Here is a 62,372-nt window from a genome sequence, read left to right as displayed (position 1 = left end):
TATGACGTATTCTGATAAGACGTACACCTCGTGTATGACGGTCTTTTCAGCAGGTCCAAACAGAGCCAGCATGGCATACTACAGTAAAACCTGTAACTAAAGACCACCGTGACTAGCGACCAGCCTGGTACTACAGACGACTTTGCCTGGCACAGACGGTCTCACATTCCATATGGTTGCGCGGTGCTAACCTCTAACTCAGGACCACCTCCCTCTAAAGACCGCTTTCTCTGGCCCCAAGTGGTGGTCTTTAGTTACAGGTTTTACTGTATGTAATTTTGGGTGTTTTCATACACCCTTACACATGACAGGTTTACACCCTTACACCATGTACACATGACAGGTTTGCTTGACAGGTACTTTAGTATGTTGACAGGGCGGAGGAGGCTGTTTGCAGGGAAACCTGGTTTGGTCGCACTAAACACATGCATTTCTGGGTGCAATAAATAAATAATTTTGAGCATTTTAACTTACTGCACATGTATCGTACTAGTGGGTCCGCAGGAGTCAACTTTGGATAATAAATACCTCGGATATTACTATTATTAGACACAATCTCATAGCATGTGACAAGCATAGCTAATGCAGGGACAGAATCCCCTGAGACAAGGGCGTTGAGCCAGCCACGGCAGCTTACATACTTTTTTCCACTCCCCGAGTGGTATGTCTGATTCGAGTTCCAACAAGCTGATGCTTGGCGAAAAGCCTTACGACAAGACAATCGTCTGATATTGTCGAAAACCTGTACAAAACCTCCGTTTACGCACGGCAGTGTTTGTGCTGATCTTCAGGGTTTTTAATACGACTCCATGGAATCGGCCCACAGTGCGTTTCAATACAATAAGCAAACAGATCCGCCAAGAAAATGCAAGATAGAGGAAATTCAAAGATCAAAATGCAATGAAAGACTTATAATTATGAGCATGGCAAAATGAATTTTTTGGTATTTTTGGATCATCAGCTGAGGGAATGGAAAAGGGTAAAGTCCGAAGAAAAATTTGACTGTGACCACCAGGAATCGAACCAGGGACCTTCACTTGAGGCCAGCAAAATTTCAAAATCAACAAATTCACTTGAAATTTGGAGCCGGCATTGTCTAATCAGCTCTCACAGGTATCTCCATTTCTCAAAAAGATGTTAAAGACGCACCAATGGCTTTGCCATGTCAGGACCTCGAGAAGAGTCCGTGGCCTTGCAGTTTTACCCACATGGTAAGAGTAAATTGCATCGCAATTCAAAGGAACTATTCCATTACAAAGGCAAAGTCAATCGTATGCCGCACTTCCACATTCACCGATATATCCTCAGTGACTCTGAATCGAGGAAAATATTGCTCGTTGTAAGCCAAGCGTGCGTGAACGAGCTAGTCATTTTCATTCTTTCGCATGGAGTATTCTTTCCATTTCGCAGCAAGTTTTGCAGTCAGCTCATACACTGCAGTGGGGAAACCCGCTGCGTGCTTTCCAGGACTGGGTATTAATTTGAAGCACAATTTAGTGTGAACCAGGCTTTGCAGGCACGGTTAGTCTGATACATGGCAGGGAATTCCCCCAGCCGTCCGCTGTGACAACTGCTCGTCCATTATCCCAGTGTTACAGTGCGGGTCCTTCCAGCAGATTTCCATGTCCACAACGGTACAATTATACCTTTCGATTACACAGATTTCATCGTCAGAATCCACGGATTTCAATTCAGCTCATTCTGAAGTGGGGGCACTGGAAAGCTGAGATCCACGTGTTTCCCTCAATGTCCATCCATGGACATCCGGGATTTGGGGCCTGAAATCGATCACGAAGTATGTTTTGCTCTGCTGAATACGAAGTGGACGGTCTCTAATTTTCCATCATGACAGTGTTTGGTCTAGGATTTCGAACCAACCGGGCACACATGTACCTGGCACAACTCTTGCCACCGGATCAGTCCCCAGGTACAGTAAGTATCGTTTATAAAGTGATCGGATATAATGATATACCGGTTATAGTGATAGAACACGTCAAAATCAAAATCAAATCAGAAAAAACACAGCTAAAATATCACTATATACACTATTATCGGCTATACCGATATATCGCTTATTGTGATGGACTTCAGGAAGCAAACCATATCAAATGTACAGGAAAATATCGCATATAATGATCAAGAGTGATCTTTCTGCATGCTCTTGTCCGTTTCTGGCTGTGTTACCTCTCACAATGATGTTGCCAACTCACGTACACAGCCACTCATGTCTATTTCTGGCTCTACGCAACTCGTTGGACACAGAGTAGATCTACGTGAGTACGGATCCAGCTGAGGCTTTTTTTGGAGAACACGCTGAAGAAGCAGCCATGCCACATGATGTATCGAAGTTCTAGTACATGTACAGTCTGTACTCGTACTGCACTGCCATGCACTGCTCTGTGTCATGCACCGGTACACAGTCCGCGGAGCATGCATGCACTTTCAGCATGCTTTTTCCAGCGTGTACGCATCATTTCATGTGCAGTCATGTGCCATGTGTCGGTCAAACATGCAAATCGGCTATAGTGATGCACCGGATATAGTGATACATTTTCGAAAATCAAAGGGGCACGTTATATCCGATATTTACTGTACATTCAAGTGCGGCTATTGTACAAGACTCCCTGATTGAGTCCCAACCGGGTCAACCGGGTCACATAAGTGACCCGCTGTTCTTTTTCCAAGTGGGTCCATGTACCCCCAATGGGGTCGCTGACCCGGCTCTGGAGCAAACACTGCATGGTTAGTATCTCATCTCCTCCTTCATTCGGTTCTTAAGAGAAATTCTAAAGAAACTAGGCAACCTTCACTCACCACCGCTCTGTGCTTGAGTTTCTTGAATGCTGGATACCAAAAGTATACATAAGCCAAAGGCTGGGATGAGCTTGTGGGGACCTAAAAGCGGAGATAATTGATTGGAGGAAAAATCAGATAGCCCAATAGTTGAGATACACAGTCGTATTTTGCAGCTGCACAAAAGTGTGGACAGACTTACGAACAACAGGTGTACAGAGACACACGCATGTCACATGTTGAAGACTAACACAAATCAGAATCGTAGATCTGCGATCTGTAGATTGAAAGGCAACCCAAAGGCAACTACTACCCGTCGCCTGAGCCCATGTGGATTGATCCAATTTAACCTACTTGAAGTGGGTGAGCTGTACCTGGAGAGACCTATCATTTAAAGCCAAAAGACTATGCAGGTCCATACATAAAATCGACGTACTCTTTGAACCCAAGTAACACAGAACACAGCGAGTTGGTTGCGATACACGCAGACAGCCTGTTGTACTCTTTTTCAGTGTTGTATCAATCTAGGGTAGAATGTGCACGTTGCCTGGGGAAATGTTGTACAGAAGAAGTGATGTTTTTTTCCGTAAGCGAGGACACAAGCACAACAAACGGCAGCATTTCGAGTGTGAGCTGGCAACGGTGTCGTGGAGCAATGCGCGCAAACTTAGTTTTTGCAATTTCCATGATCTCTGAACACTATGCTTCCCATGATAACTCACCGAATGGCCGACATGACCAAGCTGCATTTTTGAAACCTAGGACATACCATTTTCTGTATTTTACTAATTAGGGACAGTCCAGAAATGTGCTAGACAAACATTTTCATTTTTTCTTCATTTTGTCCTTTAGTTATATGTAAAACGTCTGTGACTACTTTTTTGTTCTTCATCAACAAAGGGGCATAAGTTACCATTACAAATTCGTCAGCAGTACTATTCTCCACTCCATCATCGATCCACCTAACTAAACTGAACACAACTTTGACTGAGACGTTCCATCGGCGTCACATTACGGACTCCAAATACGCCGTTTCCAGAGGGAAATGGGACATAGGCCCTTCTCGTTTTCACATTCCTTTGCATTCAGCGCCATGTTCATTCGCACAAGTGGACGTTGACAAGTAAGTTACTAAGTTTACTGGTGTACACAATCTACACAGCGAAGCACCTACAATTCATAGGGGTTTTGGCCTGCGTCACTCATCGTGTTCACATTCGCCACGTCCGGTCACGAGCTACGTCGTATCTTTGTATCTATGTCGTATCTATAATGACCATGTCACACTAACGCGGATTCGGACGTAGCGCGAAGCTGCACTAAAGCACTTTTTTGGCCAAATCACGATATTTGTAAGACGACTCGAGGAAACTAACCAACAGCAAATACATCATGTACATGGAGTGATAGTATTTTGTTTCTAATAATCATTGTATCAGCAAAATTATTTTCTTCTGAGTGTCAGATTTACATGATTGTACCTAACACAATAACAGCACTAGCACTCGACTGTAGACTACCTAGTGATTTGCTCCTCAGCGCCTTACCGGCAGTAAGTGGTAGTCTACATGTAGTACTAGACTCTAGAGTCGCTTGACCTGACACTTCGCTGCAGTGTTGCAGTCCGGTTCGACGTTGTGACAAAACATTGATGTCACCAGCGAGAATCACGGTGAAATAATGCTCCTTGCTTTCGCACCGGCTGAACGTCATGGTCGCTCAGACTTTGAACAGATCCTGTGCAACTAACTTACTAACTTGACAGTGATTTTCAACCTACTGCCCGTGTAACAGCCGCTGTCGACATGTCAGCGCCACGCATCCGCGTCATTTCACGCACCCAATGACTGTTCAAACACCGCTCTGAGTTGGAAAACGGTAAGGACCATGAAGGACACTGCACTGCGCCTCGCAGAGGTACCGTAAAACTCGTTGGTTTGATTTGCCATCATTTTTGGTCGGGTCCTCCATGCATGATAGCTACAGCATGGTCAGATCCTAGGGTTTTCACTCGGGGCCGCGCCGCAGGCTGGACTTCCTGGGATTCAAAACTGACAAAAGGCACGGGTCCGTTCTTCTGCTAGACCGTCGTGAAACACCTGACTGAGTTCTACGGCATGAAACACTAACTGCCACACAATCCAGCAGGTGCGGAAGTAAGTAGGTGCGCTGTGGCGGAGCCGGCGAAGCCTCACCCTGGCGCCAAACTGCCCAAAGATCCTGTTTTGCAGGTCGATGATCGATCCAGGGTAGGTTGTCGTAGATCTACGCTTCCAACGCGTTTTATCCGTCACTAGCAATAGGCAACATGGAGCCGCTGACACGGCGAACGAATGGCTTCTTCGATCTGCGACAGTGGTCACGCACCAGCCCGATCTTTCAACAGCTCCGCCTCGCCAACCTGGACGACATGTTTAACATCAAGCTCCTCGTCTTTGTCCGTCGTTGTCTGTTCTCTCGAGATAGCTCCCTTCTTCACCAGCTTCTTCATGAAGGTTACCGGTGACCACACTCGGGGAGCAGCACATCGTTGTATACATGACAGACATCTAACCGCCTCACGGTCTGTTCGTAAGTAAGTATTACTATTAGGTCAGATCAGGCGCGTAGATCTACGCATGATTTCTAACTGAATAACAACCAATGAGTTTTTTTAAACCCTTTTCTTTTGAAGCCACGGAAAATGTTCCAAATTCTGCATTTTTTCGGGTTCCTTGGATAGTAACTCCAGTTCCACTCCGACTCAATCTTCACAATCTTGGGCTTCCTAGAAAGGTAAAACAGTGTACGTGGAGAGGAAGAGTGGTGTCAACCATGATACTGATAGCCATGACTGTCGAAACTGTTTATTGCCAGCGCTAGAGTTCAGCGACGGTGCGCCCCAAACGCGCCCTTCTGCAGCTACATGTATTAATTTTAGGTTTCTCAATCGCAGAGTTTCGATTTTTCGCTGTGTACTCGTGAGAACATCACAAGTGAAACCGTGCAAATTTGAGAAAGTCGGAGCGACGAAAAGTCTCAAATTCTCAATACTCAAGTCGCGCTGCACGCTTTCGATATTGCCGAGATCGCGGCTCAACTTACGAATGATGTATCTCAAGAACCATTGCTCGCAGCCCTTCGCGACCGACAGCTGAGAGTTTTCTCGTCGACTTGGATATTTGGGTTGGATCGAGATTTGACTGAGTTACAATCTGTTGAAGTTTTGCATTCTTGTCAGATTGATCGCGCGCACTACCTAAAATTGCCCAAAACGTTGCACGTTTGGAAGATTTGGGGGATTTCCGGGCAACGGGAAACCTCCCCCCCCCCGGCCCCCTGCGTACGCGCCTGTAGGTGCAGGAGAAAGAGTGCCATGATTTCGGGAATTACCGGGAAGGATTGCCAGTGCCACTTCAGGAGATCAACTCAGTACCTGTGCCTACGTCATTTCTTCAACAGAATAATCAGCACCTGATGTTGATGACTTGTTGTTGTATTGGTCGACTGTCGGGATCGCAACAAGATAATGAGTACTCTCCCTAACTGACCTAATGTCGCGGTCATCACACACACACACACACACACACACACCATGTCCGGCTCATTTCCCTCCTGAAGTGATGAACTTTTCGCTGGTGTAATGTTTTATGCAGTAAACAACACGACGGTTGGGAAATTTCTTAAAAATTCTAACCAACTGCCATTGCGAATTTTTAAAGAATCAGCTGATCTTCACAATCTTCGTTACCGTTCACCCCGTGGATAGTGGAGCGTAAAGAGTCAAGACGGCCAGCTAGCTGTACTGTAGATCTACATCGTACCGACGGTGCATCTACTCAACTCAGCTTTGTGCATTCATATCAGCGTAGGTGTCGCCACGAACAAAAACAATGCAAATCCGCGATTGCGCTGGACAAAGAAATTACAGAAAGTTGGAAATTGGCGTGTCCGCTGTTCTCTGCAACCTTTGGCTTCTGGTCATTGGCAATAAGAGGAGATAGTCCGCTAACTACAGAGCCAAGAAGCGTGCTTCCTACGGGAACCAGTTCCGGAGCCCCAAGCGCAGAGATCTGGAGGAAGAGAACGAGCCTGCATCTCGTGCTCAAACTGAAAGTGACTCTGAGCACACACATATACACACACACACACACACACACACGCACACACACACAGACAGTACAGTGAAGAGGTTACAGTTTACGATCGTTTACCCGGCGAAGTACAAGTATTGCGGGTTAGCTGGTAGCCACTAAAACGAAGTACAGGTACTGTAGAGTGAAGACTACAATGTAGTTCAGCTGAAAAGAAGCACCTACTTGTACCCGCCGGTTGGGCTAGTGATTGTAGTTGGCTCGGATTTGGAAGGTCTGGATACCACTGACTCTGTAAGTCAGCTAAGGCTCTAGTACTAACACTGCATGTACTGTGCTGTGCTGGACATGTGCAATGTAGGTGTTCAAGTTGTTGGTGGACAATAATTATTATTGACGGAAGTTAGTTACAAGGTGTAGAACACACTGTCGGTGCTGAGATCTATGCTGCTGATTGCAACCATAAAGCGGTTTGTGGCAAGACCGGGGCGCTACCAATTGGGATTATCCGATATGGTAGCAGTCTGGAGAACTGCTCTCAACACTGTGTCATGCCTGTGCTGCACACTTCGCTGTACGTACAAGCGCTGCACACAGCTCATCACCACACGCCGACACCACAGGCTAGCAGGAGTAAATACGCTAGCAAGAAACTCCCTTGAAGATTCTAGATGCATGTATATACTAGGTTATAAGGGCACTGTCGAATGGCAAGGCGTCACGAACAATCACGAACACAATATTATCATCAATGTCAACAGGTTAGACTCGGACAGATAGCGAATGATACTACTCGAAGTAAAGTAAAAGGGAGGTTCAAAAGCTTACAGGGTTATCCGTTTTGTCCAACAATAACACTACTTTTGTAAGCATGATACTGGCGAGTCAGCAGTAACAACAATGTTAGCAGATCACTGACTCATGTAACACTGAGGTTGGACAAATCGCGTAACGTGTAAACTGTTGATCCTCTCTTTTTCAGTTTAAAGCAAACAGGAGAACTAAGTGCTACTATCTGTTTCGGACATGGATGTCATGTCCCTATGCTTTACGCTATGGCAAGGATAACACTCGTACTCAGTCTTGTCTTTGCACTGCAACGTACCTTTGTCCTTCTGGATTCCCGATCGCCTACCATTTCGGCATGAGTCGCTGGTATCTGCTTTGCCACAGGAAGCTTGCGCTTGCACTATTTTTTTTCAACGTGGCGGAATCAAAAGCCTGAATAATGTTTGCATGGCTTCAGACCTGGGAGAAATCAGTCAGCCAGCTTGGACAATGAGCTGCCCGGAAGAGAGCGAAAGAGAGAGAGAGAGAGAGTCATACGTGTTACATGCTACAAAGTTCAAGCAGGTGTGTACTTTCCCTAGAGGCATTTGGCCCTTGAGTTCTCCCTGGGGTACATGAACCGTGCACAGTGAGAACCCGTAGAATTTCAACGAAAGTTGAGTTGCCAAAAGCGATAGCATAATATTGCTGTCAGGGTATGAGGCCAGTGAGCAAAGGATCTGATGATGGAGGATAATTTTGATCAATATTATTATTATGCACACACAAATGGCCGAAGCTAATCAGAAGAGAGGTAAGGGCGCCGATAATGGCCAGCCATGGCAAGCTTAACACAGAGAAAAAGAAGCATCGGAAAACCCGAACTGTGATGTAGAAAAAGGAAAGTGTGAATTGTTGATCAGTCGGAGAAGTGATAAGTGAATGGCAGTAATTTTGTATTCGAATTTCAGAAAAAGTTCAGAAAAAGGCGGAAGTACTGTCACAAGATTTCAACTGACATACTCTCCGTGTAAACGGCATAATTAAACAGTTGTCGAAGGTCCTCAGGCTGCGTACAGTGCTCTATGTCCAGTGGACAAAGCATGTATAGAATCGCACTATTCCTCTACCCTACTTGTATGCTCTATACTCTTAACCCATTGGTATGTAACATTTTTTTCCTCTTATAATCACGCTGATTTTTTTTACAAGAGCCACGTAAACCCGTCATTTGTGAGCCATGAATAAGGCCTTAAGGGGAGTGGTGGCGTGGTCTGGGATGCTCTGCCGACCTTGGGTCTCGGCTTCATCACAACCAGGCGCGCCAATAGCAGAGAGAAGGAGAGAGAGATATAGACAGAGAGAGAGAGAGAGAGAGAGAGAGAGAGAGAGAGAGAGAGAGAGAGAGAGAGAGAGAGAGAGAGAGAGAGAGAAAGAGAGAGAGAGATAGGGAGAGAAATAGAGAGAGATAGGGAGAGAAAGAGAGAGAGAGAGAGAGAGAGAGAGAGAGAGAGAGAGAGAGAGAGAGGGAGAGAGAGAGAGAGCGCGAGCGGGGAGGGTTGGGGGAAAGAGAGGGGGAGAGAACTAAATAAAGTGTAATTTTATAATGCGTAAGGGGTGCACATTCAGATCTTGGTCACCTCCTTTTCCTGGCGCTTTATATGAAATGTTATACCTCCATCCCCTCTGCCCTCTTTTCTCAAGACCCTCCGTATATTATATACGAGTGACCGTTCGTCTTGGTCATAAGCTGTTTGATGAGTGTAAACGGCATAATTATGTACATACTACGGTCAACTCCACATACTTCAGTATAACGAACTCGCGTAGTGAATTTGTGATATTATTATTATTATTATACGCATTCCCGCGTTGAAGTGTAGCAGCAGTAAAAAAAAAAAAAAAGTTGTGTACGATGGAGACGGTTGGCAGTTTTGGAGCTCCTGCTCCGGCCTCCTTTTCTTTTAGGATTGAGAAGGACTGGTCTGCAGACCACTTGTTTTACGCCAAGGCGCTCAAGCAGAGTAAGGTAGATATATGTCAGGTCTGCCAGGTGGACCTTCAGGGCAAGCCTGGTCATTGCGTTGTTACAGTGAAGAGTTCTGCTGAGCGGGAAAAGATACTGGACGCAGGAATCCGGATTTCCGGTAAGCAGGTGCTCTGCGAGATTTCCGGGGTGGACTTAACCCATCTGCATGTGTTTGGGTGCCCTGTCGGGCTTCAAAACAGTAAATTGTGTGCTGCGCTGGGCCAATTCGGCCGAATTGTAGGGTCGCCTCAACAGAAAAAAGTATTGTTTGAGGGATTGGAAATAAGTACTGGCACCCGTGTTCTCAGCCTGGTCCTCCGATCACCAGTTCCATCTACGGTTACCGTAGGTCAGTTGAAACTGCGGGTATGGCACCGCGGCCAACAGCAAACATGTTGGCGCTGCAACAACAGTGGCCACGAGGCTGAAGCATGTCCCAACCGTGGGGCACAGTCTACAGCTTCCCGGCTTCCACAGCACCGCAACACAACCGGTACGAGTACAAACCCTCCCAGCGTCAGTACAGCCACTGATACGGGTACGGTGACTACCCAGCCCGCAGAAGCCGCTGTAGAGCCAGCTGTCGTCAGTGTGGAGACAGGTGCAGCTAGCAACACAGGGCTGAACACTGCCTCAGTCAACAGCTATCGCCAGGCACTTTTAGCCAATGGGACCAGCACTGGCACAACTGATACCAGTAACCATGTGCCGGCTTTCAGCCAACCTGGAGACAAAGAAAAGAGCAGCGGGACAGCCCCCTCTCCTGATGACGATGGCTTCAGACTGGCAGCAGGCAAACACACCTTCTCCGCCACTGTCCTATCAGGGCGCACTGAGCCACCTTGAACGACCCGCAAATTGCGTGGGCTAAGGAGTGTTCAAACCGTGAGCGCAAGAAGCTGGCAGAGAGAGTTGAAGCTGCCCGCAGAGGAAGCCACTAGTGCAATGAAGGTAATTACGGTTAATACTTACTGCACTTGCTCTTAATCCCCAAGCTGATCCCTTTTTCCCTAGTAATGATAGATCATCAGAACACAATTTCTTTAGCTGTATCTTTTTTAAATGTTAATGGCGTCTCTTAATCCCTTAGCACCCAGCTTTTCCCCCTCCAAGTTAACTACTACTAGTGTACACAGTCAACATCTCTCCCCTGGGGCTGGCGCTGGCATCCCAGGTCCCAGTGCTCATGGCTCTTGTACCCAGAATAACCTTTCTGCCCCTGCTCACCGCATTACCCCACTGACACAGTCCTTCTTAAGACTGGGCTTTTTGAATGTTTGTAGTCTTCGAAACAAAGTAGCTGAGGTCGCCGATATCCTACAGCAATACAACTTCGACATATTTGGCGTCGCAGAAACCTGGCTTGACAGCACAACGTCAGACAGTGATATTGATATACCAGGTTACTGTGTGATACGGCACGATCGTCCAGTGCGCAGAGGTGGCGGTGTATGCTTTTATTTCCGTTCCGGACTCTAGGTAAAACCGCGCCCAGAGCTTTCCGACGCTAACATTGAATCGTCCTGGATCGAAGTCAAAGGCCGACGAAGGCGACAACTAGTTGGGTGCTTTTACCGGCCGCCTGACGAGCCCATCTTGTACTGGCAGAATTTTGAAGAGCAGCTGCACAGGGCTTTCGTGGACAACCCAAGCATCACAGTCATTGGCGATTTTAACGTTAATGTTTCAACCCCCTACCCACCTTGTCCTATCGCCCGGAAATTTCTCGAACTTTGCAACTGCTACGGCCTCACTAATCACGTTCATGCTCCGACTCGTATCTCACCGGCGTGCCCATCAGGTACAACTATCGATCTCATTCTTTCAGCTAGTCAAGACATCAGTGAGTGCCACGTCCTGCCTTTGACCATTAGCGACCACTTTGGGATTGAGGCTAACCTGCACCTTCAGGTTTCTCGCAGCGTGTCACCTCAGGCAGTAGAGCGGGTCCGAGCTCAGAGAAATACTCGGTCGGTGAACCTCTGTGCATTCCGTCGGGATGTCAGCTCCAAAGGGCTGGATTATTTTACTAACACGCGGGATGTGGACACCATGTGGGCGTCGTGGCACACCAAGTTCTTGGCTGTCGTGGACAAGCATGCACCCATCCGCTATGTATCCTCCAACCGCAAATCCCATCCGCCCTGGTCCGACAGAGAGTTCCACAAGCTCAACCAACGTAAAAACCAGCTACACCGACGGTGGATACGCGATAAGGGAAACCAGAATCTTCACGTACAGTTCAAGCAAGCACGCTCAAGCGCCAGAAATGCCTATCGCCGAAAGCGCAACGATTTCTTCCGAGCGCAATGTGCCGCGTCCAGTCAGAACCCGCGTAAGCTCTGGAACGTCATAAACTCCGTTACGAACAGGAAGAGAGTACGTGTGGAGCCTACTTGCCCCATTGAAGAATTTTCGTCAGTCTTCCAGGCAGTAGTAACAGACAATGCCCGTCCTCACAGCATCCCGCTACCGCAAGGTCCACAGCCTCAGACTGCAATGTCAGAATTGCCGCAAGTGTCTTTTGGCGAAGTAGAATGGCTTCTCCGACAAATCAATCCTGCCAAAGCAACAGGAAGCGACGGGATACCTGGTCACCTTCTGAAGTGCTGTGCCGATATCCTAGCTGCGTCCGTGGCCACGTTGTTTAATGCCTCGCTTGTCAATGGCACTGTCCCCACAGCCTTCAAACTCGCACACGTTATCCCGCTGTTCAAAGCTGGGGACCCGTCTATTCCCACTAACTTTCGTCCAGTGTCCCTACTTCCCATATTATCAAAACTCTTGGAGAAAGTCGTACAAAAGAAGCTAGCCCAGTTTCTGGACATATCTGGTACCCTCCCCACGACTCAGTTTGCATTCCGCGCAGGCCACTCAACGGAGGATGCCCTGGTACTTATGCTAAATCGTATTCTTAGTGCACGGGACAAGCGTTTGTGTACTGGCATATGCCTTCTAGATATGTCAAAGGCATTCGACAAGGTTCGTCATGAACGGCTACTCCAGGACCTATTCGATATCGGCATAACAGGGACAGCCCTAAAGTGGTTTTCCGCCTATCTGTCGGGCCGTACTCAGCGTATCTGTATTGGACGGGATCAGTGTGCCATTTCTGCACCATCCTGTGGCGTGCCACAAGGTTCTGTTCTAGGACCGATCCTTTTCAGTATCTACACCCGCGAAGTTCCAACCATAGCTAACCAGTCTTCATCAGTTCAATTTGCCGATGACATTGCGCTGATCAGCAGCAGCACATCCCTGGACACGGTATCTGCTACGCTATCGGCCTCGGTTTCTGCACTTGCTGACTGGTTGCAGACCCGTGGTCTCATTTTGAATGCAGCCAAGAGCCACGTGATCCCTGTATACCCCAACAGGCAGCCTCAGCAGCCCCAGCATACGATCAATGTAAACTGTCATGAAACGCCTATTCCTGTCGTTACTGCGGCCAGGTATCTTGGAGTGCTCCTCGACTCGGATCTGTCATGGACGCCCCATGTTGATCGCTGCACCGCTCGACTGGCCCAGAGGATCGGAGCACTATGGAGGTTGCGTCGCTGCTTGACTCATCAGAGCCGAGTTCTCTACTTTAAAGCAATCATCATGTCTGACCTGATGTACGGATCCAATGCGTTTTCCCCGCTTCTTACTGCAAACCAATTGGATCGGCTACAAGTCATGCAGAATCGGGCGGCAAGGGCGGTTTTCGGACTCTCGCATCACACCTCCGCGCGTACCCTCCTGCTGCAATTGGACACCTACCGAGTATCCGAGATATTCAGGCAGAAGTTCATCGTTCTGGTCTGGAGGTCTCGGAATGAGCACGCAAGTTCTGAACTGCAAGCCCTCCTAGTTCCTTCGTCAGCTGGCCCAACTAGGTTGCACTCCACCATGGGTCTGCGCCAACCGCCAGTTTCCACCAGGTTCGGCAAGGGTTGCCTCGCGTTCCGGGGCGCCCAGCTGTGGAACACATTACCCAGCGATATACGTGCCATCTCCACGCTCCGCCAGTTCCGCGCCAGCATGATCCCGCACACACTTACTGGCCTTAGCACCTAGAGTACCAAACGTCCTGTTTGATGATCAGCTGGCTTAGTTTTTCTCCACCTCTATCCTAATTAAATCAGTCCCCAATTTCATTTATTACTGCTTTCTATCTGCATTCGCCACCTTTTCATTGGGCAGATCTGCCCGTTTGGTTTGCGAATTAAAATAAACACAACAACAACAACAACAACAACAACAACAACAACAACAACAACAACAACAACAACAACAACAACAACAACAACAACAACAACAACAACTATCGAGCAGTGCTTAAACTGACTTTCATGCCTTAGTACACCCTGTCAGGTTTGTGCTAGATTGTGCACGTCTGACTGTTCAAAATCTGGTTTAGTTGATGGACTCAATCGCATAACTTGTGCCCACAATTTCAATGTTACAAGTACTTTACTGGCTCATTTTTTAGGGAAAGTGCAGTGGTACAAGGCGAAGTGCAGTGGTATTTATTGAGTCAAAGAAGATTTTTTTGAATTTGATACTGTTGATGGTGTGGTCACCAATCAGTATGGGTATTTATCAAAGGTCAATATATGCGGATATAATCGGGGTGAAGGCAATACATAATTACAAAGCAGGTCTTTTCAGCGTTCAAGAGTAAAGCGCTCTAGACATTTGTCCTCCCCCTTATTGTGCAGTCATGCATATGTACATGTAGGTGGGTTCTTCTCATATATTTGTGAAATAGTACAGTCGATTCATGATAATTATAACGAACACCATTGTGCAGGAGAATTGGTTCTCTATGGCCGAAGTTCGTTATAACAGAACTGCATGCTGTTGGCTGTAAAGGGTCAATTTTGTATGGGCTCAAACAGAGACATGGATAAGGGTTCGCTATATCACAAATGTTGGTTGCCTTGTTGCTTTCTCTCCCCTCTCCTCTCACCCAAGCCATTCTGCATAAGCGAAGCTGTGGACCCAGCATATTGCTGCTACACTTCAACGCGGAAATGCGTATAATAATAATAATAATAATAATAATTTGGAAAGGATTGGGAGAACTTCAAATTCAAAGGATCAGTCGGGGAAGTGAACTGCCTGAAAAGAGAAAAAAACGCTGTCCTGGTGGGTCTGGCGTTTTTTTCGCTTTTCAGGCAGTTCACTTCCCCGACTGATCCTTTGAATAATAATAATAATAATAATAATAATAATAACGAAGGTACGTGTTGGGTCGTAAGTATCCACGCAAACACACATCCAGTCAAAATAAGGCACTTGTCAAAGTATCCGAACGTTTTCGGTCCCTTCTCATCAAGGATTATACAGGGAATGGCTCAAGTTGGAAAGACTAAAACTTATATAGCGTAAAGATATGAGATAACAACACTCGTGACAAGGTGGAAAATTATCAAGTTCAGCACGACACAAAACTCGAAGGAAATAATAATAGTGACAAGAACATAGTGAACAAGTTAAGTTACATTGTTAACACCTCGACGAGGAGTAACACCAAACAATTGTAGCGACAACACATTTTCTTTCTGTACGCAAAGTTCAGGATCTAACTTACGGATATACAAAGCTTCTAACACAGCCAGATGCAACGCACATCTACCACGTGACAATATTGAGAACACATTATCACTGTACAACTCACGACAATTGGTACGGGCTGACAGATGTTGCTTGATGGACGAAGTGCGATTCTTAGCTCCGTTGGGTGTTGTCTCCTCCAATGTCCCGTCATCTCGCCTCTTCGCGGCATCACCACTATCCGTCTCTTTGCTTTTCCGCGGCCTTCCACGTTTTCTGACACTAGCCGTTGTGTGCGCGATGCCCAGTGTCCTTTCAGCTACGTCTCCTCCATTGTGGATTTCTATTGATCTTCTTACTCCAACTTGTCCGGTGTTCGATATTGAGGTTCGTTTTCGCGGTCTACCACGAATTCGAATATTGACTGTTGTTGTCACTTCCGTTGTCGTTGTACGTGCGTCCTCACCAGTCCGTATTTTTACTTGGCTTCGCGTAACCCTTCCCGACGCAGACAGATCCTTTGTCAATTTCGGTGGTTTACGTGTCGGTCTTTCACCAGCTTTCACGCTGTTCTCAGCTGGGCATCGCGCACACAACGGCTAGTGTCAGAAAACGTGGAAGGCCGCGGAAAAGCAAAGAGACGGATAGTGGTGATGCCGCGAAGAGGCGAGATGACGGGACATTGGAGGAGACAACACCCAACGGAGCTAAGAATCGCACTTCGTCCATCAAGCAACATCTGTCAGCCCGTACCAATTGTCGTGAGTTGTACAGTGATAATGTGTTCTCAATATTGTCACGTGGTAGATGTGCGTTGCATCTGGCTGTGTTAGAAGCTTTGTATATCCGTAAGTTAGATCCTGAACTTTGCGTACAGAAAGAAAATGTGTTGTCGCTACAATTGTTTGGTGTTACTCCTCGTCGAGGTGTTAACAATGTAACTTAACTTGTTCACTATGTTCTTGTCACTATTATTATTTCCTTCGAGTTTTGTGTCGTGCTGAACTTGATAATTTTCCACCTTGTCACGAGTGTTGTTATCTCATATCTTTACGCTATATAAGTTTTAGTCTTTCCAACTTGAGCCATTCCCTGTATAATCCTTGATGAGAAGGGACCGAAAACGTTCGGATACTTTGACAAGTGCCTTATTTTGACTGGATGTGTGTTTGCGTGGATACTTACGACCCAACACGTACCTTCGTTATTAAAGTATTATCCGCCTCCGACTTCTTGTAAAATAATAATAATAATAATAATAATAATAATAATAATAATAATAATAATAATAATAATAATAATAATAATAATAATAATAATAATAATAATAATAATAATAATAATAATAATAATAATAATAATAATAATAATAATAATAATAATAATAATAATAATAATAATAATAATAATAATAATAATAATAATAATAATAATAATAATAATAATAATAATAATAATAATAATATCACAAATTCACTACGCGAGTTCGTTATACTGAAGTATGTGGAGTTGACCGTAGTATGTACATAATTATGCCGTTTACAAAGATCACACAGCAATTAAGCAAAACATCTTTTTCCGCCGCTACTCGGTGCTTCGGGTGAAACACTCATCAGACAGCCGACCAAGACGAACAGGCACTAGTATATAATATACGGAGGGTCTTGAGAAAAGAGGGCAGAGGGGATGGAGGTATAACATTCCATAAGCGCCAGGAAAAGGAGGTGACCAAAATCAGCGTGATTATAAGAGGAAAAAAATGTAACATACCAATGGGTTAAGAGTATAGAGCATACATGTAGGGTACAGGAATAGTGCGATTCTATACATGCTCTGTCCACTGGACATAGAGCACTGTACGCAGCCTGAGGATCTTCGACAACTCTTTAATTATGCCGTTTACACAGAGAGTATGTCAGTTGAAATCTTGTGACAGTACTTCCGCCTTTTCGGAACTTTTTATGAAATTCGAATACAAAATTACTGCCATTCACTTATCACTTCTCCGACTGATAAACAAATCACACTTTTCTTTTTCTCATCACAATTCGGGTTTTCCGATGCTTCTTTTTCTCTGTGTTAAGCTTGCCATGGCTGGCCATTATCGGCGCCCTTACCTCTCTTCTGATTAGCTTCGGCCATTTGTGTGTGCATAATAATAATATTGATCAAAATTATCCTCCATCATCAGATCCTTTGCTCACTGGCCTCATACCCTGACAACAATATTATACTATCGCTTTTGGCAACTCAACTGTCGTTGAAATTCTACGGGTTCTCACTGTGCACGGTTCATGTACCCCACGGAGAACTCAAGGGCCAAATGCCTCTAGGGAAAGTACACACCTGCTTGAACTTTGTAGCATGTAACACGTATGGCTCTCTCTCTCTCTCTCTCTCTCTCTTTCGCTCTCTTCCGGGCATCTCATTGTCCAAGCTGGCTGACTGATTTCTCCCAGGTCTGAAGCCATGCAAACATTATTCAGGCTTTTGATTCCGCCACGTTGAAAAAAGATAGTGTAAGCGCAAGCTTCCTGTGGCAAAGCAGATACCAGCGATTCATGCCGAAATGGTAGGCGATCGGGAATCCAGAAGGACAAAGGTACGTTGCAGTGCAAAGACAAGACTGAGTACGAGTGTTATCCTTGCCATAGCGTAAAGCATAGGGACATGACATCCATGTCCGAAACAGATAGTAGCACTTAGTTCTCCTGTTTGCTTTAAACTGAAAAGAGGGGATCAACAGTTTACACGTTACGCGATTTGTCCAACCTCAGTGTTACATGAGTCAGTGATCTGCTAATATTGTTGCTACTTCTGACTCGCCAGTATCATGCTTACAAAAGTAGTGTTATTGTTGGACAAAACGGATAACCCTGTAAGCTTTTGAACCTCCCTTTTACTTTAGTATCATTAGCTATCTGTCCGAGTCTAATCTGTTGACATTGATGATAATATTGTGTTCGTGATTGTTCGTGACGCCTTGCCATTCGACAGTGCCCTTGTAACCTAGTATATACAAGCATCTAGAATCTTCAAGGGCGTTTGTTGGGAGCGTATTTACTCCTACTAGCCTGTAGTGTCAGTGTGTGGTGATGGGCTGTGTGCAGCGCTTGCACGTACAGCAAAGTGTCCAGCACAGACATGTCACAGTATGGAGAGCAGTTCTCCAGACTGCTACTATATTGGATAATCCCAATTGGTAGAGCCCCCTCTTGCGGCCAACCGCTTTATGGTTGCAATCAGCAGCATAGATCTCAGCACCGACAGTGTGTTCTACACCTTGTAACTAACTTCCGTCAATAATAATTATTGTCCACCAACAACTTGAACACCTACATTGCACATGTCCAGCACTGCACGGTGTATGCAGTGCCAGTAGAGCCTCACATAGTCAGCGTTATCCAGACCTTCCAAATCCGAGCCAACTACAATCACTAGCCCAACCGGCGGGTACAAGTAGGTGCTTCTTTTCAGCTGAACTACATTGTAGTCTTCACTCTTCAGTACCTGTACTTCTTTTTCGTGGCTACCAGCTAGCTAACCCGTAATACTTGTACTTCGCCGGGTAAACGATCGTAAACTGTAACCTCTTCACTGTACTGTGTGTGTGTGTGTGTGCGTGTGTGCGTGTGTGTGTATATGTGTGTGTGTGCTCAGAGTCACTTTCAGTTTGAGCACGAGATGCAGGCTCGTTCTCTTCCTCCAGATCTCTGCGCTTGGGGCTCCGGAACTGGTTCCCGTAGAAAACACGCTTCTTGGCTCTGTAGTTAGCGGACTATCTCCTCTTATTGCCAATTACCAGAAGACAAAAGCTACAGAGAACAGCGGACACGCCAATTTCCAACTGTCTGTATTTTCTTTGTCCAGCGCAATCGCCGTTTTTTTTTACAAATTCGCAATGGCAGTTTGTTTGAATTAAAAAAAAATCCCCACCGTCGTATTGTTTACTGAATAAAACATTACACCAGCGAAAAGTTCATCACTTCAGGAGGAAAATGAGCCGGACATGGTGTGTGTGTGTGATGACCGCGAGATTAGGTCAGTTAGGGAGGGTACTCATTATCTTGTTGCGATCCCGACAGTCGACCAATACAACAACAAGTCAACAACAACAGGTGCTGATTATTCTGTTGAAGAAATGACGTGGGCACAGGTACTGAGTTGATCTCCTGAAGTGGCACTGGCACTCCTTCCCGTAAGCATGGCACTCTTTCCCCTGCACCTACAGGCGCGTACGCAGGGGGGGGGGAGGTTTCCCGTTGCCCGGAAACCCCCCAAATCTTCCAAACGTGCAACGTTTTGGGCAATTTTAGGTAGTGCGCGCGATCGATCTGACAAGAATGAAAAACTTCATCAGATTGTAACTCAATCAAATCTCGATCCAATCCAAATATCCAAGTCGACGAGAAAACTCTCAGCTGTCGGTCGCGAAGGGCTGCGAGCAATGGTTCTTGAGATACATCATTCGTAAGTTGAGCCGCGATCTCGGCAATATCGAAAGCGTGCAGCGCGGCTTGAGTATTGAGAATTTGAGACTTTTCGTCGCTCTGACTTTCTCAAATTTGCACGGTTTCACTTGTGATGTTCTCACGAGTACACAGCGAAAAATCGAAACTCTGCGATTGAGAAACCCAAAATAGTGGTAAATACATGTACCTGCAGAAGGGCGCACCGTCGCTGAACTCCAGCGCTGGCAATAAACAGTTTCGACAGTCATGGCTATCAGTATCACTATCACGGTTGACACCATTCTCTTCCTCTCCACGTACACTGTTTTACCTTTCTAGGAAGCCCAAGATTGTGAAGATTGAGTCGGAGTGGAACTGGAGTTACTATCCAAGGAACACGGAAAAATGCAGAATATGGAACATTTTCCGTGGCTTCAAAAGAAAAGGGTTAAAAAACTCATTGGTTGTTACTCGGTTAGAAACCATGCGTAGATCTACGCGCCTGACCTAATACTAGTAATACGTACTTACGAACAGACCGTGAGGCGGTTAGATGTCTGTCATGTATACAACGGTACATGCAAAATGGATCAGTGACAGTGCAAGTGTTACCGGTAGTTGTTGTTGTTGTTGTTGTTGTAGAAGTTTATTGTTTGCTGAAAACACTGGGTTGTCATTTTCTATACATGCACACGTGCCTGTTTTGTGCAACAAGGAAACCTGGCCATGCGCTCTTGCTTCATGATGGTCACATTCATTTTGTACTCTATTGCAGATGGCTACCCTCATCTTGGTGGTACTTGCATCCATTTGTGGCCTCACAGCACCTGTAGAAGGTAAGAAGATGAACAGTCTGTTGAATCAACGTAGGAACTAGGGATTCACGTGACTCGCAAGTCAAAGAAATGGACGCTAGTATTCCTAGCGTTCTATTGACTCGAACTGCCTTATAAAGGACTGTAGGCTTTCTAGATGCTGGTACGCAACTGAATTCGATGTTTTCTTCTACATTTTTTAAAATGACTTTGACATATGCAGGTGCTTCTGCAATAGGCTACTAGTTTAATTAAATTTTATGAAAGTGATGTGTAATCTGAGCGAAACTAAAGACCTTGTTTAACGGTACAAAAACAAGTGCTGCCTTCCACTGTTCGTACTTGTGCAGATTACCGCTCATCATTCGCTCATGCATAACCTTCCTAGGGGCTCCCGTAAGAAGACCATAGGTCTGTGGGAAACACCCTAGTAAAATGAAAGTTAATAATGATAATAATAAGAGTTCGTAACCACTCGTGGTACCCTGTAAGAAGACCTTGGGGTCTGTTGGGAATGCGCAAGTCAAAATAATAAAAATACAAAACAATACACTACTAGTCTACAATACAATTAATACTCGTGCTCTCTCTCAGTAGAAACACCTTGCCCATTGGGAAAAATACAGGGGAAACCCCAGGCCTACTTGTAGAGCCACAGAATGGTATGGGCCGAAGTAGTTTTCGGCGATAACTTCAATAATAATTATGGAAATCGTGTGCCGCTCTCTACGTGGCAGCTCGCGCTTTTCAATACGCGGACGATGCGGATACCGAAGAGATAGTATCTTCACTCAATCTGCGAGTATCTTCATAATGTTGAAGGACATGAAACGTTCCAGTATCACTCCCAGATGTTCACACATGAGGGAAATACCGGGAATACGGAGTAAAAACATACATAGCTAAGGGGTGTTTCTATCATGTTCGGGATTATTGTCTTTGTGCTGCACGTGTTCACAAAGGACGAAACATTACTCTCCACAGATCGAGTACAATACGTTATGTCGAGGGCAGTGTATTCTATCCTACAAAGGAGCAGGCGCGTTGTCATGAAATATTTACTTCAAGTTCTTCCTACTTTCTATGTTTCTCTTCTAAAGTTTTCCTCCAAATTCCACATTTTGTCACGTCTGCTGCAGGTGCTGCTGTACCAAAATGGAGCGCCGGTGAATTGAACGCACCAATTTTGTTCCGACATACATTGGGCAGTCACCACGCTGGTTTCCTTATCTTCGGCCCTTCATTGAACAAGCCCATCACTAAAATCACAGTACACTGCACAACTACTGGAACAGCGCCGCATGTCACTGTCTCTGGCCACGCCAACAGCATCATCCAGAACTACAGGCCAATCGCGCAGGTGAGCGTTACAGGTCTACAGCCGAGGACGGAGTACGTGTGCTACTACACCGCATCCAACATGTTCGGGACTAGCATGCACAGCGAAGTAGGAGCGCCTTTCACCACCTACTCGCCTCGCTGGTAATCTGGTAAGTCAAAACATTGCAGTTTCTACAATAATTTACGCAGTGGTGGCAACTTGCCAAGTGAGGCTTGTCCACAGCTCTGGCGATGCAACCCTAGACGAAGAGGATAGACTACAAAAATTGTAGTGCTACATGTAGTCGAATAAAGCGGAGCACTGCAAAGTACTAGCACCGCATACTAGTACTCTGAAGATTGGATTTGCCCACTGCTGTATTCACGGGGCGACTTTCAATGATTAACACGGGACAAGACATGGACTATAGGACTAGTAAAATTCTTTACCCATACGTACATGTATACGATCTGTGCAGGTTATTGGTCTTTTCCCAACGAGCAGTTGACGGAGACTGCCTAGATTCAGGCTAAGTTCTGGAGAATCGATAACATAATAGAATCGATTAAAATAATATAGAACAATACAATTACATAGCGGCGTACAATTTTCAAGCTGCTTCTTACCTATCCAGGCTACAACATTTTTAAATCGTCTATTCTCTACCTACATGATTGGACTAGCAAGAGTGCACAATACCCAGGGGGTAAGTACTCTTGGTACTGGTGTCTGGTGAGTCGGGCAGCTCTTCAAACAATAACTGGGTGTTTTGCAAAGTCAATAAAGCATTTCCATATCATTTATTGATAAGCAGGCCGAAAACTGCTGCTTCCCTATTTGCCTTTGCAAAGTCACTCACACTATTTTACAATTTGGCGTAGATCTCCTCCGACAATGCTGGACTGCTGCTCAGGGTGTACCAGTACAGTACTATGGAATTTACCCTTCGCAGAAGAGCTGCAACGTATGCATTTCCTCGTAGCTGTTGTAATCGCGAGTTACTACTGAGAATGGGTTTGTTCGCAACGCCAACCTGACGTAAAAAAATTGTTTTCCTTTTCCTTATATTTGTGTGCCAAAACACTGTATGTTCATACTTGAGACACAAACATGTTTCCACTTTGATCTTCTCCCTTCCATGCATACACTGTACAAGCAACCAGACATGGCATTGCTAATACGACTGCTGTAAAGGGTACTAATAGAAGCGAATCTTTTTCATGATGCATGTAGATGCATGTAGTCAGGGTCAGGTTCTTCTAGTTAGGTTGTAATCCTAACGTTTTTTTGAATTTCAAGATGTTGTTTAAGAAAAAGCGAAGTATTGTTCGGCATAGCTCTTTGTACATTTCCCACTTATTGCTCCTGACTTCAAACAGATTAGTGCACACAAGAGGTTAACTCACTCTTGCTTATCTCGATGATTCGTCACGTTCATGCTTTCCCTTCCAGGATGCTGGCAATGGAGATCGTCGCTGGGGAGGCACTGTCATCTTCTAGCTTCGGGTGTTCAGTGAAATAGCTCAAGTACCAGCCAGCCGATGCCAATTGCCTGCTGTTTACCACAAGACTTGTCTGGTGGTAATTATAAGACCTCCGGCTAATATATATTTTGATTATATCCTAACCCTTTCTTCCTGTTTGGTATCTATTTGATAACCTTTAGATATTGCAACCACAATGTCTGATAACCTTTAGATATTCCAACCATAATAATATTATTATCTTTAAAAGATGGCAAAAAGATTTAAAGACCACCAAACTGTCTGTATCACTCGCTGTGTATTTTGTGAATGGTCATCTGCCTGCAACGGCATGCAGATTTCGCGATCGTATTGGGGATGCAGTCACAAACGGGACGTGCATAAGGGATATTGAGATTATGGACGGGTTTATTATGTGCATGAGTATGTCGCGAGAATAGCCCCCGAATCCTTTTCTGTATAATTATTGTAGTGTGCGGTAACATGGTTTGAAGTATGGATGTACAATGTGGTTATACGTTTATAGGGTCACCAGCAGCCCCCCCCCCCCAAAAACAAACAAACAAACAAGACCCACTCTATTTATCATGAGACGCACTTGCGCACATCCCACAGGGAAGACTATAATGGCAAATTGATTTGAGAAATGTAACCAGGTGCATGTCGCAGATGTTTTTGTGGATTCTCTGTTTAGAATTGTAGTCATGAGTTGTGTTGATAAGGTCATCCTGCATCATATTGCACTGAAATCGTCATCCTGTTGATGTTGACACAACATTTGGAAGTAGTTCAATGACTTCAAAGTCATATTACCCGATTGTCTAAGGGCGCGTTTGGTTGGTACGAACTAGAACAGGATTCACCAGAACAGCGCGTTTGGTTGGGACTGCACCTGTTCTGGGTCGGCCAGAACATGTTCTGCTTGCTCCGGCCTCCAGGCCGGAGCAGACCGAGCAGTTTCACTTTTTCACAGTGAAACCTGGCGGGAACATCGATTTTGGTCCCATAATTATGATCACGTGCATACGCTTTTGGGTTGGACTCGTCGTACCGTACACAGTGACCATGGTGAGCATGAAACTGATATCACAGTGACGATAAGTCCATACAACTGCACAAGAACCTATTGCAAATGAAGCATAGCGGCACCAGTATTGTATTTTGGAAACAAGGCCTGGATGGGGTACTGCTCTCCCGCCAAAGCATCTGTGCCTTGAACCTGTTGCCTGCTTCTTGGCACTCTGTGTTTGTCCGTTCTGCAGAGTGCTCGTACTGAACCCAACACTGCTCAGCAGCTCCAACACCAGCTTCTGGAAGAGTTTGCCGACGTTTTCCACAGGTCACAGCTTCCACCTATGGACAGTCCGCCAATGGACATCCAGTTGGAACCAGGTGCCGAACCCAGCTGGGTCCGCACTGCCCGCACCATACCGTTTGCCTACTGGGTCCACATAAACGCTCACTGGACAGTCTGATCGATGATCGTATTATCGAGCCAGTCACGGAACCCTCTGCGTGGTGCCATCCCATCGTTCACGTTAGGAAGAAGGGCATTACGGAGATGCGACTGACTGCGGACCTTCGGAAGTTGAATGATCAGGTACGCAGACCCACCCATCCTGCTCGTACACCACATGATGCAGTGGCAGCCATCGTCAAAGTTCGCTACTTCACGAAGCTTGATGCCCGACATGGCTATTGGCAAGTCCCGCTGTCCGACGATGCCAAGCCGTTAACCACATTATTACACCGTGGGGGCGGTACCAGTTCCTTCGCAACCCGCAGGGCCTTGTATCTGCTGGGGATGTGTTTTACTCTCGCACAGATGCGGCGTTTGATCGTCTCACCAACTTTGTTAAAGCGGATGACGATGGTCTTGTGTACGATACCGAACTGACGGCTCATTTCACCCAAGTTAGTGACGCTCTGCTCCGCGCCCGTCAGCACGGCATTACCCTGAACACCAAAAAGTTCGTCTTCGGCGTCCCAGAAGTCGACTACTGTGGCTACCATATCAACACTGATGGTCACACCGTCGACAGTGACAAGACGGCAGCCATCACTGATTTCCCAGTACCCGTTAATCGCACTGACGTCCGCTCATTCTTCCGGCTAATCAACCAGTGTAGTGATTTCTCGCCCCGTATTGAACAGCTCAGCGACCCGCTTCGCCCATTGCTGAAATCCACGAATGAGTTCCTGTGGGAGACGGTACACACCGACGCGTTTAATAACGTCAAAGCTGCCCTGGCTTCTCCCCCGGAACTGTCGTTCTTTCAGCCTGGCCGACCGCTTCGGCTAGAAACTGATGCGTTCGTGAAGAACGGACTTGGTTATGTTTTGTGGCAGCAGCAGGGCGACACCTGGTGCATCCTCCAATGTGGAAGCCGGTTCTTCTCCGATGCTGAGACGACATACGTCGTCATTGAGCTCGAATGCCTTGCGGTTACGGTACCTATACTTAGGGTTCCCTGTAAAAAGGCGCTGACGCCTGTTGGGAATTCCCTAGTGAAAGAAGAATAAACGAGAGAGCTTGGAAGCTCAGGGCCCTACGCTATGCTTTTTTGCCTTGATGACCTAGACAAAAAAAAGCATAGGGATGTTATAAATTCTTTAAAAAATCCTTTTTTTTTAGACATAACCTGGTATTCGAACCCGCACTATCGCGCGCCCTGCATGCATCCCCCGATACACTTCGCATACATACTAATTCTTCAAAGTTGTTTCACATTGTGATCTTGCATTTGAAAGCCCTATTTGAATATGCATTGTGGCCAGCCGTCTTTGATGGCACGGTACGGTAGGGGATAGGTACGAGACAGGTACGATCGAGGGTAATACAACACCGTCTCCCGTACCGTACCGTACCATCAAACACAGCTGGCCACATACAGCAGCCCGCAATATTCAAATAGGGCTTTCAAACGCAAGATAATAACGTGAAGCAACTTGGAAGAATGGGTATGAATGCGAAGTGTATGGGGGAATGCATGTATGGCGATAGTGCGGGTTCGAATCCCAGGATATGCCTGAAAAAAAAATAGGAGAATTGAAAAAATTATAACATCCTATGCTTTTTTGCCGTCAGATACGGATAGCGCCAGGCGTGACACAAACAAACAAACAAACAAACACACAAATACCAAACGAGAGAGCTTGGAAGCTCAGGGCCCTACGCTATGCTTTTTTTGCGTTGATGACCTAGACAAAAAAAAGCATAGGGATGTTATAAATTCTTTAAAAAATTCCTTTTTTTTAAGACATATTAAACCTGGGATTCGAACCCGCACTATCGCGCCCTGCATGCATCCCCCGGTCTTTAAAAAATTCCTTTTTTAAAAGACATAACCTGGGATTCGAACCCGCACTATCGCGCCCTGCATGCATCCCCCGATACACTTCGCATACATACTAATTCTTCCAAGTTGCTTCACATTATGATATTGCATTTGAAAGCCCTATTATGCATTGTGGCCAGCCGTCTTTGATGGTACGGTACGGTAGGGATAGGTACGGGACAGGTACGATCGAGGGTAATACGACACCGTCTCCCGTACCGTACCGTACCATCAAACACAGTTGGCCACATACACCTGCCCGCAATATTCAAGGCTTTCAAACGCAAGATCATAACGTGAAGCAACTTGGAAGAATGGGTATGAATGCGAAGTGTATGGGGGAATGCATGTATGGCGATAGTCCGGGTTTGAATCCCAGGATATGCCTGAAAAAAAAAATAGGAGAATTGAAAAATTTATAATATCCCTATGATTTTTTGCCGTCAGATACGGGATAGCGCCAGGCGTGACACAAACAAACAAACAAACAAACACACACACAAACAAATACCAAATTAAAGCTGGGTGGACCCTGGCTAGCGCCAGACGTTACCGTCTTCTGCATAGCTACGGGAATTAAAGCTGTGTGGACCCTGGCTAGCGCCAGACGTTACTGAAGTAACGTCTTCTGCATACATGTAGCTACGGGAATAAATAAATAATATACCTGGGCAGTATGCAAGTGCTCAATCTACCTCTCCAGTGCTCGGATCGGTTTGAAGTAAAGTTGTTACTGACCACCGCCCGCTCCTCCCTATTCTGAATTCCTACTGTACTTGGATCAGATAGAGAATCCCAGGCTGCAGCGGTTCGTCCTGAAACTGCGGCCCTATCAAGTATCAGCTACACGCAACCTGGCGGAAAGGCACGGATCATGCTTTCCCTGATGCTCTGGCCCAGCAAGGGCCGCCATCCAGTCAGCGACCCCTGCCCTGATTACGAACTGGATGAGAGTAGATCTACTGTCTCTCAGGGCGCTGCTATCCGTGCGTGCACGCTTGACACGTCTGGTGGCCTGAAGTACCAGGAGCTCCGTTCCGCAGCCCAGGCCGACACTTACTACCACTGTACATGTACCAGTGCCTAGTTTAGTTCATTTTTTGTATTGTTTTGTATTTTATTATTTTACTTGGGCATTCCCAACAGACCCTAAGCCTCAAGCTGTGTTCACAACTGGCGCGTGTACGCGTGAAACCACGCGTTTGTGCGTATATTTGCTGGCTTTTGGGGCGCCATGCGTACGGAAACGCGCCGAAATGGAAATTCCAACATGTTGCGCACCAGGCTACATGCCAGTCACTTTGACTGGCGGGGTCAAAAAATTAGTACTCGAAGGTGTCGCACGCGCTCGGATTGCTGTTTTTTGTGATATGTGATAGCTTGAGCGCGCGTTCAGGCACGCATGAACCGCAAGCGTACCGCGTCCACGCGCCAGTTGTGAACACAGCTTCAGGTCTTCTTACAGGGTGCCCAAGATGAATGAAATTTCATCGTGTCTGGCTTCCCTGCAAAGAGGGCCCTCATGCCTGTCACTCCAGCAGTACTGGAATGGTCATGAGCACCTCTTTATTGACAGTGGTTTGGTGATGAAAGGACCTCGTCTCCTGATTCCCATCGCGCTGCGGCAGCGTGTCTTGTCTGATCCACACGCATCCCATCAAGGATTGACGCGCACGAAGTCCCGTGCCCGCAGATTGTTTTCTGGCCAGGATTGTCAGCCGACATCGAGCATGTTGTCTGCAGTTGTGACAAGTGCCGCCTGCACAGCGCCTCACAACCGAAGGAACCACTCCGTGTGGAAGATCGTCCTCCAGATCTGCCGTTCCAGCACTGCAGCGCCGACCTGTTAGAAGTGTGAAGGCCTCCAGTATCTGGTGTATGTGGACCGACTAACCAGCTGGCCCTGCGCTGCCAAGCTCGGAGTCGGATGCACTGCCCCTCTGCAGGCGTCATTCGGACTCTTCGCCGCTGGTTTCCTGACATTGGTGTCCCTGAGGTACTTACCAGTGATGGTGGCCCTCAGTTCCAGTTCCATGTATTCGCCAAGTTCTGTGATACATATACATGGCACATTCGTCACGCTAAATCCTCTTCGCATTATCCACAGTCAAATGGGCTTGGCGAGAATGCCGTGAAAGCAATGAAGTCGCTGATTCACAAGACACCTGGAAATGGCAATCTCGACGTGGATTCCTTTCAACGTGCGTTGCTTGAGTGGAGGAATACGCCGAGCTCCACTGGTCAGAGTCCAGCCCAAGCTCTCTACGGCCGGCATCTGTCGTCTTTTGTGTTTGCCCACCATTCCAGCTTTGCTCCTGCATGACAAACACACGCTAATGAAGTTGACCAGCGCCCATCGCACTACTAGTATCTGGAGTTAACTCAGCAGCATTACAACCGCTCTGCTCGGTCCCTTCCTCGTCTGTCTCTTGGAGCACATGTCAACATCCAGCATCCCCAGGCCAAGTTGTGGTCAGCTCATGGCTCAATCGTGGCCATTGGTCAGCATCGGGACTACTTGGTGAAACTTCCAGGCGGCCGCATCTATTGGCGCAACCGCCGTTTCCTTCGACGGAGAGTCTCTCCTACACCACCGCCAACTGCAGCCATTCCTACTGTTTATGCTCCAGACGCTGCACAAGGCCAGACACCAGTTGCCTCTACTTCCCCTGGTGTACATGCCCCAGCACAGCCTGCACCACGCCGCAGTCATCGCCATCGGCAGCAGAACGTCCCGTTTAATGTGAAATCCACACGCGGACAATCTTCTGCCAGACCTATGACTGTTGCTGTTAGTTATGCATTTTATTGCTGTTGTGTTTTTGTGTTTTTTTTTTGATCAGATAAAAATGTCTTTTATCTCAGAAGGCGGGTGGTGTATCCATAATGTTCTGCCCGTTGTACGCATTGCCTTTTCCACTCGCGTTTGTACGCATACTAGTACACACATGCATCACGGTTTTCTGCCTGTCCCTTGCTCTGAACAAGAAGTCTTTGTTGTTGTTGTTGTTGTTTGGCTTTATTTAAAGTGGAGTTCCAAAACAGGCCTAAACCTAATGACAATGGTCCCACTGATAATAAGAGAAAAGAAAAATATATAATAATAAGCGGTCTTTTCTCTTTGTCTTCTGAAAGATAAGTCACAAACCCTACCTCGTGTGTTTGCGTTTGTTGACACAACACCCCCGGGTCCAGCTACCGAGCACCTTACGCAGAAACGTACGTAGGCAGCGTGTCAATAGCAGTGTCGCTAGCTCTTACATTGCGACCACAATAATAGAAAAGCTGACAGGATCACTTTTCTAGATAAGGTGTTTCTGCACTTTTCATGCCCATTTGTCACACCTACATGTACATTCTATCCTTATCATACGCCTAACTTTATGTAATACTTCCGCGACATTTGTAACACTTCTAAGTAATTAGTTACTGGGATTTTTATCAATGTTTTTTCGCTTGATCAATTTAGTTCCGTATTTCCACTGATGATCGGAACTTGAAAATAGATTATGGAAACACACAATTTCAAACCTGGAACAAATAATTGTCATGTTGCGTGGTGATGTCTGCGGCATTCATACTTTTCATAGTGGGGTACTAGCTGTGCTAGTACTTGCTAGGAACAGTCCGAACTAGCGCCCTGCATTGCAGCATTTGCCTTGTACTGCATTCACAACAAGCTTTGTACTGCATTCAAGACTGACGTCATGCGCTTTGCTTTGCTACGTAATCACAAATGGCACCAGCCCGCTTTGCTGAAAAGAAAAAAAACCAAATCCTGCTTGCCCTGCTCTGCCAGACAACGGATCCTGCTTCAGCAGTGTTTCTTTTCCCACCATCCCTCCCTATCCAACTTATTCAAACCATCATTATAATTATCGTACCCATTAACGGGGCCCACTCTCAAAACTGGTCTTATCTAGCTATTTGCTGCGGCTCTGCCTTGCGCTATATTACATCCATTATTTTAGCATTGCCGCTCTACGTTATGCTAACGGCAGCTCTACTTTGAGCCAACAGCCGCTCGACTTTGAGCTAACAGCAGCTCCACTTTGAGCTAACCGCAGCTCTAATTTGAGCTAACAGCAGCTCTATCTTGAGCTAACAGCAGTTCCACTTTGAGTTAACCGCAGCTCTACTTTGATCTAACACCTTCTCTGCTCTGAGCTAACAGCAGCTCTGCTATGACCTAACAGCAGCTCTGCTCTGAGCTAACAGCAGCAACTCTACTTTGAGCTTCAAACCAGTTGTTTCTAAACCAGCACTCCTTAATCCAAAGATGCCTCTTTGTTGACTTGTTTGTGTGAGGGATGGGGCTAACTATTATTACAGCGGCTCAGCAATATTGCTCGCGGGTATAGCAGTGGGTTGACACTATTGCTGGTGTGTACAGCAGTGCAGTACTGTTGAATGTGGATACTACACCTTCACATCCTCTAGCAGCACTGTAACCAAGTACTTAAGAGCCTCTCATTTTGTCCAAAACCCATCTTCCTGAGCCTCTCATTTTGTCCAACACCCATCTTCCTGTACTAGACTGCTGCAAGTGGCTAACGATGGCGTTTGCAACTAAAACGGTAAGTGACGTTTGCTGCTTGCTTTACAAAATGCTCCGTTCAATGTTGCGCTGTAGTCAGAAAACGGAACGGTTGTGTTGAAAGTAAGGATTCAGGGAACACTCAATCTTTCGGTAGTCTTCATACATCATCAGACAATGTCTGTAGTACCAAACATCATTTTATTTTGAGATCGCAACGGTTCCGATGTTGAGCAAATTTGGCTCTCTTTTATTCCAGAGTGGACCTCATTCACCAATAATGTAGTAGAATCATGCATCAATTTTCTCCTTTGAACAAACAACAGCGACCACGTTGTCTTGATGTTTGCAGTACACTATAGCCAACTGAACCCGAGCGAGACTTCAAATAATTCAACAAAATATGACCGAAGCTAAGTTCTTATAATTACGTCCACACCTTTTGGCATTGACTGAGTCTACTGAAAACACCGCGTTGTTAATTCCTATACACATACACATGCACGTGCCTGTTTTGTGCTACAAGGAAGCCTTTGCATTGGGCTCTTGCTTCAGATTGGTCACACTTCTGTGTTCATGATTTGCGTACTCCATTTTAATGCTTTGGCAGATGGCTACCCTAATCTTGGTGGTACTGGAATCCATGTGTGGCATCACAGCACCTGTAGCAGGTAAGAAGATGAACAGTCTGTTGAATCAACGTAGGAGCTAGGGATTAACGTTACGTGACTCGCAAGTCAAAGAAATGAATGCTAGTATTCCTAGCTCTCTATTGACTCGAAGTGCCTTTAAATTTGATCATGGCCTTTCTAGATCCTGGTACTGAACTGACTTCAATGTTATGCTCGTTGGATGCCACTGGCGTTTTCGGAGGTCCCTATATGAAATTGATGTGAATTCCTAGCGAAACCAAAGAAGTTGTTTAACAAGACGAAAAGAAGAGTCCGTAGCCACTCCGAAACCCCAGTACATGATTGTACCACGTACCCCCTAGAGCCACAGAATGCTGTGCACAGTACAATAGCAATAAAAACTGCTTTATAGCAGTTTTCTAAAAAAAGTTATTGTGTTCTAGTCCATGGACCCCGTCTAAAAAGTAAGAAATTAACGAAGTGTGATAGCCGAAAATTAAAATTTCACACAAAACCTCACAATAATCACAACACTTGAAATGCTGCTTTCAACACTAAACTTGTACTGCACAACAATTGGCAACATGCATGTCATGCATGCATAGGAAAGAGGATCACGAGAGGAAAAGGTCTTATTATTATTATTATTATTATTATTAAATTTTGAATAGGGCAGTCCCACAGGCCTAGGGCCTTTTTACAGGTCTTCTGCATGGAGCTTTTCATTCTGTATGTGATTATTGTGAGGTTTTGTGTGAAATTTTAATTTTCGGCTATCACACTTCGTTAATTTCTTACTTTTTAGACGAGGTCCATGGACTAGAACACAATAACCTTTTTTAGAAAACTGCTATAAAGCAGTTTTTATTGCTATAATTTCTTTTGTTTTTTCTGTCACCAATGGAATGCCCTATATCAATATGTAAATGATGGCCTTCACATCATATCAATTACACCGTATCATACGCATTGATGTGCAAGCCTTGTCTTGCAGAAAATGGCACTAGCATGTTCTTCTGCGGGGATACATGTGAGTAGTGGTGGACCGTGGTGATACTTTTTTTATACGGAGGTCAATCTGTGCATGTTGCTGTAGCAGAATTTCATGACTCTGTCATAAAATTGTCTTGCCTTTCAGATATTTCAGATTTCCCCACCCTCGATCAGATTTATTTGAGAAATGTAACCAGGTGCGTGTCCCAGATGTTTTTGTTAATTCTGTGTTTATAATGGTTTATAATCATGGGTTATCGTGATAAGGTCATCCTGCATCATATTGCACTGAAATCGTAATCCTGTTGATGTCGATACAACTTTTGGAAGTACAATGTAGTTCAAAGACTTCAAACTGGTAGTCCACGATTTTCTAAAACAACACAGCAAAGGAGGAACAATAAACATGTATTAAAATGTAAACAAATACATTGCTCAGTCCGACACCTCGTTCCAACAACTACGCTGATCCTGAGGATAAAAGGGGCAAGGCTATGGTTGGAGGTACTGAGAGATAAACAAGGCACTCCATAATAATAAAATCTTACACATCTTTTGGTGAGTATGAATGATATCCAGTCGAACCTCTTTAGGACGAACACCAAGGGACCAATGGTATTTATTCTGTGAGTTTGTCAACCTTTTTTATAGCCAGTGAATACAATTATTTCTCCAATAGACATACGAATAGATTTCTTCTACAGCGAAAGATTCTAAGCCACACCAACTCATTGACTCGTCTCGTATGAAACAAATGAGTCACTAGAGAGGTTCTGCAAAACGAAAATGCGTACAAACGTTCGTTCATTGTCATGAAGTGCAAAACTTCGCACGAACTTTCGCAACTTTGGACGCGAAACTTGCAGGGAACGCGAAATGAACTGTCGTAGGACATTTCGTGAGATCGGGTCATGGCGTACGTGCACTTGGCCTGCGCAAACTACGAAAATGTGCAGAACACAAAGTTCGTGCAAACATTCGTACACACTTTCGCAAGGACTGTCGCGAAACTTCGTTCGAATTTTCGTTTTGCAGAACCTCTCTACTGAACGTTTCTTTAGCAACATGACGGCAACTGAAACAGCAACAGAGAAAGTACGATACATGTACAGCACATTCTTGCAGGTACTACAAACAGATTGCAGATCGTAATTCTTGCTTTGGCGGCACGAAACTTTATTTGGGGCAGTGCAATCTCGGCGATACTCACAAATAATAAATCAAAAGCCCAGACTCGAGTAAACATATCCAATCATACAAGTACGAGATCTTCACGAGACGAGACTGCACCCATTGGCTTGTTTCGTATGAAGCAAACAAGTTTACTGAACCTCTACACAATGGAGATTTTCCCTGGTATGCGAATTTATTTTGCAAACTCGGTCAATGGGTCCTTGAACCTTTCCCTCCAGATTGGGAACTGCCAACGATAGTATGCCACTCACCAGTGCCTTACTTGTAACGTACCAATGTACAATGAATATGAGTATTTCGACAACACATCTAACATAAGCCTTACCGTCAAGAAGGTGAACTCGCGTTCTTCGTACACTGTAGACAAGGGCAAAGAGATACAAATGGATCTAAATCCGAATAAAATCAGCACACGTTTCCGTAAATGAAAGGGTGAGCATAAGCAAATGAATCGAAGGAAACCGATCAACTCAGAGATCACCTGTCATCGAGTATTCAGTAAAAGGAGGCCTCGGCAGCGGAAAAGCTTATGGTTGGTTCACATATCGCCGGTACGCGCCGGGAGTCACCGGCGGTGGGCTTCTTGCAACCTCTCCCGGCGCATTGCGATTGTGTGAACCAGTGCAGTCGTAACAAAATCATACGGTAAAATATCGCAAGGGACCGCCGGCAAAGTTGGACAGTGCCCAACTCTTGCGATCTGCCCCGGCGCCGATCCCGTACGATTTTGACCAAAAGTGGTTTGTGAACAGTTCGCGCCGGTGATCGCCGGTTGCCGGGAGCCAGACTTTGTCAAAATATCAAACCAATACCTGTCCTAAATTTTCCTAAATTGAAGCTAGAGAGGAGATCCGTTCGCCATTCTTGTAGTCGCTTCAAGGCGGCAAATATGTCAGGATACCAGCCCGTCCTTCTCGGATGATCTGCTTGACCATTGTGCAACTCATGAGACAAATACAATTGAAACAAATATAACATTATAATGGATACATTGGCAAGTTCTTGTGACTTCATCAACGTTTGCAAGCATAATTTCGACACAATCGCTTACTAGACTGCAATAAAATGTGTAGAAATATTTTCATGATCTCCAGTAAAAGGTAGCACCGAGTGGCCATCACCGAAAGACCTTGAACTACTGAAGAAACAAAGAATTCAAGCTTCAATTGGCAAACCTGTCGTAGCATTTTGGCACATTCTGTACTACTTTGTAGTAGATTTGGTACTCGAACCGTAGGCGCAACGGATCGGGAGCTGGCTCACCGCCGATGTCTTGCGGCGCCGATTTTGCTTATGTGAACCAACCCTAAATTTAGAAAAGAGATCCTGTCAGCTTTTCCATTATTTATTGCATTCCGCCCAAAATCAGCACACTTTTCGTAAATGAAAGAGTGAACACAAGCAAAATGAATCAAAGGGAACTGGTCAACTCACCTGTCATTGAGTAATATTCCGCGAAAGGAGGTCTCAGCAGCGCCGAAACGAAATAAGCCAGGCCAGGAGACGAAATATCCGAAACAGCTCATACAAGAAGCAGTTCCAAAGAAGGAAGTTCCTCGCGCATGCACATCCGAACACGGACGTGCACTTAACTGCAACACAATGTCTGCCGTGCACGTGCACAGCACGCGGCTACCACCCTTTGGTGGATCTAATACCGAGCACCTTACGTAGAGACTTACGTAGCCTAAGTGAAATACCGAGCACCTTACGTAGAAAGTTACGTAGCATAGCGGTGTCGTTTTTCTTGCCATGTGAACACAATAATAGAAAAGCTGACAGGATCGCTTTTCTAAATGTACCACGTACCCCCTAGAGCCACAGAATGCTGTGCACAGTACTGATAATGCCTACTCAACTTTTGACGTCTGGTTTTTGCGCGTGCTTACGGCCGGCTTGTTCTCGGCAAACAACGCCGGATGCAGAGTTCCCAGTGTTGCTGGTGTAACGGCAGCGGTACCTGCGCCCAGTGTAGTTGCAGAAAGGACGGCCGCAGCTGTAGAGGATGCTTTCCCTCACGGAAAAACCGATGCAAGAACAGTCCGCCATCATCCCAACCAACACAGGACCAGGCCAAACGGACCGAGCTGTCACAGGACAGTACGGGAATCCGTTATACGACAACTGCCAGCGCGGTCAACGTGTGTGTAGAGCTGAATGCGGGCGATGTAGACGCCAGTGTTGATGCACTGTTGGAGGCGTGCAGGGGGCAAGCAGCCATGATACGCCATCAGTTACATGTACTGAGTCAGCTGTTATTACTACGGCCGACCCTGCGCGCACAGGAGCAAAGGATGCCTCCAAGGCCGGACTGCCAACTAGCTCCCAGGAACATGCTTGGGACCTATTGGAGCAGCACCACGATGCACAGAGCACCGCGGCCGAGGAAGAAGCCGATGCTGCTAGACTGCCTGTCACCAGCGGAAATGACTCGCTCCACAACGACACAGAACTCCTGGCAAATCTCGCAGGGTCGCAAAGGGCAGACATGTCTTCCACCCCGGGTAGTTCCCCCGTTCGGGGCCAGGCTCCTCCGCCTCTGCATGATGATCTGCCCGCTTACATCGAGGCGAGGAAGACTGGCTTCGCGCTGGGCACCATGAGCGAGGCTGACTCAGAAGCTGCGATCAATGCCGCTTACGACGAGGCTGTACACTTCCGTCCAAATGCGTTCAATCCTCCCAGAGGCTCCGTGGGGAAGGCCTTCATCCTGCAACTGAGTCGCTACCTCGCCTGCTTCGGAAACGCGGCGACTTTTGAAGGCATAGCCCTGAAAGTAGCGATGGTCTTCCAACAGCTAATGCTACAGAATCCCCATGCCCAGGATTCCCACTCGCTGTCTGCTGTGCTGAGACGACGACTCGACACGTGGAATCAAGGGGACATCCAGAATCTCCGCCACGAGAGTCGCACTATCCAGGGTCAGCTAACGGACCGCAACAAGAGTTCGTCCCATGCCAATCAAGATGGAAACTTGGCACGGCATTTCGCGTCCCAAGTAACAAGCGGGAGGATGGCATCTGCACTGCGGGACCTCGAGGGCCCACCGACAAAGGGCCACCTGAACCTGGACGACAAGATCGATGATACAACCGTCCGGGAAGCTTTGAAGGCCAAACATCCAGAGAGCGCCCCCCTCTCCCCAGGGGCACTTCTGCAAGGCGAAATTCCGGCACCACCTCACCCAGTGCGGTTTGACGCTCTCACGCGCGAAGCCTTGAGGAAGGCGGTATTGAACACCCATGGTGCCGCTGGACCATCCGGCGTTGACGCTGAGAACTGGCGCTGGATGTGCACGAGCTTTGCTGATACATCCGATTCTCTGTGCGACTCACTAGCTCTGTGTGCACGTCGCCTAGCAACGACATTCGTTGATCCGAATGCCCTAGAGGCCTACCTAGCCTCGAGGCTAATCCCTCTCGACAAACACCCGGGCGTGAGGCCGATCGGCATAGGCGAGGTGCTTCGTCGTGTAGTGGGGAAGGCGATTCTTCACGTCATCAGCGCAGACATCCAGGAAGCTGCTGGTGGTTTGCAGCTGTGTGCCGGGCAGGATTTCGGTATTGAGGCCGCAATTCACGCTATGCATGATGTATACGACCAGGAGGACACCCAGGGCATCATCATGGCTGATGCAACTAATGCGTTCAACAACATCAATCGCGCCGCCTGCCTACGGAATGTGCAGCACCTATGCCCCTCGTTTGCCACGGTTGTAATCAACACCTACCGTCAGCCCAGCAATCTCTACGTGGATGGTGAATGTATTCATTCCAATGAGGGCACAACACAGGGCGACCCCATTGCGATGCCGTTATATGCGATCGGCGTAGTCCCTCTCATCCGGGAGATCGTAACACCCGGCGCCTGCCAGCTATGGTATGCGGACGATTCGTCCGCAGGTGGCCGACTCGTTCCTCTCCGAACCTGGTGGGACAAACTGCACGACAGAGGGCCTGATTTCGGATACTTCCTCAACCCAGCAAAGTCCGTGCTCGTGGTGAAGCCTGACGACTACGATGAAGCTGTCCAGCTGTTCGACGGCACAGGCATCCACATCACCGCCACAGGCAACCGCTACCTGGGTTCAGCCATAGGCACACCTGCGTTTGTCGAAGACTACGTACACGAGAAAGCCCGGGACTGGTGTGGGCAGGTCGAATCACTGACATCAACCGCCCTGCCTCAGCCACAAGCAGCCTATTCTGCTTTCACCCGAGGCCTCTCCAGCCGCTGGTCTTTCCTCTGCCGGGTACTCGAAAGTGCGTCTGCTGGCCTTGCTTCACTGGACCGGGTCATTGCCACGAAGCTCCTCCCAGCTCTCACAGGCCAGGAAATCAGCTCTGAGCTCCGCACCCTTTTCTCCTTCCCCTGCCGGAACGGAGGTCTAGGAATATTGGATCCCACCTCTCTGTCGGCCCAGTACCAATCCTCACGTGCCATTACTGCTCCTATGGTTGCCAACATCCTCACCCAGAGTTTCAACCTGGGCGACTCTTTGGCAGAGGTCGCCAGCCTGAAGGCCTCTAACCGCAAGGATGTGAAGGCAGCTGCCACGGAAGCCCTTCACCAATTCACCGCCCGAGCCTCCTCTGCCCTCCAGCACTCCATCAACCTTGGCAGTGAGGCGGGTGCGTCCAGCTGGCTCACGTGTCGCCCCCTCAGTCGGCATGGGTTCAGCTTGTCAAAATGTGAATTTCGCGATGGTCTGGCATTGCGGTATGGCTGGCACCCTGCACGGCTCCCTTCTACTTGTGTCTGTGGTGCCACCTTCTCTGTTGAGCATGCTCTCTCTTGCCCCACTGGTGGTTTCCCGACGCTTCGCCACAATGAGGTACGGGACATCATCGCTGGCCAACTGAAGAAGGTGGCACACAGCGTAGAAGTAGAGCCTCATCTCCAACCCCTCACCGGCGAGCTTTTCCGCTACCGGACGGCGTCCACCGAGGATCAAGCCCGTCTGGATGTGGCGGCGAGTGGCGTGTGGGGAGGACGGTTTGAACGCGTTTATCTTGATGTACGGGTGTTTAACCCTTTCGCTCCTTCAAACCGTTCCTCTTCTCTCGCTGCTCGCTACCAGAGCCATGAGCGAGAGAAGCGTCGCAGGTATGGTCAGAGGGTGCAAGAAGTTGAGCGAGCCTCCTTCGTACCTGTCGCATTCTCAGCCACAGGTGGAGCCGGTCGAGCTGCTTCCGCTCTTCTCAAGCGAATTGCTGCTCTGTCTGCTGAGAAATCCGGAGAGCCATACGCAATGGTGATGGCGTTGCTGCGTTGTCGTCTTGGTTTTGGTCTCCTGCGTGCCAGTGTTGCCTGCCTTCGTGGTGCCCGGCGGATGCGCCGCGTCAATGATCAGTCTGCTGTCCTCGCAAACGCGGAGGCTGCATTGATTTAACTTTCTTTGCACCTCCTGCAGTCTAGGTACTGAGTATCATTGTTATCTTGTGTGTGTGTGTATGTGTGTATGCGTGAGTCAACAGCGTTGATAAAGTTATTGTGTTTACCCCTCTTGTTTTCTCATCATTGTGTTGCTTTTAATGTTTAATCTTGCCCGTAAAAGAGGCTGTTTTTGATGTAAAAAAAAAAAACAGTACATGTACCACGTACCCCCTAGAGCCACAGAATGCTGTGCACAGTACATGTACATGTACTGGTATATCCAAGTTCTGTTATCAGAGTATAACCATCTTCAGTCCTCGACTACACCATTTCAAGATGACGGTGCAAATTTCCAAGAGCCTCAAAGGGTATCTTCATAAGGCTGAGAAAGATGAAGCGGGCCAGTCGCACTACGTTAACCCATGGGGGAAATTTGTATTTATTTTGTATTTATGATTAAAAGGATTTCCCAAAGGCATAGCCTATCGGGGGATCTCCTAACAGTGAAAATGATCCTTGATTTATAGACTAGTGAAGCGAGTTGTGCAGGCAAATATACATGTATGCTGTTTACCCAATGCTGTAGACAGCAAGCTGTTTCGGCCATAAAGGCCTCAACAGTACTGTATGCTGTTTATATAAAAATATTCACGGTTTGCGCGAGACTCGGCTGGAAGCCGGGCTTTCCGCATCCGTAGGAACGCCACCACCCTTAAAGGATCAAGGCGGAGATGCAGCTCCTAAAGCAGTGGGAGGTGAGTGGATCAGCTCGCCAGCAAGTGGTCAAAGACCGAAAATCCCATTCACTGCATCCATGTTTTCCTCGTGCCAGGCCACGAGTTCCCAATTAACTGTGGGTCGCAGCACGGCTGGAAAAAATCCTTCCGCTTCCAAGCAGGTCTTGAACCTGGTACCCTCTGTTTCTCAATCATGATCTTAGACCATCACACTATGCCTTCCTGCTGTTTATAATGAGCGCGAAATTGTTCCCGAAATTCTGAAACGGAATCTATAGCGGTAATCTTGGGTGGAAAAAAGGCAATTCCATAATTTGCCGATTTTATATAAGAAAGGGGAAGATGAATATTTCCCATGAGAGTTGAAAACAAGCTTATTCGGTCTGCGTTGGCTACGAGAAATATTGATATTAAAAAGGGATAAGATACGAAGTTGAAAGTGGATGTATTTGAAATGAATTGTAATAGCGATGAGGGTACATCTGAAATGGAGGGATTCTAAATTACACATACTATTTAAACTATCTTTTGATTAATATGCATACCAAGTAAAATATTAAATACTAAAGCCTCTTGTATTAAATACTACTACTACTACAACTACTACTTTTTGAAGTACTACTAATATCTGTCAAATTCTATCTTGGCTGACCTTAGTAACCGTCTACACACCTTAGCCTGCAGGACATCAAACATACATGTAGCTAGCTGTGCAGTAGTAAGGGCGATTCTCCAGATTGGGGTGGCATATTCTATTGTGGGGCGTACATATGATTTGTAGAGCAAGGCAAATGTTGGGTTAAGGTAGATAGCGACTCATATAGCACAATAAATTTACTCTTTGCTGAAATTTCTTGGATATGGTATTGAAATGATTATCGAACTTAAGATTACTGCTGAGCTGCACTCCTAAATGTTTACAATCCTGCTTGAAATGTAGAGAATACAGAGTAATAACATACAATGTACATAGCTAAGGTGTGTTGCTATCATGTTCAGGATTATTGTCTTTGTGCTGCACTGATGTGTTCACAAAGGACGAAACATTACTCTCCGCAGATCGAGTACAATACGTTATGTCGGGGGAAGTGTATTCTAGCCGACAAAGGAGAAGGCACTTTGTCATGAAATAATTACTTCTTCCTACTTTCTATGTTTCTTTTCTAAAGGTTTTTTCCCACTTCCATATTTTCCTCCTCCTGCTTGGGGTCCTCCTGTACCAAAATGGAGCGCCGGTGAATTGAACGCACCGATTTTGTACCCACAACTGGGCAGTCACCACGCTGGTTTCCTTATCTTCGGCCCTTCAGTGAACAAGCCCATCACTGAAATCACAGTACACTGCGAAACTACTAAAGCAGCGCCGCAGGTCACTGTCTCTGGCCGCACCAACAGCATCATTCAGGACTATAGGCCAATTGCGCAGGTGACTGTCACAGGTCTACAGCCGAGCACGGAGTACGTGTGCTACTACACCGCCACCAACATTTTCGGGACTAGCATGCGCAGCTTAGTAAGCGGGCGTTTCATCACCTCCCCGTCTCACTAGTAATCTGGTAAGTCAAAATATTGCAGTTTCCCTGCCAGGTTTCAGGTGTAATGTAGAATTAGGCGACCAGCCTACACGTGATATAGCGCCTTTTAGGTATAATCTAAATTAAGGTGCCTGGTTTCTCTACCGAAGTTACCGAAATAAAAATTGCACCAAAATAAACGTGTTGTACTGTACGCAATGGTGCCAAGTGAACGGTGTCCACAGCTCTGGCGATGCAACCTTAGTCAATGAGGATATTCCAGTACTCAGTAGTCGAATAGAGCCGGGCACTGCAAAGCAAAAGCATTGAATACTCTGGTAATTGGATTTTGTACCTTCCTGTTTTCACGGGGCGAGTTTTAATGGTCAAACCTGGATACCACGTTGGCTGGTAAAATTCCTCATTCATACAATCATCATCATCATCATCACAAGCCCTTAGCCCTAAGACCGTTGGGGCGTCACAGAGCAAGCATGAACAAGCAAGCGCCATAAAAATCGATCGCGTGCAGCAGCGAGCAGGGAATGCACGTCAAGTGCAGTCCATGAACTAATATTATCAAGCCATGACATTCTGGGCCTGCCTCCGCCACGACCTCCAGCAACACAACCCTGAAAAACAGTCAATGACAAACAGCCGGAACAAACAATATGACCAAAAATTGCAATTTCCTTTTACGAACAGAAACAATAAGTGGAACTTGTTTGTGAATACTATTTATTTCCTCCCTAACAGACACATTCGTCCGGTGACCAGTGAACGGAATCCTGAGAAGGCGTCGATAGCTTCTCATTTCGAAAGCCTCGATCTTTTCACAATTTCACACTACATACATTATTTCTCAAGGAGCTGTTGACGGAGACTGCCTATTAAAGTTCTATTGAATCGATAAAATTTATATAAAAATACAGTACGACACAGTGACGAGGAAGACGGTGGGGCACAAGTTATGCGTTAGAGTTCGCCAATTAAACGAGGTTTTGAACAGTCAGACGTCAGACGCTAATGCACAACCTGTGCCCCATCGTTCTCCTTATTTCCAATTTCGAATTACCTAGGCTGACCATCTGAGTCCTTTTAAATACAGTGACGGCATATACGTTTCAAGCTTCCTAACTGTGCGTCTAAAAATATTAGTCTAGTATTTAGTCTAGTATTCCTAGTAGTGAGTCGTGCTGCTCGTAAAACTACAGTAAAACCTGGTGTAAGCGACCTCTGGGTTTAGCGACCACCTGCTCTTGACGACCGTTTTTCCATGCACTGACAGTTCTACACACACACTGCGGGACCTGGTTGTAAAGACCACCTGGCTTTAACGACCGCTTTTGCTTGCACCGTGGGGTGGTCGCTTAAACCATGTTTGACTGTATAACATCGTTAACATGTTTATTGCAAAGCCACCATTCCATGTATTTTACAATTTCGCACAGAACTCCTCTGACACTGCTGATCAGTGTGCACTACGGAATTTACCTTTTGCAGCAGACCTGAAACAAATCAATTTCCCCATCTGGGTATGGCCTGGAACTTGCGCTGCCGAGGTCTGGTGCCATTGATTTTGAAATCTTGGCATAAAGTAGAGGTTCAGGAATCAGGGCCCCTTTGTGCCAACTTTAATATGGTAAAATTACCCTGGTTGGTCTAATCGAGAGTTCATGCCTGTAGCACACAATACGCTGAACAATGCATGTACATGTACATGTGCAATGGTAAATGTACACGACTATACATCAGACAGAAGCACACCCACTTGGATCCTCTCCCTTCCATATGTACATGTACATATATGACATTGCTGATACGACTAAACGGTACTGTTAGAAGCGTATCTTTTTCATGATTGATTGATTGATTGATTTTTATTTCACGGATCCTCCAGAGGCACATAGATGCCTATCGAAGGGAGTCTCCTAAGTAAGTATGGAAAATGAGAAAGTATGTTCGTAAGGGAGAAGAGGTGATGCGCGTAGTCAGGGTCAGGTGCGTCTAGTTAGGTAGCCTATCTCAGGTCTTCTGATCCAAATCTTCTGAATTTTTACATGTCGTTTAATTAAAAAAAGCGAAATATTGTTCGTGATAGTTCTTTAATTTATAAGAAGAATAGAGGACCAAAGAGCTGCAAGTTGCGCTACAATATCCACTAACACTACCGGTTACTTTACAATCAGCTCTTGTGATAACACTGCACGACACTGGCCAGCGGTACTGACGTCGTGCACCTAACTGGCGATCAGCTCTAGCACATCTCGGATGCGCGGCACTCCAGCAGCCGTCCTACTTTGAAGTTATAGAAATATAACGTAAGGCGTGTTATGAATGTGATCGCGTGAGCTGATTGTAAAGTAACTGGTAGTGTTAGTGGATATTATAGCGTAACTTTTAGCTCTTTGGTACTCGTTTCTTTTTATAAATTAATCCTTGGCTTTCCACCCGTTATTATTATTATTATTATTTCCACCCGTTAGGCGCTGCATCTGCTGCTAGGGTTTACCGGGTGTTAGCGGCCGTCGTGAGTTCCCTTCGGGAACGGAAACGATAATTTACTTTCTTCTCACCCGAATCTTATAGTTCTTTAAATAGAGATTAATTCGGAGGAAACTTATCAGCACACAAAGAGACGAAGCCATTTTAAAATCTGATCTGGCTTTCCGCAACATTACTTCTTGAGTACATATCTACAGCCTAAGCTTTGTAGACAGAAGGAATTTGTTAGGCAGCTAGTGCTATTGTGACTTCCCACCTCCCTGTTACAGTTCTTACACTCTTTGACGCAACTCACGCCATCACTCAGCCTGGGTCAGTTTCATAAAAAATATTTCCTGCAGTATGCTGTATAAACAGTAGGACAGCGTTGTACTTCGTTACAATATCACCATGATTGTACTGATTTGAGAAGTAATGGCGCGAAGAGGCCTGATCAGACTTTCAACTGGCTTCGTTTCTTCCTGTGCCTCGATAGTTATTTCCAGGTACAGTCCTCCCTCTTGAATCCAGTACTTTATAAGCCAGCACCCTCTACCGGAGGATGTACTGTACCCAGTGACAGTGTGCTGACAGTGTGCTGTACACCGCGGAGGCAGAGCGTAATACACAACAACAAACAAGCCTTGATTGTCCTTCTTCTACAAACCAGAACCCTCTATAAACCAGAACTCTCTATAAACCAGCATAACATGCAGCAACTAAAATGTTCTTTTCATGCACATTGCAGTAGTGAATCAGATTTTCTAATCCAGCACCCTCCCTAATCCCGCAGAATTTCCATTGAACAAATGGTGCCGGATTATGAAGGCACCGCTGTATTGCTCATGACTTCAAGCAGATACTGGTGAGTGCAGTCGAGACAAAACTAACTCTTGCATTGCTATTTGTCACGTTCATGCTTTTCCCTCCAGGACACTCGCAAAGGAGATCGCCGCTGGGGAGACACTTTCATCTTCTTGCTTCGGGTCTTCAGTGAAATAGCCCAGGCGCCGGCCAGCCTGTGCCAATTGAATGCTATTTTCCACAGCACGTGTCTCGTGCCGCAAGTACAGATTTTATCCTAACCCTTTCTTCCTATCAATTATTTTGGTATATGATTATTTGATAGCTTTTAGATGTATTTGATCTATTTTATAACTTTTAGATATCCTAACTACAACGATCTGCATAAGCTCACCTACACCGAGCCAATACCAGGAATTGCGAAGCGAGCTAGATGGCGGTTACTCGGGCACATTCTACGCCAACCAATCGGCACACCCGGGAACCAAGCAATGATGGCATACCTAACTGCAGAGGAAACAACTAGACACAGGAAAGGAGCACCTCAGTCCTGCCTGGTAACCACCCTTCAGCGAGACTGCAAGCTAACTGCAGTTGCAGTGAAGACTGAAGACGAATCGACACCTAGAAACGCTCCGGGATTTTGCGGCTGATCGAACGAGATGGGACAACATCTGCTCGGCCATCACATGAACATATGGACTGTCTTACGTGCGTGGACGGTGCTTGTGGTCACTACTATATCAGGGTCTACAGGCATCCGAAGCACTGATTGTTTCTGTATTATTTTTTACTCAATGTATGCAACACTATTATCTCCACATCACCATGTTTTTATTTTTGTTTAGGTTTTTTCACTCCATTCACTTTTTCACTCCATTGTCGTGAGTTCCCCTTGGGAACGGATACGAGAATATTAACTATAATGTCAATTAAATATGGCAAAAAGATGTGAAAGACTACTAACTCTCTGTAGCACTCGCTGTGTATTATGTGGTTGCATGCAGATCTCGCGATCATGTTGGGGATGCCTTGAGATCATAAACGGCTTATCTCAGGCATGAGTGTCTCGAGGGAACAGTTCCCAAATCCTTTTCTGTAAAAAATTGCAGTGTGCTGAAACATGGTTTGAGCGATGGATGTACGATGTAGCGTAGTAAAGGCTGTATAGCCCTACTTTGAAGAGATCACCAGCAGCCCCAGGGCTCAGTGTATTTTATCAACAGATGCACAAGACGTTCGCGTGGACATAAAGCAGTTATTTCAATAGATGGGAGACAAGTGGGTGCAGAAGAAAATATTCTAGGGCGCAACATTGCGAATAGGGTGTGTAGCGCTCACTGACCATTGGTTTCAGAATCCTAGTCCTGAATGCATTACCTGAACTACAGTTTGTCGTGCAAGACAGAGATAGGGAGAGTGCACGAGAGAAAATTACAGATATAGAGATAGATAGACAGACAGACAGACAAACAGACAGACAGACATACAAAGAAACAACTAGAGACAGAAAACGAGAGACAGACAGACTACAAGAGACAGACAGACAACTAGAGTCAAACAGACAACGGGAGACGAACAGACAACGAGAGGCGGACAGAACAACAAGAGACAGACAGACAACGAGAGGCAGACAGACAACGAAACACAGATAGACAACGACAGGCAGACAGCGAGAGACAAACAGCGAGAGAAAGGGACCGGCGGATTGTGCTCGAAAAGGTGGCAAATTCTGCTTGAAAAGCAGTAAAATTGGCAGAACCATACAAACCTTATGCCGGGCAATTCCTCGAATTCTACTCCATTTCTTTATCCAGATACCAAACATGCATGAAACTTACCAGAAAAAGTACCGAATTCTGCCAATTTTTCGGCCGGCAGAATCCGCTGGACCCTAGCGAGACACAGACAACGAAAGAGAAAGAGAGATATATATATGGAGCTCAAGAGGGTCCCTATTCCTATTTATGGACGATGTTGCTATGTATTGCGTCGGCTATGCGGTTCACCGACCCAAATGTAACAATACAATAATAACAATATGTAGTAATGTTGCCCGAGAGGGATCAAAAGTCAACTTTCGGAAATCGAACTCTACCTCCTTTTCCGGACATCCCCTACTTATTAGGGTACTGGTGTAATCGCACCCACGGCACTACCATTCTTGCTGCTCTAATTGGTGAATTATTATTATTATTATTATTATTATTTATTATGAAATGACCCAAAGGCAATGTGCCTATCGAGGGGTTCATTTGATTGAAAGAACAGTAGATGTAGATGTATGTACATTATGAGTGTCTATAATCGATTATCAAGTCAAGTTGCTCTCACTATCTACGGTGCAATCCAGGTGCAAACATTACGCATAGACATAATAATTTTGTGAAGAGAAAAGTACCTATAAATTACTAGTTATGACTAAACTCTCCACCAAGGTAACGAGATAATAAAATGCGACAACGAAGCACAACGCTGACAAGGATAATGAGACATTCGCCGACCTAATACTAAACTAACTACTGTCAAACCTCTTCAGGACGAATATCGAGGGACCGATGATATTTGTTCTCAATAACGGGAGTTCTTCTTATCCATATGTTTTACCCAGTGAATACACAGGGTTTTATCCAATACAGTTACGAATACTAGTTCTTCTTAGTCAAACATGTGTCTTATCCGTGTTCTTTCTAACGAGGTTTCACTGTAGTAACTTATACATGTAGGTCCTTCTTTGCACCTTTGTCATTATTGCAATTTTCGCTGTTTACTTTAGCTATCTTCTTTCTTTTTTTGCGCTGTTTTACCACCTTCTTACTGTATTTAATCCACTGTTCCTGTTCCTTTTCCCTTGCCTGTATTTCACCTGACGAGAAGGCTTGAAAGTATACTTGTGAAGACAAACACTTTCAAGATGTTTGTAATGAGCCTGAAGTGTGTCCTTTTTATGAGTATTATCGCATTTTTGTCTCAGAGGAAACTGTCCTTCTTTCTTTACATAATTATTACTATTGGCTCAACGTCCGAGTTTTCATAGACCTAACGTGCACTCTTTTGAGTACATGGATCAATAACTGTGGATTCACGGCGTACAGTGTGCTCACAAGTATTATAGGCTCCCTGGCATCATACAGGCGCAGGAATAGGGCCTTTGTAAATAGCTGCCCTTCTTTGCCTGTACGGTAATGTTTTTGTTGGCTCCTTTACCCAACGTTTTTCTCCTTTTTTCCTTTTTATTTTGTGTTCCAATTGATTTACTAGTAGTTAAATTGATTTTTATACGAATTCGAAGTAGTTTACTGAGTTTGTTTGATGATATGTGCAATTCATTTTGCCCGTACAAAAGCCTTTATTATAGGCTCCCTTTAATACATGTATACTCTTGATATGCTTACATGTATCAGCAGTACAACAAATAATGCCATTCTTCATCATTTGTGAGAACTAGATCTGGTCTAGTGAGAAGGCATTCTACTGCCTGTAATTCTGGTGAAGTAAAACAAAGTAACAACAACAACAACAATCTTGATCAATCCACAGCCGACCTCAGCCAACAGGGTTTGTTCTGCGATACCTCCCCATGGCCCATCGTCCAGCGCCGGGCATATTCCGCTATAGCGGCTACAGCTTAAAATGTGCACTCTATGTGTGCGTGTTCCGGCAACTTCCGGGAGAACAAACCAACAGTGCCGAATGCCTAAAGTGTGCCAAAAAAGGTGGACCTCGCTTGTGCTGATGGAGTGCTAGCCTGCTAGATCAGAAACACGTGGTCTTCAATGCTATTGTGCTGGCGTGTGCAAAAGTAAAATAGTAGGATTGTTTCTACAGCACAATGCCGTACATGCATCCATTGTTCTTCAATATAGTACCGCCGGTATGCTGTTGTGTCCGTTCTATATGGAGTTTTACCGTTCCTGTGGTGCACCATGGTGTGTGACCTCTTCAGTTGTACCACAGTATAAAGCACTGGGATACTGTTCCCAATTTGACCAGTACACGCGTTCACCTCCTCTTATCTAGCATTGAGTTCTACGTTTCTTGTTTCGAACTACTCGAATCATCTTGACCTTGTTATCGTCAGGCAGATATTGTCTTTGCAACCGGAAGGGTAAGTTTTGTTTCTTGTACCTACCTACCTATACCTATACCGATACCTGTACCTATACCTACTTACCTATATGAACACAAGATTCCTTGATGTGCCGTTTGCAGTAACCAGAGTGTAGTGCAGTGCTGATCAATGTAATCCGATGGAGCGGGTCAATGCCACATCCTAAACACTGGGTTGTGGACGGGATCAGGGTGCAAGCGTGAGGCACGGAATTGGATCTCATTGAGAAGTAGTCTAGTAGCTGTCCTTACGTACCCATACTCACATACGCTTTAACGTTTTAGTAAGATCACTGGCGAGAGAATGAAGCTGAAGACACCACTGCAGCTGTACTTATGGTTGATAAATATGGTGGTAAAGACACACCTGGCAATATGGCGGTAAACACACGCCTGCCCACACACGCTCTCTAGGCTGCAAAGTTCTGGCACAGAGCTCTCCTTCTCACCACCACCACCATCAGTTCGCGCCCGGCGCCTGGTCGATGCATGGCTGGCGGTATCCGGCATAGCAGGCTGGTACATCAAGTAGCGCATGGCATATAGATGATGACACAGCAACGACATAGCTCCATTGCGACGTACGTTTCGTCCCCGCTGGACTCATCAGGCAATCTTCTTCTTGGATGTCTTCATACGGAGCTTGACTCGGGAGAATGAAGCTGAAGACACCACTGCAGCTGTACTTATGGTTGATAAAATATGGTGGTAAAGACACACCTGGCAATATCACTGGCGAGGCAGAATAATCGGGAACAATCTGGGCTCGTTCAAGGATCTTGGCAAAAGAAAATATTTCAGAACAATCCTAGTCTCTCCCTGCGTGGACGTGTATGTGTGTTTGTTTTTCGTGAGTTTGCAGAAGAGCATGAATGTGTGTATGCGTGTGTGGTGTGTGTGTGTGTGCATGTGTGTGTGTGTGCGTGTGTGTACATGTGTGTGTGTGTGTGTGCCCTGTTGATTGAGCTGTGTGCTTTCTTGAATGTGAACCTGGTTCTAACCATGCTTTATGTGCGTATGTCTGCCTGCGTCCTCTCTATCTTGATGTTGCGGCAGATGGCAACTATCGTCTTGCTGGCACTTGTATCCATTTGTGGCCTTGCCTACCCTGCACACAGTAAGCACCCAACATGTCCTTTGTCTTAGTGTAGGAATCTGAGATCTGGCTACTGATCCAGGACAGAAAAAATTATGTAACATGTGTGTATCCAGTACTATCCACTGGGCCTTGGCGGATAATGCTCGAAAAGGTGGCAGATTCTGCTTTTTTTGCACCGAAATGGGCAGAACCATACAAACCTTATGGCGGGCAATTCCTCGAATTCTGCTCCATTTCTTTATCCACATACCAAACATGCATAAAATTGCCAGAAAATGTACTTAATTCTGCCAATTTTTCTGCCGGCATTATCCGCCAAGCCCTACTATCCACACAACAATTATAATGCTCATTTACTCCTTTCTAAAGTTTCTATCCGCTTTTCCAAATTTGGAGATCATTCCTGGGAGGTTTTACTCAGGGGGACTGTTCAGAGGGTATTCCATAGCCATATAGCGGTACACACTTCATCCATATAAAAGAATACAAGCTGGCTTCATCATCCGTATTTGGCAAGATTTCGTGGTGGCAGGCTGGTGGCAAAACCCTTATACTATGAAAAGTACTCTCACATGAATAGCCGCTATAGCCGCTATATTAGGTTCAATACCAGGCATATGTCATGGCTTGATAATAATAATTTTTCATGGACTGCACCTGACGTGCAGTCCATGCTCGCTGCTGCACGCGATCGATTTTTATGGCGCTGGCTTGTTCATACTTGCTCTGTGACGCCCTGACGGCCTTAGGGTTTGTGATGATGTGATGACCAGGCATATACTTTGGATTTGTGCTGGACCCTCTTTATTGCTCTGAAAAGGAACCCTTATCTCCATGTAGCAATCTGCCTTTTCTAACGTATGTATACTTAATTTGTAGTGGAAATCAAAACAGGCATACATGTCTAATAACAATGGAACCACTGGGAAAAATGTAAAGGATGGTGTGGAAAAGTAGAGATAAGAAAAAGAAAGAAAACGGGAGGTTGGTTTTAACGAACAGATATCAATCCGGTCAGCTATGGACACCCTACGTAGCTGGTAATGTATAATGCAAGGCTCGAGATTTGAAATCCAAATACCTATTTGAACACTTTGCTTCTGACGGCAATCTTTTCCGCAACGTGCCAACGTGCCTTAGGTGCTTCGCAGAACGAGCAGAACGAGCAGTGCTAGCAGGTGGGTGCAGCAAGCCAGTTACTTTGGCCTCCACTAGTGGCGGACCTGGCGGTTGATGGCATGACAGCAAAAAGTGCTGAAATAGGGTGCTACTGAAGTACAGTGAAACCTGTCTAAGACGACTGCTCAGGGACCTTCAAAATATGGTCGCTGTTACCAGGTGGTCTCCTTATCCAGGGTCAATTGACTGGAAATAGCATCCCTTGGTCCTGGCTCCAGTGGTCTTTTAGGACGGGTGGTCGCCTTATCCGAGTGGTCGCCTTGACAGGTTTTACTGTACATGCATCATACAAACATCGCCAGATTAAAATCTAAACATTGCATCAGGACCTTTGTGTTGCACTAAAACCTGTAACTAAAGACCACTGTGTGGGAGCGACCAGCCTGGTACTAGAGATCACTTCGCCAGGCACGGATGGGCTCACATTCTTATAAGGTTGTGCGATGCAAACCTCTAACCAAGGACCACCTGCCACTAAATACCGCTTTCTCTGGCCCTAAGGGGTGGTCGTTAGTCACAGGTTTTACTGTAACTCTCAAATATGGTCGTAAACATTGTGCAAGTAGTTGCTGCACAACCAGCATTGTACGACCTGTGAATTGTTCAAGTACATGTATATGCATACTTCGCTGCAGCCATTTACACATCAGGGTTCCTCAAGTAAATACTCAACATGCTTTCTTCGCTGCGTATGTCACTAAAATTAATTTGCTCACCAATTTCCCCGGCACGGCCCATCATCAAGGTGACGACGGTAAACTTTCTGGTGAGCACATTAATTTTTATTTTACTTACGTATGCAGCGAAGAGACCGAGTGTTGAGAGAGTTGAGTGTGAAGTTGAGGAACCCTATGCATGTACAGTAAAACCTGTCAAGGCGACCACTCGGATAAGGCGACCACCTGTCCTAAAAGACCACTGGAGCCAGGACCAAGGGATGCTATTTCCAGTCAATTGACCCTGGATAAGGAGACCACCTGGTAACAGCGACCATATTTTGAAGGTCCGTGAGCAGTCGTCTTAGACAGGTTTCACTGTACCTTCACCATTGGGCTTCATATCTGACTGTTTCAACATGGATGATAAACCGCCACAATGGTATGCGCTGACCAGCTGCCAGAAATTGCTTGCCGCCTTCCTCATTACCATAAACCATCAGCCACACATTTCGCCAAAGACCGGGTTTACTTCAGTGATCACTGCTTCTAGCTTCATTTCCGATAGGGAGGTGGAATCAGCGTGCTCCGGATGCTTAAATCACGCTGCCTGCTCCTTCATGAGGTCGTGCAGTCCGGGCATGGATGTATCTGATGTACTGGAAAATGGTGTTCTGCTGAATAATTCTTCTGCATTCTGCTGGCAGCTGCGTTCTGCCATTTTTCAGGGTCTCAGCTCGTGCAATGGCCAGGGAATCGAATAAGCAAAAGGCCATGTCGCTACCAGTTCGTTCCAGGCAGTGTGCCCTGCTTCCGCCCTCCAAATGACCCGTGCTGCAGATGGGTGCCTCGCTTTGCTTGTAGGCTGGATAGCAGCCACCGATTGTTCATCTCAGCCTCACCATCAGTTAGGGCTGAGTGATGATCAGCAGCTGTGGCGAGCAGAAGGGCCCTATTCTCAAACAATATCTGCCCGACGAATACGGCCGTTGAGATCAGAGCTGCTCCCCAACTCGATCCAGATGGCGTCTCCGTTCGCAGAGATTGGAGGAGCACCTTGAGCTGGTGGTCTGTGCTCCGACTCTCTCCATAAGCATCTACCTGCTCCAGCTGTACCTTGTGGCATGTGAGGCACAGGTTGCTATCGCCGCTGATACTGATGCCATGCGCAGCATTCAGCTGGCGCTGGAGAGCACCTACATTGGGACATTAGCGCTTCGTGCCCACAATGCGTGTGCTACACATGGCACATGTGGGGCGGGCCATATCATGCAGCTGCATGTGCTTGTTACATAGACACAGACTTGACATGTCTGTTATGTTTTCTCGTAATGTAGCGCAGTCCGTAGCTCAACAGCTGCCATCGACACTGCTGCATGCCGTGGCAAGTCGCAGCCGGCAACTGAACATACTTGCACGGCATTTCCCTGTCCATGCTGATCTGGTATGGGTGATGACTGTAACTACGTGGCTTACGTGCTTGCTATTTCTGCTGGCTCTGTAGATCTTGACGCTGCTGCTGTTGCTGCTGGTGCTGCTGGTGCTGCTTCTGTAGTGGTTGTTGCTTGTGGCCGTTGATGTTGCTGTGCAGCCTCTGCCTTCAAACCCTTTATGCATTTCTTGCATACACATGAATCTGGTTTAATAGCTGGATGCTTGGCGTTATCCCAGTTTCCAATTGAGACTGGGTGGGTATATCTGGCATCGCGTGGTGTCTCCTGGCACACAGAGCAGGGTCCACACTCTCTACCAGGGTGCAATTGGTCACCCAAACTTTGCCGGCCCATATTTTGGCATGGGGGGGGGACACCTGCCAGCGTTTCAGACGCTGTGAGTGCCTTCCTTGGGACTCTATATGTGTGGACGCTTTCTCTCTCCGCTCTTGCAACAAGCAGTGGCCCGAAATAATCTGCGACGTACCTACGAAGTTCGTATTTGAAAAAAACGGAGCAAAAATGTCAAAGGAAAGTGATCAGATGTTTGGAGACCTATTCAAAAATATGCTTGATTACCTCTCCACTCACCCTCGAAGCACTGGAACTGCACAAAAGCAATCGATATCTCAGTGTGTTTCCACGATGTCTCCACAACCAGTTGTCTAAATCCTTGAGCAAAATTGAGAACATCACCAAAATGCCCTTCAAATTTGCAAATTAAAAGAGGACCATTTCTCCAGCTTTTCACAAACTTGGCGCATCGACTGTTACCCATGGAATTATACATTGAGAAAAATCCATTCATCGCACAGTTTCCTGCGCACTATAGCAGTAGCTTCATATGCAAGCTAACAAAGCTCACCAGGGCTAGTACAGTACGAGTACTTGGTACAGAGGGACAAAGCGTAGTACATGGTACTGCAGTGAACAAAACCACGTATAGTAACATTGGTCCACTGTCGTACTGCAAACCAACACTACTTCATGTACATAGCTAAGACGGTTCTACAATACACATGAAACAATACAGAATGTGTCCACAGTTTTGCTGTGTGATTGTTAATATTTGAAACTCGGGTATTGAGCCAATAATAAAAGTAGAAAGGAAAAGGACATATGGAACCGAGTTTTGAGTAACTATCCACCACTGTAACTAGATACTATATACAGTCAGAAAGTGGTAAAACAAGGCACAAAACTGACAGAGTACTGAGACATTCGACGTCCTGACACCTAGCTTCAACACATCTCCGTAGCGCTAACCGACAGCCTTCCAACTTGGAAGGTTCAAGGTTATGGAAAGACCAAAGAGGGGAAGGCAAGCGCAACGAAAACGAGCACAAGCTACAGTCCCAACGGAACAAAGAATGTCGATTGTTACTGGACGATGACGAGACCAGTAGGCGATTTGACAAAGCCTTGAACCTTCCAAGTTGGAAGGCTGTTGGTTAGCGCTACGGAGATGTGTTGAAGCTAGGTGTCAGGACGTCGAATATCTCAGTACTCTGTCTGTTTTGTGCCTAGTTGTTGCACTTTCTGACTGTATATAGCATCTAGTTACAGTGGTGGATAGTTACTCATAACTTTTTTCCATATGTCCTTTTCCTTTCTACGATTGTTAATATGTTCACGATTAAAGATAATATCATTGGCGGTGAAGGAAAGAAAAACATTGGCCAGAAAGAGGGAATTTAAAAGCATGCAAACCTAGTAGAAGGAGACTGTTCCGGGCCAGTGCAAAGAAATAAGAAATCATGGGCCAACAGTCCAGTTCAGCAGTGATATTTTAAGGGTTCAGAAGGCAATACGTATACGTACAATTTACCGAATTGTAGCTTGATCTAGGGGGCAGTACGTCACGAGGTATAGACGAATCTCGCCAGTAACATTGGTCTTCATGACCACTGCTCCCGTAGCCTCATGACGAGCGACTAACGTGTGATATTCACAATCCAGTGACATAATGGTGATGTAATTCATATTATGAATTACATCACCGGAACACCAGGGCTGGCCCAAAGCGCCCGACGAATCATCATAGCTGCTCCATGCGAGGTTCAGATAGCCGCCTGTAAGCTTTGGGTCCTTCTCATTGACCATACCTAACAAGAAGTTATGGTACGCAGGACGGGGCGCAGGCCCAAACATATCAAGACGGACAGATATTTCGTGTCTGCCAGTGCTCCATCGTTGTGTGCCGTACACTATACACGATTTTTCAAACTTTGGAGCAGGGTGCAGGTTTTCGCGCTCTGAGGCTCCCACAGTTTCTCGCCAGGAAACCGGCATCAGGCCGGCCTGGTTTCAAACATTAGGTATAGTAGTAGTAGTAGGAAACTAGGTAGACATCGGATAGCTTTGGCCTACCTCCGCCATGCCTCCAGCAAAAGCTGCCGTTCGCGGGCTGACGGATTCGGAGGTAAAATTGGTGTGCTCCCTCCCCGGGATCGAGTCTTCGATTTTAGACGTAGTAAAGACGCTGGCAACATTTGTGACGGAGTCCGCAGCCCGCGAGACACGACTAAAGAATAGGATCGATGATTTATCGAGGCAAATTGCAGGCCTGAACGAGGAGGTTGTCGCCCTCAGGGAGTCCGCCATTGTCGCAGCAAGTGCTTCTCCCCTGACTCCTCCAGCAGTTGCCCACAACCAGCACAGCCAGCGTACGATGGAGAGTACAGCGGGGAGGACCAGTAAGTGTACCCGTACTCGCGCAGGCCAGGCTGCCACGTGTACCACTGATGCAGACGAACACCGTAGCACTTCCCGTAGCGTGGGTGACCCTGCCAGTGACCATGAAACGTCAACGGAGGATGAGGACAAGTCCCAGGCAATGGCACGTATGCATAATTTTCGCGCGGATTTTTGCTGCGGGGCATCTTCTGCATCTGCTGCAGGCCAGTGCAATGCAGGTGCAGAGAGCTAGAGCTAGAGGTAGAGAGTAGTCAGTAATGCTGTTGCAGATTTTGTTTCTCGTCCCTTGCTGTTGTCTGGCTGTACTTGTAGTGTTGAGCAGCCTAGGCTAGATAAGAGTTATGTCCTTCCCACTGGTGGAAGTTGTCTCAAGCAGTCTCGTCTTGTCGCCGTTCGCCGTTTTCTTCTAAAAAAAGTTTAAAAAAATAAAATGCCTGGGCATTGCCATTGCATTGTTCCTGGTTGCTCCAACAGGAAGAATACTTGTAAGTTCGGACTGTTTCCTTCCAACCCTGATGATGGAAAAGTAGTATACCAGAAGCAGAGGCTTTGTGGATCGACTGCGGATAGGATAGGTTGCGGCGGAAGTGATCCAGCTTGCAAAAACTTGTCGTTTCATCGCCTCCCTCCTGACACTGACAAACAAAGAGAATGTCGCCGTCAGTGGCTGGCAAAAATCCCAAGAACCAATGTACCTCTTTCAGCCAACTCCTATGTCTGTGCCGTCCATTTCGCTGGAGGACGTCGCTCCAGTGCTGACGAAGCTCCAACTGTATTCGTTTCCCGTGCTGTCGTGAAGGAAAGGCAAACTAGGACAGCTCTTGGATTGGTGGCGCCTGTCAGTCAGGAAGTTTTAGAGCCTGAGACTGAGGATTGTGAGAGTGATGTTCAAAGTGCTGATATGACAGTTGAGCACGACTATGGGAAAGTGCTGATGGACAAACGTGTGGAAGATCTGGAGAAAGAAGTTAAACGCCTTACCTGCAAACTAGACAACTGCACGTATGATCTGGCGCAGACGAAGACGCTACTGGAGAAATGCCAGTTGAGTTACGGCACAATGCGGCAGGATCCTGCTAAACTCTTGTTTTACACTGGTTTGACAGTGGCTGGCTATGATGCGTTACTCAACCTGATGATGGATAACATGGCTGGGATGAGCTATAAGTGGGATGTGGATGAGGATTTCCTTGGCAAAGATCAGCGCGGTCGGCCACGCACACTGTCCATGGAGAACGAGCTTCTCCTCACTGTTATCAAGCTGCGACACAATTTTCCAGAGTCCGACCTTGGCAATCGCTTTGGAATAACGCAGTCATCAGTATCTCGTATCTTTGCCGCAGTTCTGAAGTGCATGTACTTCACTTTCCAGGAGTTGGACATTTGGCCATGTAGGGAGCTGGTTGATCGGTTCATGCCCTCTGAGTTCCGGAAGAAGTTCCCCCGTACAAGGGTTGTTATCGACGCAACGGAATTTCCCATTGACAAGCCCGCTAACCCCAAGGTTCAGGCTACGACTTGGTCCAACTATAAGAACAAGAATACTCTCAAACTGCTCGTCGGCGTGACCCCAAATGGCTCCATTTCATTTCTATCATCTCTATGGGGTGGCCGTATTTCCGACAAGGAGATTACCAAGCGCAGTGGCATTCTTGATAAGCTGGAGAAAGGGGATGCCATAATGGCTGACCGGGGATTTGACATTGCGTCCCTACTTCCTGATGGTGTCGAGCTGAATATTCCCCCGTTCTTGGGAACACGGGATCAACTTGAACCTGAGGAAGTCGTTGCTACAAGACGGATTGCGACGTTGCGCATCCATGTCGAACGTGCCATCGAGCGCATCAAGAACTACACAATCACGCACTTCATTCCGTCGTCTCTCATGTCTCTGGCCGAGCCTATCATCACTGTGTGCGCTTTCCTCACACTTTTCATGGAGCCGCTAGTTCCGCCGCCGGTTCAGGAGCAGGACCAACTCACCAGCAGCGTAACTCCACCACCTGCGCCCAGTTGTGTTCCAACATCATCGTCTAGCACCGACGGAACAGCTCAGCCATCGGTGGATGACACTGACCGCCATGGATCTGCAGATGTCCAAGAAGTGATGCTCACGCAAACGGCTGTGTCGCCCTCCACAACAGTAGTTCAAGAAGGCAAGACGAGTGAAGAGAAACCACCGGAACCTGATGCCAGCATCTCACATAGTGTCAGTGCTAGTGCTACCAATGTCGAAAATGTGTGTTTCTCCTGTGGCGTGGGAGATCAGCGAGTCCTCAGGGTATGTAAAGGTTGCCATCGCCGCTACCACCATATGTGTCAAAATGATGACGATGAGACTGGACATCTCTGTAACAGGTGCTTCGCCTCCGGTGGATAACTGACTGTTTTTCAGCATGTCAGATTTCATTTTCTTTGTGTGTATGTGTGTATGTATGTAAGTATGTGTGTGTGCCCGTGTGCACATGTGCATGCACTCTGTGTGTGGGTGTGCATTCGCTGTTGGTCATGCTCAACAGTAAAAAAAAAAAGTATGTAGTGTTAACTCATTATTGGTACGTGAAAACCCAGTGCAGCACCGTGTACCGTGTATCTATCATTCTTTTTTTTTCTTCTTTTTTTTCATCGTTCCTACAGTAAATTTTATTACCCATTCCGGACTGGGGTTACATGGCTGCTAATTATCTTAGTTTATTTCACCTGTTGAATATTCAGCCAATATTGGATATTGGTAAGTGACCCAGTTTTGGAGCAATGTGTGAAATGGGTACCCTTTTGCGTTGGCGGTATTATTGATAGCTGTGTAGTATTTTGTCCTGTAAAGAATGACTTGGAGCCAGACATACTTCACATTCGTACTGTGTTGTGAAGGTAGTGAAATAGCCAGTACACATACCAACATTGAACTGAGCTTGGCATGTGGAAAATAGTGACTATATTCCGGCAAGCTTCCAAGTGATGGAGAACAAAGAAATGACCACCGTGATGCCAAGAAAAAAGACCAAAGTGATAAACTGTACACCATAGTGACGTGCATAACAGAATGTGTCTACCGGTATATCTGGACATAAGTATACCCTCACTACTAAGCGCATATGCATATATCGGGACATAAGCACACTCTTGCTTCTGGTAAGAGAATGTATTTGTACCCACACCACTTACAACCATGAACATTCCTACAGCATTGCGCTACATCCACACGTTGCCCAATAGCACACACTTACATGTACATGTACAGGCGCACACAAAGAAGAGAAAACGAACCTATTTCTTTGTGTGGACAGAAGGGTCCAATGACCTATGATAACAACTTGTGGACAGAAGGGTCCAACCGCCTATAAATTAAAAACACGGAAAAGAGAACTGAGGCATTGCAGGGCCCAACGACCTATGATAACAACTTGTGGCCAGAAGGGTCCAACCGCCTATAAAATAAAAACATGGAAAAAAAGAAGTGAAGCACTGCAGGGTTCAATGATCTATGATAACAACTTGTGGACAGAAGGGTCTAACCACCTATAAATTATAAACATGGAAAAAAAAGAACTCAGGCAGTATAACTGCAACTGGGCCGAATCATTCAGTATGGCACTTGCTCACAGCATCATGACATGGCAGCTTTCGGCAATACATGCTGAAAATAGAAAGCTCTCAGTGTGGCAAGGTTGCAACGAATAAACTCATCATCCCTTGCGATACGATCAATCTTTGTCCCACCAGTGCGTGACCATACAATGAAATCACAAGAAGATAAAACAGTGACAAAGAGCTGCATTTGCACTTGGTAATAGTATGCATGCTTGCGCTTCAATGTGTAGTGTGAGCCATCATACTGCAAACAAAAGTTCTTAACTGACCTCACAGCTTCGTCAAACGACATGTTGCGTGCGGAATACGGACACTTGATCTCTAGAACCACTTGTGTCTTGCCATCATCTGCAATACCGTCTGGACTAGCTCCAAACCAAGGCTCCTCCGGATTGACGATCAGGCCACACTTCGACACGTGCACGACGTCGCCAGACTTCCCGCGTTCCTCTACATAGGCCTCCCTGGCCACATCCTCATTCGCGATTCCCCAATCCGTTGCAGCTGATGAGAAGAACGGCCGGTCCGTGATGGCACTAACAAGCCTCGCGGGATCAGTCGAACTTCTTCGGCGAGCAACAGTCTTTGCTATAGAAGCTGTGATCCGCAACTTGCGTTGCCTCATCCAGAGGTCACTTCCATGCTGATCCGATGTTCTGACATGAAGTTCGTGTGCCTGCTCAGGTGTTACAACTACATTGTCTTGGTACCAATGCCATTGCTTGTCGTTGTCAACCATCCACTCAGTGTCTGATGGAACAGGCGTGGTGTCATCAGTGGCGTCAGCATCCATCCACTCACAATCGGATGGAAGAGGGGTGGCATCATCGTCGGTCACAGTGGTGTCACAGTTCCCATCTAAGAACACATCACAGTCGCAGGTCGTTGACAGATCGTCTGGAAGATCGGATTCCTCAGCATAGACTGCAACGTCATTACGTAATTCCAGCCACGGTGCCTGTTGGTCCCTCTGCCGTTGCCACCTCCTCTCGCGGTCGATATCCGTCATAGCAGTGCTGCCACAGACCAAAGAAAGCCCAAACAGAGGTGCACTGCCGTGGAATGACTGATATGCCAATTCGCTAACACTGTCCCGTACAAGACCACGCTTGCTTGATGATCGAGGGTCTTGTAGCTCCGCTGCTGTGTGCTTTCGCTTCCGCTTAGCCTGGTCGGACTTAGGCGCAGGTCTCAAGCCGTCCATCTCCTTCACCGTCATCGGCTCACTTTTCTTGTTACTGGGTTGATTCCAAGTCTGAAGGACATCAGTGCATGTTGGACTGTCAATGTAGCCACACCTTGTGAAATGCTCCAGGGCATACATGAGAGCTGCCAAGTGCTTACAGCTGGCTTGGGGGCCTTTACCAGCAGGACACGAGCAATCAGCAAAGCTAATCTCAGCTACGTTGCCACTGTCACCTATTCTCACGCACATCCTCAGCTTGTAGTCGCTCCTTGACTTCATTTCAGGCATGCAGCGTGCTCTGTAACAGACGACGTTGTTCAACTTGTGCAGCTCAATTTTCTGCACATATCCACTGGTGAAAAGACGACGAGACTTCTGGTCAGTTGAAGCAATAGCTTTAAAGTTTCTGTTGGTTCCATCTCCGCACGGTGTCTCCGTTTGAACAAAATACGCTATCAAGTGAGACTGGGTGAAAGCAGCGGATTGCGATCGACCTGACACCAACGATTTCCAGCCAGACACAGGAAATGCCAGTGGTTCTGGGGAATCCAGGGACGAGCTCGATGGACTTCCTGATGTGAGTGCAGTGCCGCCTTCCGGAACATGGCTCTCCAATCTGCAACACGAACATAGTAGGCAAGACACGCATCGATGTTGAAAACCAAAAGAGTTCCTCACAGTGTTACAACAAGAAATACTTCGAACTTACCTCGTCAGTAAATCTTGCTTTTTCCCCGACTTCTTCAACCCCAGCCGCTCACACTCAGCCTTCAAAAGATTCACAGTCCACTTCGAGTAGTCGACAGCATCAGCAGATGAAGCCATCACCGAAATCTCTAAGAAACTCCGGGCCACTTCCTCCCACAAAAGAAACTACTTCGACATGAGAATACTTTTCACTTTTTTTCAAACACTTTTCAAAAGATGCCCCGCAGCCGGATTTGGACGCGCCGCCGCCATGTTTTATGCATACGTGCCATTGAGCGGCCCACTGTCAAGCCCGAGCCACTGAAGCTAGAGCCAATCACGGATGACACGTGGAAACTGGTATCAAACGAACCTCACAGAGTGAAGAAAGCCGTAATCTATGTGGGCAATTTGAACTCACATAGCAGTGAAGAAAGTGTCAAGGAATTCACTGAGCAACGCTCTGCAGCAGTAAACAAACCGGTGAAGGTTCACCAGTGCAGCATACACACCACAGAAGATGGGAAAGTGTCTGCCTGCTTGATGATCGATGCGACTGACCTTGAAATCGCCACTGCTCCAAACTTTTGGCCTCGCCCACTGTACGCGCGGGTTTGGCGCCACCGTGAGCGTCCGAAGGGGGACACCTTGTCCGGCTCACACAGTGACACTCTCAGTGATGCTCCAAAGGGTGACACCTTGTCCGGCTCACACAGTGACGCTCTCTCCTCCAACACTCAAGCTCAAAGCTCCAATTAGATCCTTTCGGATCCTGCTGACGAACACATTTGGACTACTGAGTAAACTTGGTGACTTTCACCATGCTGTACACGTTCACCAACTTGACATT

General features: G+C 46.4%; 2 protein-coding genes across 2 annotated transcripts; both read left to right on the top strand.

The window, feature by feature from the left end:
* The first annotated feature begins 17,633 nt into the window (after nt 1-17,633).
* On the top strand, nt 17,634-23,499 carry LOC135823723 (uncharacterized). Its single transcript, XM_065336570.1, has 4 exons — nt 17,634-17,806; nt 20,431-20,491; nt 21,610-21,960; nt 23,244-23,499. Exons 1-3 carry the CDS (start codon nt 17,774-17,776, stop codon nt 21,954-21,956), a joined length of 441 nt encoding a protein of 146 aa, XP_065192642.1. The 5' UTR covers nt 17,634-17,773; the 3' UTR covers nt 21,957-21,960; nt 23,244-23,499.
* A 7,583-nt stretch (nt 23,500-31,082) lies between these two features.
* LOC135823362 (uncharacterized) lies at nt 31,083-45,843 on the top strand. The gene is made up of 4 exons (XM_065336215.1): nt 31,083-31,190; nt 31,761-31,821; nt 41,252-41,638; nt 45,013-45,843. Exons 1-3 carry the CDS (start codon nt 31,170-31,172, stop codon nt 41,629-41,631), a joined length of 462 nt encoding a protein of 153 aa, XP_065192287.1. The 5' UTR covers nt 31,083-31,169; the 3' UTR covers nt 41,632-41,638; nt 45,013-45,843.
* The last annotated feature ends 16,529 nt before the right edge of the window (nt 45,844-62,372 follow it).

This window comes from Sycon ciliatum, chromosome 8, assembly GCF_964019385.1.
Source record: "Sycon ciliatum chromosome 8, ocSycCili1.1, whole genome shotgun sequence".
Classification (NCBI taxonomy): domain Eukaryota; kingdom Metazoa; phylum Porifera; class Calcarea; order Leucosolenida; family Sycettidae; genus Sycon; species Sycon ciliatum.
Note: the sequence above shows the minus strand (reverse complement) of the source record. Positions and strands in the feature narration are given on the sequence as shown.

Coding starts and splice junctions, on each gene's coding strand:
- LOC135823723 (XM_065336570.1), top strand. CDS start 17,774: ATGGTAGGCGATCGGGAATCCAGAAGGACAAAG. Junction 17,807..20,430: donor GGGAATCCAGAAGGACAAAG/GTACGTTGCAGT, acceptor ACTCTATTGCAG/ATGGCTACCCTCATCTTGGT. Junction 20,492..21,609: donor CCTCACAGCACCTGTAGAAG/GTAAGAAGATGA, acceptor CGTCTGCTGCAG/GTGCTGCTGTACCAAAATGG.
- LOC135823362 (XM_065336215.1), top strand. CDS start 31,170: ATGGCGTTTGCAACTAAAACG. Junction 31,191..31,760: donor TGGCGTTTGCAACTAAAACG/GTAAGTGACGTT, acceptor ATGCTTTGGCAG/ATGGCTACCCTAATCTTGGT. Junction 31,822..41,251: donor CATCACAGCACCTGTAGCAG/GTAAGAAGATGA, acceptor TCTTTTCTAAAG/GTTTTTTCCCACTTCCATAT.